This window comes from Azolla caroliniana, unplaced genomic scaffold, assembly GCF_043228905.1.
Source record: "Azolla caroliniana isolate FFs.n. ecotype wild unplaced genomic scaffold, voAzoCaro1.0.p SCAF_5, whole genome shotgun sequence".
Classification (NCBI taxonomy): domain Eukaryota; kingdom Viridiplantae; phylum Streptophyta; class Polypodiopsida; order Salviniales; family Salviniaceae; genus Azolla; species Azolla caroliniana.
Window position 1 is genome coordinate 8,606,976 of NW_028230440.1, and position 68,042 is coordinate 8,675,017.

The 68,042-nt window shown below is 42.6% G+C and overlaps 2 protein-coding genes and 2 long non-coding RNA genes across 4 annotated transcripts; 3 read left to right on the forward strand and 1 right to left on the reverse strand.

Annotated features, from left to right (window-relative positions):
* Nucleotides 1-32,252: 32,252 nt before the first annotated feature.
* Nucleotides 32,253-32,731, forward strand: LOC147864055 (uncharacterized). The gene is made up of 2 exons (XR_015529805.1): nt 32,253-32,327; nt 32,455-32,731. It is a non-coding gene; the product is annotated as an uncharacterized LOC147864055 (long non-coding RNA).
* Nucleotides 32,732-45,243: 12,512 nt separating this feature from the next.
* On the reverse strand, nt 45,244-45,543 carry LOC147864056 (uncharacterized). The gene is made up of 2 exons (XR_015529804.1): nt 45,413-45,543; nt 45,244-45,379 (listed from the first exon to the last, which is right to left on the reverse strand). It is a non-coding gene; the product is annotated as an uncharacterized LOC147864056 (long non-coding RNA).
* LOC147864057 (serine/threonine-protein kinase STY46-like) lies at nt 45,436-54,539 on the forward strand. Its single transcript, XM_087319688.1, has 16 exons — nt 45,436-45,789; nt 49,935-50,049; nt 50,464-50,549; nt 50,637-50,759; nt 50,862-50,928; nt 51,020-51,130; nt 51,328-51,378; nt 51,659-51,834; nt 51,907-52,014; nt 52,918-52,991; nt 53,081-53,256; nt 53,323-53,418; nt 53,513-53,593; nt 53,672-53,725; nt 53,796-53,930; nt 54,032-54,539. The coding sequence occupies exons 1-16, from the start codon at nt 45,584-45,586 to the stop codon at nt 54,098-54,100; spliced, it is 1,728 nt and encodes a 575-aa protein (XP_087175814.1). The 5' UTR covers nt 45,436-45,583; the 3' UTR covers nt 54,101-54,539.
* Nucleotides 54,540-56,046: 1,507 nt separating this feature from the next.
* Nucleotides 56,047-58,866, forward strand: LOC147864058 (DNA-directed RNA polymerases II and IV subunit 5A-like). The gene is made up of 4 exons (XM_087320529.1): nt 56,047-56,341; nt 57,489-57,668; nt 58,120-58,233; nt 58,367-58,866. The coding sequence occupies exons 1-4, from the start codon at nt 56,132-56,134 to the stop codon at nt 58,490-58,492; spliced, it is 630 nt and encodes a 209-aa protein (XP_087176655.1). The 5' UTR covers nt 56,047-56,131; the 3' UTR covers nt 58,493-58,866.
* Nucleotides 58,867-68,042: the final 9,176 nt, after the last annotated feature.

Sequence of the window (68,042 nt, forward strand, 5' to 3'; positions counted from 1 at the left end):
CCACAACCGAGCTTAGAATCAAAACACAGAAAAACGGGAATGAATGCACGAGACAATGGAGAGAAGAGAACACAGGATGTTAACTTGGAAAAACCCAAACTAGGGAAAAAACCACGGCAACCCACAGACTGCAAACTATCACTATGTCAGAATGTACAAATGGTAAAGCACCGAAGCAACGACCTCGAGCTTTCTATCTTCACCACAGGCGGCGGTTACAACAGAGGCAATGACCTCTTCCTCTCTCTCACTCTCTTCGTACACAGTTGCACACTCTAATCTTACGCCAACAAGAATGACAACAACAACTATACTAAGTTTGCCCTAAGTCATATTTATACTAATATGACTTCTCGGCTATTTACAAATATAGCCCCAATGGACTCTCAGAAACATATTTACGAATATGTCCCTTCATCCGGCGAGCACTCTTCACCGGGTCTGCATCATTCGGCAGCTTGCCGGGTACTCCACATCCAGTTCTCACCAGGTCTTCCAATGTCGGGTTGCCGTCATCCGGTTCTCACCAGGTCTTCCAATGCCGAGTTGCCGTCATCCGGTTCTCACCAGGTCTTCCATAGTCGGGTTGCCGTAATCCGGTTCTCACCGGGTTTTCCGTAGCCGGGTTCACCACATCCGGTTTCGGCTGAGGCCTCCCATCCGGAGGGACCTGTTTCCTAACACTTCCACACAGCAGAACCCCGAGTCCATTATGCCTCTTGCAGCTTCACAGGAAACGCGCTCCTGGCTTCAGGAACGAGGATTAGGTGGTTATTTAAAGGTGATCGATGCCCCTGCACACCCTAATGCCCAAGCAGTCGCACGCCGAATCCACCCGGACACAATCAACAACAATATGATTCGTGATGCCTTGGACTTGAAGCGAGGAAGTGATCATGAAGTAGAGATTCCCCCTTCCACGACCCTGAAGGAATACTTTGGTGCGTATTCCATATCTGGTAAGGCCTACTTCACCTACGGTGGATCCAACAAGGCATTCGGAGAAATCGCTCGCATCCTGATGGAGTACGCGTTCGTGCATACCAACCCTATAAGTATGCCACAGAACAAAGCGGCGATCATTATCAGTGCATACAAGAGAAACAAAATCGATTGGGGAATCATCACAAGCGAAGGAGTCCGTGCGGCGCTCGAATCCTTCCAAACCAATAAGCGTTTGTTGCCTGTGATCAATCACTTCCTCACAATTCTCTACCCACCTCCTTCGGTTTCCCCTCGTCGCATCCTGACCTCTCCACCACCACCAAGGAAACAACGAGAGAAGATTTTGGCAATAACCCAAGAAGAATGGGAAGACCCCTCGCCTTCTCCACCTCCCTCAGGCGTTCGGAACCCCACTTCCGCCTCGGCACCACCCCCACCAAAAACACAGAAACAATGGGCGTTAACAACGACTCGTGTCGAATGGGACGAGGTCGAGGAGCCCATCCCCGAGGATGTCACCATCGCTAGAAACCACCAAGGACATCAATGACCTATCTACAACCGAGCCCACGGCCCACAAGCCAGCAGCCCTCGGCAATCCAACAACAAAAGAGGAAACTGGCCGAGGAGCCAATACCACCGACCCCGAATGCACAGGATCAGCTGCCAAAAAGACTCTGCATCATTCGAGAGGTAACCACAGAAACCAAGGGCAACCATCATCAGAAATCAAAAGAGGCCAACACAACCTCCACGAACATGGTACCAGCGGAGTCATGGCTCCAAGTCGATACGATCGAGCATGGACAAACCACGCAGATATTAGAGGAGGAAGTCCTCGGTTACAAGGATCTCCCCGCGGAGGCATACGAGTTCAGTGCACTACTTCGACTGGGCACAACATATGAGTTAATGGATTTCCTCGCGCGCACCCAAGTAGTTGCCACCGCTCGTATGGCCGAGGAGCACGCTGAAACAAAGATGATTCAATACACTCTAATGGGTGAAATCGAACCTCACGAGGATCAAGCCTTACAGAAGATAGGATGGAAGAAGCAAGCACAGAATGCATCGCTCCTCATGGAACTACCAGATTTGAACATGGCCTTAGTTGAGGCATATCGCAATCTGCACCACACTACTCGGGCAACTAAGGACGTCGCCCGACGTTTCAAAACGGCGCATCAGCAAGCCAAACGGGCTACCGAGCTATGGCAAGCCGTCGAGGAGAAACTGGTAACATTCCAGCAGCAACATCTAGAACAGCCTCCCTGTGCCGAGTGACGTTGGCTCACCAGCCACTCTTCCGAACCCGAGCCTGAGTGCTACAAGTACCAAAGCACACAAAGACGACACCTCTCACCCCAGGGTAGCCATAGTCGATGCCAGCACAATGATAGACTTGGTACAGACAAGTGAGCCATCGTCACGGGCAGATATCAGCCCGCCTCCCCAAACAAGCCATGCCTCCACGCAAACGCCACCACCACCAATTGTCATGGAACGATTTACACAGACAGGAAGGGAGCCCTCGCCCCAAATCCAGCAAGCGGCAACCCAGACAGGGTCTCCCCTTCGGGACTACCAGGAGTGTTGGAGACAAGGCCGTGTCGCAGAAGATCAAGTAGCATTCGATTGGGGTTGAGTACCTGCGTATGACAGTTTCCAAGATCGTGCACAGAGAGAGAGAGAGAGAGGAGGCACAAAAGAACTCTTTCATTCAATAGAAACAATAATACAACCCACCTTACAAAAAGGTTACTAGGTCACTTTATATAGTGACCGACTTAGGGCAACTACCATTTATGCTAATTACACAAATGGCCCAAACTTGAGCTATACAAAGGGATAGTGTGAATACGTCCATTATACACTTGTATTCGACACTCCCCCGTAATGGGCGTATACATGGGTTATCTAGGATTACAGGTATAAACCTAGGTTCTCGGACATATCAGTTTTTGTTCGAGTCGGCAGGGTCCGAAGGCAGAAGACCGAACTGGTCGGGTCGGAAGAGTTGAAGCCGATCATTAAGGAACTGATGTCGGTTGTCCGAAACCATCCTGTGCTGTGTCCGGCTCTAACCGGACTGGTTTGTCGTTACGCCCATCTGATGCCGAAGGGACCAAAAGCGGTCTGCCGAAAGACACTTGGTCATTCCATCTGCGACATTGTCGGTTGTGGATATTTTCTCTAGACCGATTTTCCCTGAAATGACGCAGTCCCAAACGAAGTGATATCGAACGTCGATATGTTTGGAGGCGTTGTGGTGAACCGGATTTTTCGACAAGGCAACAGCACCTTGACTGTCGCTATAGACAACTGGGGCCGAGTTGTTACCGGTCGGCAAGGAGTCCAAAATACGGAGTGAAGGAATTAATTAGATATGGTTGTATATGAGCATAGTGTGGACGGACGGACTGGAAACGGTATGCCGTTCCAGATCCGGACGGATCCCGAATAGGTGCGAGAGGCACCGTTTTGTACTACGGGCCGGAAACCTATTTAAAGGCCCGGACCCTATTGTAATGACAGCGGATAATTAATAGAGATTATGATGTTTATACTTCTGTCTTGATTTCCGTTCTGTAATCACTGTTATATCTTACGCGTGTAATTAACCAAAGCAATCTAATCGTGTAACCTACGTAAGTCGGTGTAATCGTTGAATCTTAATCCTATGCCGTAATCACCCTTTGGTGAAGTGTCTCCGTGACACCTTGTGTTAGGCCTTGTCCGGCTAAGAGAATAACACAGTTTTGGCGACCACGATTCCTGCTTTCTCGCAGCGAACGACGGTAATGGATGACTAGACCAACGCACGACTTGGGTACAGACCGAGCTCGACGCCTCGCCGAACGGCAAAGACGGCGTGAGACTTTCCAGCAAGCAGCGCAGGAAATTCGCTCGGATCGTTCGTTCTCCAACGAGATCCGGAGAGTCGCGGAGGAATCTCTCCGGTTACGGCAAACTCGCGACCAGGACGACGGAAGCAGTCTAAGTAGTCTCCGGGAAACCGAACGACTCCTGGAGGCGCTGGCAAGCGGAGAAAACGAGGCAGAAGCCTTTTCAGCCTACGAATCAGATTCCGAAGGGGGATACAGCGTGCACACGAACTACCGGAGCAGCAACGATACCCCCGGCGGCCCGGAAGACGACGGGTCGGATAACGTGCCGACTCCAGAACCGGAACCGCTCAACCAGGGCTATCCGGAACCACAAACGGAAGCCGTCAACCCACCAACACCGGAAGTGGAAGAAGCAAAGCCACCAACACCAACGAAAGAGCCGGCAAAGGGGCCGGAAAAAGAACCGGAAGTGGAACCGGAGAAAGAACCGAAAAAATATCAACAAACGCCACTAAACCGCGGCTTAATACTGGACGACGACATGCCGTTCCAATACTCAAAGTACCGCGATGATCCGGATGCGGAAGCGCATGTGGATGACTTCGAGCAGACATGGGAAGCAAATCACACGTCCCAGCGAATGACACCGGCGGAAGAAGAACGCTCGAAGATAGCGGAATTCGGAGTCACGTTGGAAGGACCAGCGACACGATGGCGGCGGTCGCAGGACCCGGCGACCATCACAACATTTGCAGAATTAAAAGCAAAATTCTTGCATTTTTTCCACAAGGAGGTCGACCAGACGACAATGGTGGGCCTGTTTTATACGATCCGACAGGAGGCAGGGGAAAGCATTCCCCAATTCGTCATCCGTTTCCAACGGATGCATAGCCAGCTTGCCCGTGCACCCCCGGAGGAGGAATTACGGACGATATTTTTAAACGCACTCCGGGAACCGTTACGCACGGTGTGTACGGTGATCGACTTTCGAGGATGCACCATCGATCAGGTTATTGACCGGGTCAGAGAAATGGAAAAGACAAGCTCATGGCTTACGCTGGGAACACTGCAACGGGCGTTACCCACCGAGGAAGATCTCCGGTTCCGGCAGGCAATTCAATGCACAATCTGCTTGAATGCCGGACACTCGGCAGTGGAGTGCACCATGCGCACTCAGTGTGTGATTTGTCAATCCAAGAGTCATACAACGGACCGGTGCGAGTACAACCTGTTAAACCGACAAGCACCACCCGTCCGACGGATCGAGCCAAGAAGCAGCCAAGACGAAGATGAAGATCGTTGGCAAAAAATGAACCGGTACCGACCAGCACAGGATGTCCGGTACGGAGACAGGCAAGAGAATGATGGCCGGTACGGGAATCGGCGGGATAACTACGACCGGTATGAGCGATCGGACCGTTATCGAGAGCCCAACAGGCGACACGAGCAATACGACAGAGACCATTCCCCTGGTTACCGAAGGCACCAGGAGGACTACGGCCGATTTTACGATCCACCACGACCGGACTACCGAAATAAACATAAGAATAATAAGAAACGTAATTTCAAGAAAGGTGGTCACCCTAGGGACCCGGAACATGGAACCTCAAGGAGCCAACCGGCACAGAACGCACCACTCGCTACGGGACCAACTCCGGCTACCAGCAATGCTGAATCCAGCAATACCCGTAAAGAGTACTGCTACTACTGCAGGCAAGAAGGCCACTACAGTAACCAGTGCCCGGTAAAGAGCTATGAGAAACGACCAGCAGTTAATATGGTGGTGGCGGATTTACAGCAAGTAACCACACGGTCGAAAGGCATGGCCAAAGAATGGGAAACACAAGAGGCCATACGAAAACAGGCGACGGAATGGGTGAAGGAAGCCAATGAAAGAAACGTCGCGGACGCGGAACGGCAAAAGGCGAAGATCATAGGGAGTGCCGGCGGTAGCCACCCAGAAAACGAGACATGGCAAGCACTACAAGAATGTCAGATCACGTTACCATTAGGAAGACTCTTGCAGCTCGTGCCGCGATTCACAGAAGGACTAAAAACGGTCATGACAGACGGTATAGCTCCACCGGCACCAGTCCTTTTCTCGAATCCGGAGGAGGGACCGACGGTGGTGGACACTAGTAGTCCGGTGATCACAGCTATTGTCAAAGGGCACGAACTTCCCGGCACAGTAATCGATGGAGGTTCCGGAGTGAACGTAATAAGCCTTCGCACGTGTGATGCCTTGGGCATACATGAATGGGAGCCATGTCCGTTCTGGCTACGGATGGCGGATACGAGCTCTGTACGGCCGACGGGCTTAATACGGAAATTGGAAGTCACCATAGGAGGCCACACATTTCACATCTCGGCTGTAGTGCTGCAGCTACAGGCGCAAGGCGCGTACCCACTGCTGCTGGGCAGACCATGGTTGAAAACAGCACACATCAAGCAAAATTGGCGAAAAAATATGATTACCTTCCGGCGCGGAAAAGCCAAGGTCCGGGTACCGACACAACCACGGACGAGCAACGGTAAGGAATGCACACCGCTGTATGCGGAATGTGTGAACATGCTTGAAGGATTGGCAGACGACGAAGAAGCCCAGTACTTGGAGGAACATCCGAAGATCGTACCACTCTTCGAGATTGACGTAGCTGAAGCCGTAGCCGCATACTTGCCGCAGCGGGACGATACCGAAGCCGAACCAGACAAAGATGCGATTCGGGAATTACGGCAAGCACAGGAAGCGTTGGAACGGGAAATGGCCGTTTCCCAACGGGTAAAAGCATCCCAGCTCGACGAAGTGAACCTAGGAAGCAAAGAGGAATCAAAGCCGGTACACATCGCCAAAGAAATGAAGCCGGAAGATAAAGCGGCGATGATCAAACTTCTCACGGAGTTTCGCGACGTATTCGCCTGGTCATACGAAGACATGCGAGGGCTGGACCCTCAATTATATCAGCATCAGATCCACTTAGGCAAGGACGCGAAACCAGTGGCGCAACGACGATACCGAATGAACCCCAACTACGCCGCCAAAGTAAAAGAGGAAATCGACAAACTCCTAAGAGTGGGCTTCATCCGGCCGGTAAAGAAAGCGACGTGGCTGAGCCCCATCGTCGTCGTCCCCAAGAAGAACGGTAAAATCCGTGTGTGTGTTGATTACAGGAAACTAAATGCCGCCACAATTACGGATGCATTCCCTCTTCCGTTCACGGACGGAGTACTGGATGCCGTCGCCGGTCATGAAGTTTATAGCTTTTTAGACGGGTTCAGCGGGTACAATCAAATCCGGATGCACCCGGACGACCAGGAAAAGACAGCGTTCGTCACCGAATGGGGGGTGTTTGTGGCCGAAGTCATGATGTTCGGCCTAAAAACGGCACCAGCAACGTTCCAGCGAATCATCATGGAGATCTTCGGCGAATACATTCCTGCCTTCATGCAAGTTTTCCTGGATGATTTTGCAGTCTATAGCCGGGGAAAAGACCATTTGCAGCACCTACGGTTATGCCTTGAAAAGTGCAGGTTATACCGGCTAAGCTTAAACCCAGCAAAATGCATCTTTGGGGTGTCAAGTGGAATATTGCTAGGACACATTGTAAGTAAGGAGGGCATTGCGGTCGACCCGGACAAAGTAAACGCCATACTAGGGGCTCCGGCGCCGAAAACGGCCAAAGCACTAAGCCGATTCTTAGGACAAATCCGGTGGCACAGCCGGATGCTCCGTCACTTGGCGGACTTGGCGACACCATTACACACCGCGGTACATCGGACACCGTTCCAATGGACGGAGACGGAGGATAAGGCATACAATGCCCTGAAGGTACTTTTGTCGCAAGCACCTGTCGTGCAACCTCCGGATTGGAGCAAGGAATTTCACGTATTCGTGGACGCGTCCGACATCGCTATTGGCAGCGCCTTAATGCAACTTACGGAGCCTAAATGGTACCGGCCGGTATATTACGCCAGCCGGAAACTATCCCAAGCGGAGAAGAACTATTCAACGACGGAACGGGAGGCCCTGGGCATGATCTACAGTGTAACAAAGTTTCGTCATTACCTATTGGGAAGGAAGTTCTCCTTTCATGTGGATCACTCGGCGCTGCTGTACTTAGTTTCCAAGGCGTCCCTGACCGGTAAGTTGGCCCGTTGGACCTTGCTGTTGCAGGAGTTCGAATTCGAGATTTTCCACCGGCCCGGTATCCAGCATGCCGTAGCAGACTATCTAAGCCGGTTAGAGTCCGGAGAACCAGGCGACGGAGTAGCGGATGAATTCCCGGACGCGGAGTTATTCCGTATCACCCCGGAAATGGCAGCGGACGATACGGTGGCATCAGAAGATAAATGGCTGACAAACATGCACCAGTTCCTAAGCACGGGCCTGCCACCGGAGGAAATGAACCGGGACGAGAGGAAACGACTGGCGGTGCAGAGCCGCAATTTCTGTCTGTTACGGGACACTCTCTACCACAAAGGAGCAGATGGAATATGGAGACGGGCAGTCCGTAGTGACGAGAAAGAAGTAATCTTACGGGAAGCACACTGTGGGGTTGCCGGAGGACACTATGCCGGGGAAGCGACGGCGAGGAAAGTATGGCAGAGCGGCTTATGGTGGCCCACGACGTTAAAAGACGCCGTCATGTATGCTAAGGAATGTGACCTATGCCAACGAATGGGCCAGCCTACGGAGCAAGCACGGATGCCACACCAACCGATACTTCCACTAGAGCCATTCCAGAAGTGGGGGTTGGATTTTGTCGGACCGTTCAAGCCACCGGCAATGAGAACGGGTAATCGTTATGTCATCGTGGCAACGGATTATTGCACTAAATGGGTGGAAGCAAAGGCCCTGAGAGACAACACCGCGTCATCCACAGCAAAATTCCTGTACGAAAACATTTGGTGCCGATATGGATGTCCGATTGAATTAATCAGCGACCAAGGAGGCCACTTCCTCGGTCAGGTAGTGGAAAGCTTAACAACGTTCTATGCCGTGGTCCATAAAAGAAGCACACCGTACTACCCACAGGCGAACGGGTTAGCAGAGTCCACCAACAAAACGCTGCAGAACATTCTCCGCAAAATTGTCAATGAAAACCGGACGGACTGGGACACAAAGCTCCATAGTGCGCTATGGGCGTACAGAACGGCATACAAAACGAGTATCCGGACAACGCCGTTCCGGTTAGCATTCGGCTTAGAAGCGGTCATGCCGGTCGAGTTTCAGGTACCAAGCTTACGGATCCAACTACGGGAACGGCTGAATGAAAAGAAGTCGGAGGAAATACGGCTAGCAGCACTATGCGAACTGGAGGAGCAACGGCTGGCCAGCATCCTCCACATGGAACTGGAGCAACGACGACGGAAAGCGTTCGTTGACCGTCACCGGAAAGGTAATGAGAAGATGTTCAAAATCGGGAAGCCAGTGCTAGTATTCCAAACGAGGATGGGCAAGATGCCGGGTAAACTCCGGTTCAGATGGACAGGCCCGTATTGGCTGACACGGGAATACAACGGGTCCTATCAGATAGGGACACTTGCCGGGGAAGTACTAGGCAAGTGGGTGAATGGATTTCGACTAAAGCCCTATAAAGGACCGATGCCAAAGAACCCGTTTATGCAGCTCACCGGCACTACACCAGGAACCTGTCCGGGATCGGTACGGATCGATCCGGAAGAAAAAGACGACGGGGAACCCGTAGTAGAGACGAAGGAAGACACGGCAACCCGTAAGGAAAACGGTCAGGGTCCGAAGGGACCTACGGAGGTGTAAGGTCACACACCGTCATTAAAAAAAAAAAAAAAAAAAAAAAAAAAAAATCATTAAAAATCGAGGTATGAACGGGTGTGAAAGCAAGGCGCGAAAAGGTACGTAGTGGGCATTTAAGAGACGCCACGCTACTTAATACTAATTTGGTACACGACGTGTGCATGCTCGAAAAAGGCGCCAAAACGCACAAAGAAGAAGCAGAACGCATGGAGACCTTTTCATTTCGCGAGCCAAGAAGCACAGAAGCACCAAGACAGTGGAAGCTGAGCAAACGCGAACCTGCACGCAGAGAACCCCCGCGCTCAGAACGCTCTCTCTCTCGCTCTCACTCTCATCACCACTCTACCTCGCCATCTTCCCTTGACCTTGAAGCAGACATGGAACCACAAACGCTGTCGGAAGCGGCCAGGAAATGGTTCAGGCAAAACGGACTGGAGGGGTTCTTGGCCATCATGGAGGCACCGCCGCACAGAGAAGCCGACCGGGTCATCAAGGAGCTCGCCACAGAGGTCATCACCGAGGAAGCGATCCGCGCGCTAACAGGCCTTCCGGAGGGAGGAATCTTTCAGATCGATAACCCAACCTCGGAGCAACTCACCCGATATTTCGGTGAGTACTCTGTTGCCGGCAAAGGCTATCGGACGCAGGGCGGCGAAGATCCGCTATTCAGGGAGATAGCTCGAGTGCTCCATGAGTACGGTCACGTGTACCCCCGACCCCCTGTCATGCCAAAAAATCGGGCAGGGATGATCATAGCCACCTATGAAGGGGTCAAGGTGGACTGGCCGGTGTTGATTGCAGACGGGTTGTGCATGGCAATCAACATGGTACGAGGGAAGGACGGCAAGGAGGGCCGGAAGCTGTGGCACGCCGTAGCTCAATGGATTACATTGCTCGTGCCGCCGGTCGAGACCGTCCAGCCAAAGAAGCGGCCAAGAGTATCGGAAGGAAGCACCTCGAAGCCGGCGTCCAAACGTCAGCAGCTGCTGGCGTCGAGGGCGACGAAAGGGAAGAAACGGGTCCCAGAACCGGAGGAGGTGTCACCGGTCCGACCCGTCAAAATAACCTTACGGAGACCGGGACAGAAGGAACCGGAACCCTTGACGGCACAGAAACATGCCGTGACACAGGAGGAGGAAACGGAGGAGCCAGAAGAGCACCTCCAACGACGGTCAAGAAGTAGGACCGCCGAGACAGGAGGGGAGCGGTCGTACCCGCGAGAGGCAGAAACGCCCCCAACTCAACCTGAGCAAACCACAAGGGAAGAACCGGAACCGGTGCGTAGGGAACCGGTCTTGTCGACTTCTATAGAAGAAGTCAGTCCAACGGCTCCGGAGACGGCGAGAACCGGAACTCAACAGCCGGCGAGCCCAGACAGAGCACACGGCGGCCAAGGAGTAGAACCAGAACGGCATATGCAGGCACTCAGGCCAGACAAGTCCACAATGAATGAGCCGACCCGACCAGTACAGCAACAAGGCACCAGTAGCATGTGGCTACGGTGGGTAGGCGAGCAAATCGCCGGAGTGGTCGAGTATATAGAGGCGGAAGAGAGAGCGCACCAGGAACGGTTGCTCGTCACAACCGTAGATCTAGAGACGGCCCGGTCCAGAATCCGGAGCCTTGAACAAGACTTGGACAGGGTCACAAGGGAAACACAAGTCCAAGCACCGGTGACTCCGGGCAATGTACAGAATAAAGTGTCAGAGCAACCTGTACATAGCAATCAGACCCCGGCAACGGAAACCGTTCCGGAGAAAAATGCGGCACAAGCCCAAGAGCTTGCGGATTTAAAGGATGAGCTTGCTGCCCAAGAAGCGCTGAGGAGCCGCGAAAGAGAACTGAAGACGGTAGCGGAGGCAGAACTCAAAAAGACTGCTGAGAATCTACGCCGGGCCGAGGAGAGCTTACGGAAAGGCCACCAAGCGTACGACCGGCTCAAGGAGGAGAAGGAGAAAATGCTGCAAGAGAAGGAGAAACTCCGGAGGAACGCCGAAACAGAAGTAGAGCGCCTGAAAGAGGAACTCCGGCAGGTAAAGGACCGGGAGGACCGGAACCATCGCCAGATCAACGGCAAGCTCAAACTAAAAACAGAGGAATTTGAGAACTTGCACCGGGAGTATAAACGGTTGCAAACGGAGCACAAGGAACGGATGGATGAGCTCCGGCAAGCAGTTGATCGGACCGCAACCGCATTCGCCAAGGAACAAGCGGAAAACAGAAGACGGTTGGAAGAGGCGGAGAAGGTTCGGACAGAGCTCCTCAGGCAACAGCAGGCGGAAAAAGAAAGAGCGGCGGAGGTACTGCAGAGGCTGCAAACGACATATCAAGGGCAGCTGACGCGCTACCGAGAGCAGGCGGAGGATACGTCAAATCTCATCAAGCAGTTGAAGGAGGAGCGACAAGTGGTGGAAAGCAGAGCACAAATGGGAGCAAGTCGCATCCAGGATATCATGCGGGCCTGGTTGAACCAGACCAAGAGCTTGATTGACAACGGCTCCGTCAAATGGTGGACCAAGTGGGCCACGAACGCGGCGGAACTCCAGTTGCTCCGGGCTGACGTAGAGAACCGGCGGAAGGAGGGAGAGGATTGCTATATGCTGACTTCCGAAGACTTCACCGGCATAAGAGATGAGCTTGCCGAAGACTTTCAAGCCTTGGCAGAGGACCAACTAGAGCAAGTCCGGCAACTTGTAGCTCAGCTGGACGACGACAGGCTGGAGGCGCAGATCCAGTTTGAACGCTACGAGAGGTCCCGGATCCGGGGAGAGAAAGAACGAGAACCAGTTACGGTCAACCTCAGTGATGAGGAACCGTTACTGGAAGGAGACCGGACCGGAAGCAGTCAAACGGAGATGCCGGAGCCAGAGAGGCAAACGGAGCAGCCGGAGTCAGCGAAACAAATGGAGCAGCAGCAGCAAGCAGAGCAGCCGGAGCAGCCTCAGTCCCAACCGCAACCACAGCAGCAGCAGCAAGCACAGCCGCAACAACCACAACCGGAAGAACAAGTGGAAATTCTTGAACAAAGTAATTTGGACAATTTGGGTGAACAATGAAGGGGCCGAGAAGGGTTCGACGTACAAGGTACTGTCCCACGGGCGTGCCATGTGTTACCGGCCGGCAAGGAGTCCAAAATACGGAGTGAAGGAATTAATTAGATATGGTTGTATATGAGCATAGTGTGGACGGACGGACTGGAAACGGTATGCCGTTCCAGATCCGGACGGATCCCGAATAGGTGCGAGAGGCACCGTTTTGTACTACGGGCCGGAAACCTATTTAAAGGCCCGGACCCTATTGTAATGACAGCGGATAATTAATAGAGATTATGATGTTTATACTTCTGTCTTGATTTCCGTTCTGTAATCACTGTTATATCTTACGCGTGTAATTAACCAAAGCAATCTAATCGTGTAACCTACGTAAGTCGGTGTAATCGTTGAATCTTAATCCTATGCCGTAATCACCCTTTGGTGAAGTGTCTCCGTGACACCTTGTGTTAGGCCTTGTCCGGCTAAGAGAATAACACGAGTCATGGTCGACTTGTCGAAACGTGTGCGCCAGCCGGCCGAGCCACAAAGCTTCTTTTGCAGCGTCGGACGCAGCTACATATTCTGCTTCGGTCGTTGAGGTCGTTGTGCACTCCTGAAGTTTCGACTTCCACGAAATTGCTCCATTGCCGAATTTGAAGCAGTATCCAGTTGTTGATTTCCGACTGTCTATACAGCCGGCGAAGTCCGAGTCGGTGTAACCGACTACGCCTGAGGTTGAGTTCGGACCGAAAAGAATGCCGTGGTCTTTTGTGCCAACCAGATATTTGAACACATGCTTGACTGCGTTCCAATGCGATCGGCCAGGATTGTGCATAAATCTGCTAACGACTCCTACGGCATGAGAGATATCAGGCCGTGTCGCGACCATCAGGTACATAAGGGAGCCGACTGCCGGTGCATACGGTACCGACTTCATATCTTCCCCCTCCGGACCGGATGTCGGGCAGTCTCGGTGAGAGAGCCGAAGATTCATGGGGAGCGAGGTTGAAGCAGATTTGGCTGATTGCATGTTGAAGCGTTCCAAGACACGTCCGATATAGTCGGTCTGAGACAAAAAAAGATGTCGTTTATCGCGATGCCGACTAATCTTCATGCCAAGTATGTGTCGTGCCGGACCGAGGTCCTTCATGGCAAACTTCAACCGCAATTGCCGAATGAGATCGGCAAGTTCGCCCGCGTGGCGTCCAGAAATTAGCATGTCGTCCACGTAAATGATGAGGAAGATGGGTGATCCATCTTGAGCTGTGTTGGTAAAAAGACAATGGTCCTCATCGCTTTTTGAGAAGCCGATCGATTGGATGAAGTCGTCGAACTTCTTGTACCATTGTCGCGGTGCCTGTTTGAGGCCGTATAGACTCTTCCTGAGTCGGCAGACTAGATGTTCTTGGCCAGTTGCCACGAAGCCTTTTGGCTGCTCCATATAAATTTCCTCTTCAAGATCACCATGGAGGAAGGTTGTTTTGACATCTAGCTGAATCAGCTCCAAGTTGTCGGCTGCCACTACGCCGAGTAGAAAACGAAGGGTTGTCATCTTCACCACTGGTGAAAAAATCTCGTCGAAGTCGACGCCATATTCTTGTCGAAAGCCCTTCGCAACTAATCTGGCCTTGTACTTTGGGGTGGTCGAATCAGACGTCTCTTTTAGTCGATAAACCCACTTGCAAGGAAGAGCACGTCGATTCTTAGGTAATTCGACCAGATCCCAAGTCTTGTTTGCCCGAATGGAGTGCATTTCCGACTCCATCGCCAGATGCCAGGTGGCTGAATCGACAGATGTCGATGCTTCTTCGTAAGACGTCGGTTCGCCGGCGTCGGTGAAGAAAATTCCAGGAGAATACCTCTCCGGAGGTTGCGACAGTCTCTCGGATCGTCGAGGTATGATTGGACTGGTCGTATCGGGTATCGAGGTCGGATGGTCCGAAAGCGAATTATTCTGTTGTGCCGAGTCAGAGTTGTCCGAGTCGGTAGTGGAAGGTTCAGCTACCCGTGAAGCTGACCGTGTGTTAAGAGCGGGGCCTTCTTGAAGGGTCGGCACATCGGAAAATGTTACCCTTCGGACTTCGATCGGTGTTTCGACTGATGGATTCATAGCCGACTCGTTGAACACAACGTCCGAACTTCGAACGATTTGTCTGCGTTCGGGGTCCCAGAGTCGGTATCCCATTTCGCCGTCTGATCCATATCCAAGGAAAATGCATTTCCTGGACCGAGGTGCAAGTTTTCGGCGATCATCTTTCGGAATAAGGGCGTACGCCTCGCATCCGAAAATCCTCAGCTTGTCGTAATTCGGCTTACTGCCGATCCATACATCCTGAGGAATTTGAAGTCCTAGAGGTCTGCTTGGCGACATATTGATTATGTGTACTGCCGTGAGTAGAGCCTCTGCCCAGAAGCCATCCGACAGTCCGGAGTGTTGGAGCATGGAAACTATCCGTTCTTGGATTGTCCGATTCATGCGTTCTGCAATCCCGTTTTGCTCCGGACTGTGTGGTGCCGTAAATTCACGTCGGATGCCGCGTTGTCGGCAGAATTTGACGAATTCTTCTGATTTGAACTCTCCCCCATTGTCGGTCCGAAAGCATTTCAGTTTTCGGTCAGTTTGATTTTCTACCATAGCGAGCCAATCGGAGAAGATCGAGAAGACACGATCTTTGGTGCGAATTGGATAAGCCCACACCTTTCGAGTCGAATCGTCAATAAAACTGACGAAGTAAGAGGCACCGCCGAGAGACTGATGCGGCATTGGGCCACAGACGTCCGAGTGGACTAAATCGAGAGGTCTCGTTTCTCTTGGTGCTGATGTCGGGTGTGATGCGGCTGCCTGTTTGCCATACTGGCAATGTTCGCAGAATTGATGGTCCGAGAAGGAGAGTTTAGGGATGTATCCGGCTCTAGATAGGTGCGTAATGCCGGCCTTGCTGAGGTGTCCTAATCTTCTGTGCCATAGTGATGACACAGGAATATCCACCAAAAACAGGTTACCCTCTCTTAGCGTAACATGTAACGGATACAGTGAGTGTATCTTGGGTCCTCTAGCAAGCAGGAGGTTCCCCCTGTGGAGTGTCCACCCTCCCGAAGAAAAACCGGCACGAATGCCGTCTTCATCTAGTTGTCCGACTGAGATCAATGGCCTTGAGAGCTCGGGTACATGTCGGACATTGTGAAGTACAAGTGTAGAGCCACCTGCAAGGTTGAGCTCTACTGTGCCGATTCCAATGATGTCACAGTGTTGCGAGTTGCCGATTCGAACTGAGTCGGAGTGACGGATCGTATATTGCCGAAATTGGGATCGATGAGGAGTCACGTGAAATGACGCGCCCGAATCTAAGAGCCATGTGCTCGATTCTTCAGTCGTGAGCAGAACTTCTGATCCGACTGGATTTTCGATTGATAGTATATTCGGGTCGTTTGGTAGCACATCAGCTGAGAAGCTGACGTAATTGATCTCCTCATGCCGGCCACTCTTCTTGTCTGATTTCTGAGACTTGTCGTTCTTGTTCTTGAGTGCGCGGCAGTCGGCTTTGATGTGTCCGGGTTTCTTGCAATAGTTGCAGATTCGATTATCCCGTGACTGGCTTCGTCTTCGCTGATTGTTCGGCTGCCGTGAGGAGTCTCTTCCTCGTATGTTCGATCGGTCTGTCGAACCTTGTACTACATAAACGTCGTCTGTTGAGTCTTTGGCGAAAGACTTTCTCCGAGCTGCTTCGGTCAGGATTGCGCTCGTGACTTCGGAGTATTTAACAGCCGTGGTTGACGCGTTGCACACGGTTGTGACGAAAGTTTCCCATGATGAGGGAAGGCTGCTCATGAGTACCATTGCTCTGAGTTCATCCTCGATTGCCGTCCCCTGAGATGAGATTTGGGAGCTTATGCTTTCGTACTCATTGAGATGTGCTTGAACCGAGTCTGATTCTTTCATCCGCAAGTTGTAGAGGCGCCGGATCAGAAACATCTTCGTTGCAGCGACCTTCTTTTCGTAGGTGTCCGACAGTGTTTTCCACAGTTCGAATGCTGTCGTACACGATTGCACCGTAAAGTATACCGATTCCGATAGGTGCATCCGAATCGTGGCGCAGACGATTCTGTCCAGCTTCTGCCACTCAATTGGTTTGTATCCTTCTGGAAGTGCTTCATTTTCGATGGGATCGATTTGCCCCTTGACTATGAGATAGTCCTGCATTTGCTCCTTCCAGAAGTTGAAGTTCGATCCATCGAACTTTCGTAGACTCATTTCTGACGAGCCGGATGTTGATGTCATGACTCTGTCCTAAGTCGGCTACGAACTTTGGTGAAGTGCAGCGGTTTGGCCCACTCAGAGTCGTTCTAGCCGAAGTTGGACACAAGTGATGTTGATTACGGAGAGTCGGGGATTTGGTTCGGATTGACTACCGACAACTGTCTTAGTCGAGTTGAACCTAGATTTAACGATCCGACAGTACTTCAAGCCGATTCGGTTTCGGTTGACTGCAACGGTGAGAGCAATGGAACCGACTGGTCCTTCCGATTATTCTCCAATCGAATGAAACACGAACTGGGGTTGTCCTTGAAGTCATCGTTGTGCAGGAAGCCCACCTCAAGCAGTTACGATCAAGGAAGTAGAGTACAGCCGACCGGCTTACTCCGAGTGATGATCTAACGCAGCGAGATTCAAGCTTGTGTTTGCCTACTTTCTTCTCTGTTTCTTCGAATGACGACTAGGATGAAGCGAAAGGCCGAATACTGTACAGGCTGTGATGAAGCGAAGAACCGAATGCTGTGCAGGCTGAGACGACGGCCGACAGCGGGTTGAGGAACCTCGCTCTGATACCAAATGTTGGAGACAAGGCCGTGTCGCGGAAGATCAAGTAGCATTCGATTGGGGTTGAGTACCTGCGTATGACAGTTTCCAAGATCGTGCACAGAGAGAGAGAGAGAGAGGAGGCACAAAAGAACTCTTTCATTCAATAGAAACAATAATACAACCCACCTTACAAAAAGGTTACTAGGTCACTTTATATAGTGACCGACTTAGGGCAACTACCATTTATGCTAATTACACAAATGGCCCAAACTTGAGCTATACAAAGGGATAGTGTGAATACGTCCATTATACACTTGTATTCGACAAGGAGGAGCTTAAGGCCCAGATAGCTCTAGCCGAGTTGGCAGAACAAAACCACAACAACATTCTTGGCCAACTACGGGAACAAGCTGCGAGCCGCGAAGCGGACCTCAAGCGACTGCTTGCTTTAGGTCAGTCGCGCTTGGAGAACAAGAACGAGAGGTGATGACCCTTCAGGTCTCTATCACTGAGGCCAAAGAACATTTCATCAAAGAAGCCGAGCGGAATAGCCAACGGGAACAAGAGCTCTTCGCAGACAACCAAGAATTACGACGTCATCAAAGAGCCTTACAAGACATGGCCAACGAACATATGCAAAAGTGGAGGATCTTGGAAAAGCAAAGAGCAAAAATTTCCGATGCGTATCACCAGTTGCAAACCGAGCACATTGCTGCCAGAGAACAGCATCGAGACGCTTGGCGACAGGAAATGGACGAAATTGTAGCTCAGCTAACTAACCGTTATGAGCAGACCATCGTGCTCATCACCGAAAAAGCAAAAGATAATCAAGCTACTTTAGCACTCTTCGCCTGCAAAAGCCAAGAAGAAGCCAAGGCCACAAGGGACACAATGGAATTTCACCGTGCTAGCATCGGCATGGACGATACTAAAATCAAGATCCTAATCAACAAGTATCGCCAGCAATTCACCACGAAGATCAAAGAAACGCTTCACCATGTCTAGAAGGAGTGGTCAGCCCAAGCCGCGGACCTACACATACTACGCGCGGATGCCGAGAATCAACGGAAGGATGGCCGAGGGTTTTACAAGATGGATGTCACCAGCATCCAGACCCTCGACGAGGACTTAACGGAGGAATATCATGCCTTAACAGCTTCCAACGTCGCGGCCATCAAGAAACTTTTAGAGGAATTCAACGACGATCTTATGGTGTTTCGCTTAGAAGTCGAAGCATACGAGGAGGAACGACTCGCTACCGGGATTAACAGAGGTCCCACCACCACCGAGCAAGGACCCGGGTCAACCACCACGGCAGCTCGACCGGAGGAACCTGCCTCTACAGACCTCCACATCCCACCGGGGCCACAGACTATAACCCCGACCTTGCCTGAACTGGTCCCAACAAAGGAGGCCACACACATCGGCACAGCCATCCCCGACTCGGCAACACAACCTCCATCACCAACCCCACCTGTCGAGCAACCAAACCAACCCCATGCCCCCGAGGATATCCTTGGCATATTGGAAGAGGAATAAAACCAACCTATAAGCCCTTGTAGGACCGGGCAATTTTTGTAATTTGTGTTGTTTTGCCAAATCCATGGTGAACCGTGGGTCCGACGGACAAAGTCCTGTCCCACGGGCGTGCCAGGTGTTGTCCATAGGCTAGAAAAAAATATATATTATGTAAACTCGTCGTTAAGTAGGAGTAGGTGAGGAAGGTAGAGTTTAGGAAAACGTCGAGTTTCGAACCTCACAGTAAGCCGACGGCTCGGCTATGTATGAAGAAAAAGTATATAAACCGAGGTCTGCGTACCTCGGCAGGGGGGATACCTAGATCATTCTGAGCGAAAGTAATATCATAGGAGCAAGCTCTATACGTACGGTTTCTGGTTGAGGCTGAGTACTGTAATCATTGTAAGCTTTATCATGGAATATAAGTTTCATCTTTTCTAAACTTCTATCTGTGTATTCTCCCCGTATTTGTAAATTGGGTTGCGTTCATACTTAACGGGTTGTAGCCCATGTACGATCCTTGTTCTCCTCTCTTTTTCCCCGTGTAGAAGAAGCTTCCACGTAACACGATCCCTTGACACTGATAGCCTATGGGCTCATCAAAGGTGTTTTCCAAAGGAACGGATAACACATAGATGACCACAGCTGGAAGTTGTGGGCCACACCGTTGAAGACGAAGGATCAGGTGTTATCCATCTTCAAGGAGCTCCATGCAAGAGTGGAAAGAGAAATCGGCCAAAAACTGAAGGTGGTTTGAGCAAATAACGGAGGCGAATACTGGGGGCAATTTGAGGAGTACTGCCGCTCGAAGGGCATCCGGCTCGAGTTTACCATGCCAAAGACGCCAGAACTAAATGGGCTTGTCGAGAGGATGAACTTGACCATAATGGAGAGGGTCTGGAGTATGCTAGCACATGCTAAGTTACCCAAGACGTTTTGGGTTGAGGCGTTGGCGACAACGACGTACGTGATAAACAGATCACCCTCAGTGCCCTTGGACAGAGACACGTCGTAGAGAGTGTGGACCGGTAAAGAAGTGTCTTACCGGCATCTGAAGGTGTTCGGGTGTCTCACTTACGTGCATGTGGAAAAGGACCGGAGAGCAAAGTTGGATCCAAAGTCCCAACCTTACATATTCCTCAGATACAGCGATGATGAGTTCGGCTACCGAATGTGGGATCCGGTCGACAAGAAGGTTTTATGGAGTCGAGATATTATCTTCATGGAGGACAAGACTCTTGCCGACTGGGAGTTGGAGAAGAAGATAATGAACTCCGAGTCGACCGGTAAGGATCGGTTTGATGAGATTCGGACCTACCCGGCTAAGAGCCTGTTGACACTCGAAGAACCATCCGATTACGATGAGGATACCGAACCGGCAGAAGAAGGAGAGGAAGCTGAAACTGGAACCGGACAAGACCCCGAATCGGATTCTGATGAAGAACAGATGCAGGAGCCGGTTACCGAAAACCGAGGATGAAGATATCCTCTTTGGGAAAGAAGAGCCCCCCGGAGATTGCCGGATGCAGAGCATGTGCTGCTGACCGATGAGGGGGAGCCGGAAAGCTTCGAAGAAGCAAAGGATGACACCCATAGCCGCAAGTGGTTGAGTGCCATGCAGGACGAGATGGATTCCCTGCATGAGAACCACACATATAAATTGGTGGAGTTGCCGAAAGGAAAGCGGGCACTCCGGAACAAATGGGTGTACAGGTTGAAACCGGGAGATGCCTGCAGCCCCCTGAGATACAAAGTCAGGATCGTGGTGAAGGGGTTCCAGCAGAAGAATGGCGTGGACTTCGACGAGATATTTGCCCCGGTAGTAAAGATGACTTCCATCCGAACGGTGCTGAGTATAGCGGCAAGCATGGACCTCAAGGTAGAGCAACTAGACGTGAAGATGGCGTTCCTTCATGGCGACCTCGAAGAAGAGATCTACATGCAACAACCAGAAGGATTTGTGAAGAAAGGGAAGGAGCACTAGTTTTCCGGTTGAAGAAGAGCCTATACGGTTTGAAGCAGGCTCCCCGGCAATGGTACCGGAAGTTCGACTCCTTGATGACCGATCAAGGGTACCACAAGACGCAAGCCGATCACTGCATATTTGTGAAGAAGTTTGAAGGTGGAGACTTCCTGATACTCCTCTTGTATGTGGATGACATGTTGATCGTCGAACGAGACCAAGTCAAGATACAAACGCTGAAGAAGGCCCTTAACCGGACCTTCTCAATGAAAGACTTGGGCCTGGCAAGACAGATACTAGGGATGCATATAATCCGGAACCAGTCAAAGAAGCAATTGTGGTTGTCACAGGAGAAGTACATGACAAAGGTGCTTTAGCGGTTCAACATGTCAGATGCTAAACCGGTCAGATCGACACTCCCGACAAACTGCAGGTTATCCGGTAAGCAAAGCCCGAAGACTAAGGCAGAGAAGGCGGATATGATGAAGATACCATATGCCTCTGCCGTCGGGAGCTTAATGTACGCAATGGTGTGTACCCGACCGGATATCGGATACGCAGTCGGAGTGGTGAGCCGGTTCATGAGCAATCCCGGCAAGGAGCACTGGAATGCGGTAAAATGGATACTCCGGTACTTAAAAAGCACCTCAATCATGTGTTTCCGATTCGGCTCCGGTAAACCCCAACTTGACGGTTTCACCGATTCGGATATGTCGGCTGATGCGGATACTAGTCGGTCAATATCCGTTTACGTCATGACATATGCAAGGGGAGTTGTTTCGTGGCAGTCGAGGCTGTAGAAGACGGTTGCGTTGTTAACCACGAAAGCGGAGTACATGGCAGTGGTGGAAGCTGGCAAGGAAATATTGTGGATGAAGGACTTCATTGGAGAGCTAGGGATCCAACAAGAGGAATATTGGCTCTACTGCGACAGTCAAAGTGCCATCCACGAAGAATGTTGCGTATCATTCCAGGATGAAGCACATCCAGTGGAGGTACCACTGGATTCGGGAGCAAGTGGAAGATCGAGAGTTCATGCTAACGAAGATCCACACAAAGGAGAATGGGTCAGATATGTTGACCAAGGTGCTGACACCCAACAAGCTGGACGCATGTCGGAAGCGGATCGAACTGACGAGGCATCCCATGCCGGAGTGAAGGGGGATTTTGTTAGGATCTTGATCCCTCCAGATGGGATGATGAAGGCCCGATGAGAACCGGATGATGCAGACCCGGTGGGAACCGGATAATTAGTACCCGGCAAGGAAGACCCGTGAGAACCGGATGTTGCAGGCCAGGTGAGAACCTCTCACCGGATGAAGGGACATATATGTAAATATGTTCCAGATAGCCCACTGGGGCTATATTTGTAAATAGCCCGAAAGTCTTATTAGTATAAATATGACCTAGGGAAAACTCTTTGTTAGTTGTTTTCATTATTTTGTTGTATAGAGTTATTGGTGTAACTGTTGTACAGAGCGTAGCAGAGGGAAAGAGAGACAAAGACAGAGACAGAGACAGAGTGAGTCTCTATTGTAACCGCTGCCAGGCGAAGATTGTGAGCACGAGGTCATTGCCTCTGTGTTCCCCTATTGTATTCTCCTTACATAGTGATAGTTCGGAGTCTGTGGGCTCCCGTGGTTTTTCCTGTTTAGGGTTTTCCACGTTAACATCCTATGCATTCTCTTATGTTTGTGTACTTACTTCCATTTCTCCCTTATTACTGTGTTTGATTATCATTAAGTGATCTAAGTCTCGGTTGTGGCCGAAGATTATTCCGCATATTCTCTACACCAGTAGAAAAACCCACAACGAAGAGACACGTCACATGCTAGATCCAAGTCCAGGGGTAAGCTTACATGCTTTTATTGTGGAAACTTCCAGAAGGACTGTCAACACCTTAAGAAGGCAAGGTGTCTCAAATGATGTAGAACCCAGAATGATTTTTGATGAACATGGCACTTTAGCGGTGGCTACAAGTGAAGAGGAGCTCTTGTTCATTTGTGAGAAAGCAAGTGAAAACCTTGCAAATGAAGAGTGCACTTGGGTGATTGACTTCGGTGCATCGTTTCACAGAACTCCCTCGAGAGAGTGCGCCGCCTCCTCCTACACAGCTGGGGACTATGGTAGTGTAAAGATGGGAGACAACGGAGCGTGCAACATAGCCAACATAGGAAGTGTATGTCTAACAACATCGACTAGTTGTAGACGGACCTGACCCTAAGGGATGTTCAACATGTCCCTGATATGAGGCTGAATTTGATATTGACTGGAAGACTAGATGATGAAGGCTATAGTGGTAGCTTTCAAAATGGCAAGTGGAAGTTCTAGAAAGGATATCTCATAGTGGCCCAAACACTGAAACATGGCACTTTATATATGATGCATGCCAAGCTGTGCAAGGACGAAGCAAACATGGCAACTGACTCGAGTGGAGAGATATGGCACAATAGGCTTGGCCGCATGAGCGAAAAGGGTTTACATATCCTAGCCGACCAGAAATTACTACCAGAAGTAAAAGGAGTGGATCTAGAGAGATGTGTCGACTGCCTGGTTGGAAAACAAAACAGAGTTGCATTCCACGCAAGACCACGAAGGAGAAGAGAAGCTACACTTGAACTAGTACACATGGACGTGTGCTATGTGATGCTTCATCGCATCGTGGTACTTTGTAACATTCATTGACGACTATAGTCGAAATTTGTGGGCATTCGTACTAAAGTTGAAGGATCAAGTATTGTCGGTCTTCAAGGAGTTCCAGGCCAGAGCCGCGAGAGAGTCAAGTCAGAAGCTGAAGGTTGTTCGAACCAACAATGGTGGTGAGTACAGAGGACAATTCGAAGAGTACTACAAGTCCCAAGGTATTCAACTCGAATACATAATGCCTAAGACCCGTGAGCTGAATGGGCTTGCAGAGAGGATGAATCGAACTATCATGGAAAGAGTGAGGAGCATGCTCTCACATGCAAAGCCTGTCGAAATTGTATTGGGCTGAGGCAATGCACACGGTTGTTTATCTTATCAACATGTCTCCCTGAGTGCCTCTGAAAGGTGATGTCCCACAAAGGGTGTGGACAGGTAAATATGTCCCTTACCAACACCTGAGGGTGTTTGGATGCTTGGTATATATGCATGTCGTGAAGGATTAGAGGTGGAAGCTTGACAACAAGTCAAAACCATGCATATTCCTGGGGTACTCGGAGGATGAGTTCAGCCACAAGTTGTGGGATCTTCTTGATAAGGTGGTGAGGAGTAGGGATATTATGTTCATGGAAGACGAGCCAATTGCAGACTGGAAATAGCAGAAGTCGGAACAGGTTTCCCAGTCGACTCCCACCAACCCTCTCGACCAACCCGTTCAGCTCTGGCATCTTTGGCATGATGTATTCTAACCGGATACCCTGCGACCAACAGTATTCCTCGAGTACCCTCTGTATTCATCGCCATTATCCGTCCAAACAACCTTCAGCTTCCGTTTGGTTTCTCTCTTGACTCTCGCCTGGAACTCCTTGAAGGCTGACATCACTTGTTCCTTGGTCTTCAGTACAAAAGCCCACAACTTCCGGCTATAGTCATCAATTAAGGTCACAAAATATTGTGAACCGGCATGTGACTTTGTGCTCACATAGCATACATCTATATGCACGAGTTCCAATGTCTTCTTCTTCCTCATCAGAGGCCTAGGACGGAAGGAAGCCCTATTATGCTTATCGGCCAAGCAATCAGTGCACTTGTCAAGATGCACAGTCTTTATCTCCAGAATGGGATTATCTTAGCAAGTCTCTTCATCCCCTTCTCACTCATGTGGCATAGCCTCTTATGCCATAGCCCATCGGTTATGTCTTCTACCACATTCACTTCGTCCCGGCACAGTCGAGCATGCATCACAGATGATGTGTTTTTCTTCCGAGCACAAACCATAATCAGGTTCCCTTTACAGAATTTCCACATGCCATTCTGAAAGCTACCACAATAGCCTTGTCATCGAGCCGTCCGACTGATATCATATTCAGTCGGATATCCGGTACACATATCGTACGTCCTTGAATACCATTCTACAACCGGTTGACATCTACAAACATACATTGCCGATTCCAACAATTTGGCATGCTCCGTCATTCCCCATCTTCACCTATCCATGGTCATCGGCCATGTACGATGAGAAGAATTCCCAATCGGGGGTCAGGTGAAAGGATGCACCAAAATCAACCACCCATGTTGACTTGTCGTTAACAAGGTTCAGCTCGTTTTGCTCACTAATGAGCAGCAACTCCTTCTCACTTGTTGCGATTGTTGAGGTGCCCTTTCTCTCTAGATTCTTCTTCGGTTCGGCACCATCAGCTCCCCCTTTGTCTTTTCGGTAGTGCCGACAATTCTTTTGGAAGTGTCTTGGCTTCCCACAATAGAAGCACCTGAGCCTCCCCTTGACTTCAACCTCGTTCCGGACTTGTCCTGGTTCTGGGGACTTCTCTATCGACCTCTCCCTCTGTTCGAGTCAGCCTCTATGACTAGGGCCTTCGGGTCAGTAATGGACTCTCTGTCCTTCCTACGAACTTCCTCATTCAATAAGCTTGACTTCACCTTCTCCAAGGATAAACGGTTCCCTTCCTGTCCGGGTTTGCCCATTGTGACAACGAGCGTCTCCCAACTGTCCAAAAGGGATCCCAACAACAACAACAATAATACCTCATTAGCGAGAGGTACTTCTAGAGAGGTGGTTTGATTTATCAATCCTTGGAAGAGATTCAGGTCCTCTGTCATGCTTGAGCCATCCTCGTACCTCCGTCTCACGATCTTCCGGAATACTAAGACTTTGTTCACGGTGTTTTTGTTCTCGAACATGACGTTGATCTTCTTCCATGGGACATCAGCCTTTGTCTCTTCATTAAAATTGTTATATAGACGCATATCTATAAAACACCTAATGCAAGTTGTTTTCTTCAAATGCATAACCTCCCATGTCGATGCATTGATCTTGTCTGTCTTTTCATCTCCGTATTGCACCAGCAACCAGAGGTCTCTGCATACCAGTATGTCCCTCATCTTCGACTTCCAAACATAATAGTTTGAGCCGATTAGCTTGAATATTCCTCCGAGGGTGTTCGTCCATCGCGTTGATACCAATTTGATATATATATATATATATATATATATAGTCGGTCACAACTGGTCAACACACAGAAATGAGGAACACAAAGATCAAGACCCGATCAAGACAACAAGAAACAGAAATTCCAGAGACACAAGATCTATTAATGTGGAAACCCTGAACATGAAAAACCACGAGAGTCCCCAAACTCCAAAACAAATCACTATGGTAGGACACAAGAAACTCTAAGGCAACAACCTTAAGCTCCTCTTTGTTTGGCGATGGTTACAAAGTTGCAACTCTCACTCTCACTCACTCACTCTCTCTCTCTCTCTCTCTCTCTCTCTCTCATACTCGCTCTCGTTATACACTCTGATACGCTAGTTACAAAAAATGCACACACACATATATCTAAATGATTTGTCCTAGGTGTATCTATACTTTTACACACTATGGGCTATTTACAAATATGACCCGGTCGGTTTTGGCCAATTTGACTATTAACCGAGTCCGTTATCGGTCGATTGTTGATCAGTTGATTTATTTGGCTTATCTCACCGGTCAGTGCTAAATCAGCTCCTGACGATCTGACTCCTTGCGATATCCGAATTTCGAATCAAACAAGTCAGCTATCATCCAGCTCCTCAGTCGATTGGCTTCAAGCTGATCCAACTTCTTCTCCATCCTATACGACTTGTCTTCTTCCCATTTGGAGGGACCTGTTTTCCCAACAAAAAGGAAGGCCAAGACCAGGACGTGGTCAGATGTGGTCAAGGGCCTAAAAGAGGACGAATTGGGGACAACCAATTCGATTGAGAGTGACAACAGATCGAAGACAGTTGATCCAGTAGAGAGAAGTGATCTGGATGAGATGAATCATGTGAAGGTCAGGCAAGGAGGCAGCTGAAGCCGCCATTGTTCATATGGAGGTATTGATTGTCTTGGTCCTTTCCTTTAGAGAACTTTTCCTCTTCTTATACTGACGATGGTTGTTCCAAGATCTCTCTGATACCACTTGTTGACACTTATTTATTGTCTTGTCGACTGTAGTCGTCTATGTGGAAGCTAGTAATGGATCTTTTTGTGGTGAAGCAAGAAATCGATGAGAAAGCATGAGGACCTATGTAGTATCAAGAATACAATATGCACAAAGAGTATACTTAGAACATGACAATTGCACAATTATGGCAAAAGGAAGATCTATATTAACATTCGTCAAAGTGTACATGGAGGAATTCCTCCTAGTTATACAAGAGGGAACTAAGCCCTAACTCCATAGGAGTGTTCACACTAAGGACTAATGGGTAGAGTAGGACCTTTTGTCCAACAAACTCCCCCGTAAAAGAACTACTCATATTTTTATTTATTTTTAAACTATCCTCCATTAGTATTAAAATTAAAGTGGCCAAAGGCAAGATACAAGATAATCCAACATTACAATGAATATTGTGTAGCCATGTTAACTGACCGTAGCCAATCTTTCTAGATAAAGATAAATTTATTTTTTTTCTAGCCAATCTTATTCATATTCGGCATCCAAGAATAATGTTTCATCCAAACCGCCCTTTCTTTCAATCTCAGCATGCATCTCATGTCCCTTTAGAATCTCCTTGCATAATACATGATCTGTTATTTTCTTTTCAGCTCCTACACCAGAATTTGAATGAATCCTCCAAATTTCTCGCATCTTACCAAACTTGGTTCGTAAACATGAACTCCACAATCAATGAACTTCTCTCTAAGTAATATTGTTGCCCTACCAACGTCCATATCACGAAGTAATGTTGATATTGTTACTCGTATTGTTACAATTTATCTACTCATATTGTTACAATTTATCTAGGGATCATCTTAAGCTCCCCATAAACTCAAAATACAATATAAGTTAAACAATTTACAAGCTATATTGAAATATTTATCCGAATCAGAAGTTGTCAAGTTGGCTCAATCGTTCGCTTATTTGGCCCTTCGGCCCCTTCGACCAGTCCACTCTTCAACCTAGTGCTCGATTCGGCACTTTCGGCTTTTTCAGCCCCTTCTTCTCCTTCTTTCAATTCGGCTCTTCTATCCAATTCAACTTGTTGTAGTCCCACCTATCTCCTTAGCATTTTGAAGCGGTGATTTGGGAGCGTTTTGGTCAGGAAATCGTCGATGTTCACCTCAGTATCAATTTTTTGGACTTCAAGCTTCTTGTCAACGATGAGCTCTCGAATATGATGATACCTCGCCTCTATGTGCTTTGTCTTTGAAGGGTAAAAGGGATTCCGCACGAGGTGAATTGTGATCTTCGAATCACAGTGCAAGGTTGGAGTTGTATTGATGATTCAGCCTTTAGCCGAAAAATCAGCCGTCAATCATTGCAACCATATAGCTTCCTTTGATATCACCGGGTCTTCACCATCCGACTCATGCCGGGTACTCCACATCCGGTTCTCACCGGATCTTCCATAGCCGGGTACTCCTCATCCGGTTCTCACCGGGTCTTCCGTAGCCGGGCACTCCTCATCCGAAGGGACCTGTGACGCGGCAATGTATTCAGCCTCTATCGTGGAAAGTCTCGTACATTCCTAGAGTTTTGATCTCCATGAAAACGATTATTGTGGATCTTGTTGTGGTGAAGCGAGGACTTGTGTAGTATCAAGAATACAATATCCACAAAGAGTATACTTAGAACATGATAATTGCACAATTATGGCAAAAGGAAGAGCTATATTAACATTCGTCAGATTGTACGAGGAATTCCTCCTAGTTATACAAGAGGGAACTAAGCCCTAATTCCACGAGAATGTTCACATTAAGGACTACTGGGTAGAGTAGGACTTTTAGTCCAACAATAATTTATGTTTCTCCCTACATCAATTTTCTTCTTACATTCTTTTTTTTATTCAGTATAGTTTTTGGATTCAATTTGCGACAAAGCCAAGGAGGCAATTCGAGATTTTGTTCGTAGGATGAGTCTACAAAAAATATGTATGTGTGAACCTAGTGATAAGATATCTGACGAAAAACTAATGAATTCATTAATCCATCAACTATGTAATTCCACTCTACAAAAGTTTCTCACAATCAATCAATCTCCAATTTTTGCCATTATTTGTATGGTGGTTATGGGATTTGAAGATTCAATGACAAGACTTCAAATTCCAACAAATGCAACAAGGAAATCAAGGGGGATTGTCTCTCATCCTTCCATGCCCACTCACGCACTTACGAACGTAGAGTGATTGTGCAAGAAAATTCATTACCCTACATTTCATGGGCGTCGTATGGGGCACTCATGCCCAATACTTCATGAAAGGTGAATACAAATTTGCATTTTGTGTAAAGCTTATGTCATATATTGCATAAAATGGTTGGAAAGCACCGAATGGAGGATTTGGAAAGAGTCACTTGGTGGAACAACCTAAGTCACCACCTTATGTACCATGAGCATTCATGTCTGCAAACTTACCACTACAGATGTCATTGCCTAGAATTGTGGCATGCATTGATGAATTTTAGTTTATTGGCCATAGGAATGAATCTAAAGATTCAAGATACTTAGAAAACTAGACACAAGATGACCATGATAGAAGGATAGAAGAGGAATCCATCTCATTGTACATCGAGATAGATGGTGACATTTATCCTATATATTATATATATGGAGAGATCATAGAGGGGGGGTTGGGGACTCATACATACGCCAAACCTAAACCATTTCATTTAGCAAGATCTTGATATGGTTAGTGTGATACCAAACATGGCATCTTTCCAAGAACGTTAATTGGGCTCTTTATGAAATTGCAAGCCCACACAATAAAGAAATCAACCATCTAGGCCATCTCAACAAACTGCACAAGACTTGGTGGTTTGATTCCAAGAAGGAGCCATGTTCCTTGATTTTGGATGTGACCACTTAGTTTCGAACTAAACTAGAAAAGAAAAAGAAGGTTGTCATGAATTTATCATCTATAATCCTTTGATTCGGGAACATCATTATGAGGGCCCAATGAATAGCTCAAAACGTAGAGAAACATAATAGGGTACTCAACATCAATCAAGGAAAAGAGGAAATAAATGTTGAGTAAAGTCAAAAACCCACTAATCAATTACATTCTTATCCAATGTGAAGCCATGAGATAATGAGCCACCACAAGTTATTGAGGAACGGGAACCAAGCTCCAACGTTACCCCCACATTTAGTTTCCTACGCGTATCCTTGCACGAAAATATGAAAGATAAAAGAGTATGCCCCCAAATCCAAGGTGAGTAGAATTGTGAAAACAAGATAACAAGAACCGTATGGAAGCGAGGATGAAAAAGAGGACCATTTGTTCTAACATTATAGTTCCAAACCTCAATGAGACAAGCAAGGACATGGATTTGAGCTTTTCAATGATGTTGTCACTTATGTGACATGTAATAGGGAATAGTCATACAAAAAGTATTAGGTTGATAAACTAAAGATTAGGAAATCATATATCGTCTTAGAGACAATTACGTTGTCATTCAATAATATAAACTATAAGTTTCACTCATTCAATGATATAAATGATATAGATTCATAAGATTGAGAGGGTTCAACTCCTCATCATGCTAATTAGATTAAATTTGTTATTAGACCTCCGTCAAGATTCAATCAATCCAATACTTTGTCATCATGTCTTCTTAATTATAGGTATAATTGTCATCTATTATTTACCACTCATTTAATATCTATCGTCTCTCCTATTTCCAAGAACATTTGAAGGAGTATCAACTTTTTGTATAGTATTATTGCATTTTGGATAAAAAGTCAATTTTGGAGAATTAAATAATGTGAACAAAGAAGGAGAAATCTTAACTTGCATGAGTTTACAAATACATGGATCAGAAAAAGACAAACAAGGACAACTTATGATAGGAAGAATAACTGCAATTTGGCAACTATTAACATAAAACTTGTGGAACAAATATCCACCGTTGAGTACCCATTATTCTTTTGAAACAGAAGCTACAACAAATAAAAGTGTGTTAGGCTTAGTTCAAATTTGTCAAAGCAAAAATAAGTACTTCAATGATTTACCTTTTAAATTTGAATCTTAATGTGATTCAAGAAAATATAGAAAAGAACATGACCATGAAATCTATGGTATGAACCAATCTAATTTAATTGTATAATATGTCCTACATCAAATTTTATTTTAACGTAAGTAATTGTATCTCTAACCTTGTTGGTGGTGAGTACATCTTATAATTGGTTATAATCCAATCAGATCGACTAATTCCAAATCAATGATGATTATAGGGAACCAATATATCACATTGTATGAAACCTTGTATGAACTTTATCATGGCTTGGAGTGTACTTTATGCTACTCTTCTATCAATTTTAAAAGGGATAGATATTCTAGATTTTGAGCATCAACACATGATGCATCTAAAAGTAAAACAAAACTTTAACATAAGATTTTATGAAACTTATTGTAAACATGTCATTTGATTGCATAGTATATATGTATATTACTTCAATGCATAGTATGAACCATACGTAACATACGTGCATTCGCATTCGCGAATGATTCAAACATTCGCGAAAGAAAAACACCCTCAAAGAATGATAAATATCATACTTTTGGATTAACTATTTATTATGAGGTAGATAAGCCTAAAAATGAAAAAAAAAACAAAAAAAACATTAAAAAAATGGGAAAAAAACAAAAAAAAAACACAAGAATGTTTGGATAACATTCGCATTCTTTTTCCAACGTAGGAAAACGAATGTTATACTAGACGAACACGAATTTTACGTACTATGCTTCAATGTACTATGATAAAATTTAAATCTTAGAGCACTAAGTAACATTGACAACTTCAAAAAACATGTGGCATAGTGTCAAGATCACTATGCTATGCAAATAAAATTCTATGCTCAATAAAGTACAATTGTGTTCATTTATGTACTCTATTCCCCTATATTCAAAGAAATACAGGGAAAAAAGGATTTGTGTAGTTCTAAAATATACAAGTACACTAATAACAAGTGCAGTTTGATACACGTTAAAGTATATCTCTCTTTGTCTGTCGAACTCTTTATTAACCCCCTTATATTCAATATTCAAATGTTGTTCACTGAACCTCCCTTTTAGCTACTATTGTTAACTTTAGTTAGTTAAAGTTCTTTACACTCTTTTTTAAAACAATTCAAACATCCACATTTCCATGACCACTTTCTTCATTTTTTGTTGTACTTTTAAACCTCCTCCCTCCCTTATCATCATTACCCTCAAAGTTATATAATGCTTACAACTTAGATCAATTTGCATGCTTAGTTCCTTCTAGCTCTTTATGGGAGGCTCAATTAATCGCTCTTCAACTTCAACTTCTCCATCTAAGGTAGGAGCTATTCTTACATATGCAAATTTCATATATTCCTACACATGCATACAACATGTTAAAAAATTCTTAATCATTTGTGCCATTGTTTTGGACGTCATTAATCAAGTGACATCTTTTTTCTTAGGTAATTGAGGATTTGAACTACTCATTTGGAAATGTTTTTGGCCAATTGAACCAACTTACTATCCTAAATTATGCTTTGTAATAACTATTAAACTTTTCACATTAAATCATTTTGATTGGGCTAAATCTTAGTATGCATACTACTTCGTAAACATATTTATAATTATGAGAAATATATAGGAGGTGTTACATGCTCGAGCACAATGTGAAAGCATTGTCATTGTACATCATGTTAAAAAGTAATTATCCATATGGATTAAAAACCACTTGCTCATAAACTCATGAGCTTTTAACATTGTAAGTTTCTTCATGTATAAACATGTTATGTAATCGTACTAGTGTGTGCTTTCTATGTGGGTTCAAGTTTTAAGCGATAGGTTTGATGTTGTGTTCATATAAAAAATTTGATAGTTTTAAAAATAAAAAATGTATAAACATGTCATTACATCGTAAAGTTGTGCTTTCTGTGTAGGTCAAAGTCTCAAGCAATAGGCTTGATGTTGTGTTGTATAAACAAATCTTGATTATTTTAGTTCGATATAACATACTCAAATAATTTTCTCCTTACAATATTATTTTACATACTTTCCACAACCCAAAAGTTGAAAACAACATAATTGGCTTAAGGTTGTGCAAGTAAAAAGAACTTATAGAAGAGTGTGCATGATCAATATTAAAAAAATATGTGTGTATCTTTTTCTCTCTCTCTCTCTAAACTGTAAACAAGTTTGAGAGTATAAGTACCATACTTTGATACAATGCTCTATCTTTGACCAACTTTAACTATGCTTTACACACATCTTCAACCCAACCTACACAATAGGACTACCAAACAATTGGAGCAGCAAACATTAATGAACAATGTAGCCAAATTGGCCGTTATACAAATAGTGGATATGGTGGCCAACCAATTCTGTTTCTCCCTCTGTATCCCCCCCTCTCCCTCTCCCTTCCTCTCTCTCTCCCATTACAAATATGAGTATTATCTCTTATAGAGCCCTAACATTCATTTGCATTCAATCACATAACCTAGGTATTGAAGTTGCATTATGGCATCAAAATTAGCCAAATATAAATGCATGTAAGGTATGCAAGGAAGGGATAGTAGAGGATGAGTGTCACTTTGCTTTTTACATGCTCTGCATATACTGCAATTCATGAAAGCTATGATGATATATTAAGAGGGGCTGATGACTTGAGTATCACACTAAAGAGAACACATAGATGGTTGAGCTCATATGTGTATGCCTTATTCACACATCAACAATTTGTGCTTCAAAGTATCAATATCCCTTCTTAGGAAGGAGACACACATAAAGAAAGCTTAGGTTCCATGGGTCAATATTGACCTCTCTATGGACATGGTAATCTCTCTCTCTCTCTCTCTCTCTCTCTCTCTCTCTCTCTGAAAACACACAATTATATTAATAAATGTGTGTCGAAAAAATTACTTACAATTGGTGTCACAATGAAAATGATCACCCACTAACTACATGGTGGAACATGTTGAATTGCCTAAAAGCCAATATGATCTCTCTCTCTCTCTCTCTCTCTCTCTCTTTGGTGGTTTCCACTATCGCATCAAAGTCATAATTTCAAGATGACCGAAGCTTGATCCTCTCCATGAGCTAGGTTCCCATCTCATAGGTTGCAATCAGTCTTCAATGGACGTTTAAAATACATCTATCTATCTCATGAGGATAGTATTGAGTTTTAGATATATGCAAGATAAATGGCTTGGAAGATGGGATGAACGTGAATGTGCTCGTAATTCAACGTGGCATACGACATGTTTGTTCTTGATCACACCATAGCTTTGAACATTCGATAATTGCCTTTGCTCAATCTCAAGTAGATTGATATTGGCATACTAAGAGGATTCATTGTGCCCATGTGGAATCATTCAAGAACCTTGGTGATGTACTCAACCTTAGACAAATGAATCCAACAACTCTTCCCATCTTGAGCAATTTGTATATCATTTTTATTCCTAACTCCTTCCACTGGAAAGCTCCCAAATGTCATCCATGGAGTTTCCTTCAATCAACATGTCCTTCACATACATGACTTGAAGGATTAGCGTAGCATCCAAGCACCTTTTTGTGTATAGGCAAGAATTCTTCTTGTTGCAACAAAATCAATTTGATTTAATGAACAAGTCAAACTTTTGGTACCACTAGTGGGGTGCCTACTTCAAGTTTCAGAGGCTCTTCTTGAGCTTTCAAACCATCCCCTATTTTTCAAGCTCATCAAACCCATCTCGTTTCTCCATAAACACCTCCTCTTTGAGGCACAGAAAGGAAGAAAATCTTCATATCTATCTAATTAAAATACATGTCCTCATTGTGCTCAATTGCAAGCAAAATCCATGGAGTTGTCATCTTCATAACAAGGGGTTGATGTCGTCAAAACCTATCACATGTTGCTACTTGAATCCTTTGGCAACAATCCACACTTTATACTTAAGATTTGGGTTGTTTGATGTGTTCTTCAACTTGTAAATCCACTTACACAAAATACCCAATTGTCCTCTCTTAATGATACTAGTTTCCACTTATAATTCTTCCTAATCAACTCCATCTCACTCTTCTTGGCAAGTTCCTATTTTCCCTTATCATTGACCATCATAGCCTTGTTGAGATAACATGCTCAATCACAAATCACACATCACACTGTGAACACACACTCCCCATTTGTGTGTGTGTGTTTGTAAGTTCATTTTCGGCTTTGTGAATGGGAGTTGGAGATGACTTTGCATTGAATGAAATTGATATCATAGATATCCAAGGCAAACACCTTGCAATATTATTGGACGATTGTGTCAATGGAGTGAACTTTCATGTAGAATATTATCATAGTAAATTAAACAATTAGAATGTGCTAATGGGAGAGAAGTACTATCTATTGTCAATGTGACTTAATAACCAAAGGAACGTGAAAAATTGTCAGCCAACAATACACTCCTATCTATTCATTAACTAACTATGCTCACATACAAGCTATAGCTCAAACACTTAATATGAGCGCCCATTTTTTGAGCTCAAGGTCGTGAATGTCAAAGTTATGGCCAAGGGTATATGGAATAGAATAGAATAGTTTTTTTATCGTCCACAAGGAAGCCAATTTGACTTGAGGGTCTAGATAAACATATCATCTTGTATGTGACTCTTTCCTCAAAAAAGGGGTCACAACTCTATAGAAAAAAATAAAATCAATGTGAAAATAATGTGCGGACACATGTGCTCACTCTTCTTTGTGGGAATTTGTGTATAACACTTAAGTGATCATGCTTGTATAATAAGTCATCTTAGTTCTCATGAATTACCTCATTGAACATGCAAGAAGTGATATTCATCCTCCACTAGGTTTTCATTGCATACCTTGAGTATCTCCATATAGCGTGATGATTCCATGCTACCTCAATACCTAACTTGTGTGAGCGAGTTTGAAGAAGTTTTAAGTTATTTGGGGGCTAAGACTCATAAGGGTAGTAAGTTATGGTTGGATACATTTTGGCTTTTTCGCCTTGTAAAGGGCCCAATATTGGGGGAACTAACATTTTGACATCTTGTCACTTTATCCTTAGTACCTTTAATAATTTGTCCTCACAAATGATCACATACTCGTAATATCACTTAACAACTCCAATAGATTTTCTACTCCCCATATTTTAATCCATTTCATTATGTCAAGTACTAAATTATATGAGAATATTTTGATCATATTAGTTTTTTTTACATTGCATTATATGTTCCAAACATGTTTTGGCAATCTATGAAACTACATATGTCCAAACATTTTTTTACTTTTATGATATTCATGTATTCTATTTGTAGGGCTAGCATCCCTAAAGACTATGCACTTATTTCTAATAGCATTACAATATAGGAGGATGAGGATTTAATTCCCAATTGTCTACGTGAGAACAAATTTTTAATCTTCTCTATTTCATTCCATGCACTAAGTGAGATAGTGCCACCCCCTACCTCCACTCCATAAAACAACACCTGGACCACCATAGCATTGAATACCATCAACATCACTTCCCATCATTGAGCAACATATTGGTTGCATTGATTCTCGAACATATAGTAACTATTCAAACCCGCTTGATCACTAGACTTATAGCACATGTTCCACCTATTCGTCGATGGGATATTAATACCAAGATATTTGAAGATGTTCACAACTTGTATTGGTTATCCCTTGTATGTAAGGTGGGGTATAAGTCTCGTGGTTGTATTGCTTTTATTGCCATAATTTATTTTGTTTAGTCCACATTGACAATTAACCCTCTAGTTTGACAGAATGTTTTCAATTCATCAAGCATTGCATATCATCTAACTGTCGGCAACAGTTCGGTTTGAACCGAGCTGAACCGCGAAACTGCGGCTTAACAGTTTAAGCGGTTCAGTTTGGTTCGGTTCAAGTTTAGGTTTTTTTAGACGGTTCGGTTTGGTTTCAACAGTTAGAAACCGTAGTTTAAATAGTTTAACGGGTTTTTTTAATTTAAAAAAATTTAAACAATCTTTTCATTTTCAAGCCTTATTCTCACATTTTAGGAAAATCTTTAAAATTTTGGAAAATTAAAATTTAAAATAATGAAATATTTTAAATTTTAAATTTTAAAATTTGACCTAAGTTGAAAATCAAAACTGAACCACGAAACCACAGTTTTAACAATTTAATAGTTGAACAGTTTGAATTTTTTTTAACGGTTCGATTTAGGTTTGGTTCAAGTTTCAAAATTTTTAAATGGTTCGGTTTTGACACTCTCAAATCGCACCAAACCAAACCAAACCGTTGCCGATTGTTAATATCATCCAAAGTATATGAGAGTAAAACAACATCATCAACAAATAGGAGAGTAAAAATAAGATATCATATGAGTTTTGGGCCATGTAGTCCTTCTTTTGCACCATTGTTTACTATTTCTTCAAGTATCGATGCATAAATCAAAGAGTGTGGGAGAAAGTAGACACCCTTGCTTGGCCCTTATGTTGCTCAAGGAATGCCTCAATAGAGCACTATCCATTTCCAATTGGCACCTAACTTACCAATACAACCATGATATTGTTGTTCTATACTTTAATGCACTCTAACCTACATCCATTTTTTCCAAACCTCACTCTTTGCAACAATGTCAAAGGCTTGCTTGAAGTCCACAAAATAACAATATATTGTTCTCCCTTGAAGTTAACTTTTTCCATAATTACTCATAGTATACCAAATGTTTGGCAATGCATTGTTTTGGTCTAAAGCTTGTTTGACCAAGTGCTCATTTGCAATGATTTTCAATGCATGAGCTAATCTTTTATTCCATTATAGTGCTATATAACTTGGATATGATCGAGCTTACCATGATAGTTTGATAGTGGTTCTAACTCCTCCTTTATGGTTTGGTCCAATTCATGAGCCGACCCTCTCAAAAACCTTGCTTGATTGCTTGATTGATGGATTTATGATAGTTGGTTATATCCATTGCCAATTGGTTTGAACCTGAACTTGTCCATTTCAAAAGCTCATTTGTCAATAAGGTTGCATTCCCCACTTTGCCATTAGACATATTTCCCCCCCTCTATTAAGTTCTTCAATGGACACATATGCATTGCATGCTCTTTCCATACTCCCATTATGTACATATTGTTCCATCTCGCCATTAGTGAATTCACCCATTATATGTTTTTTTCCCCTTGAGTTTTCTCTATCCTAACTTTGGTTGGAGTTAAAACATTTGCTTTTTCTTCCTTTTTGGCATTTGATAATATTTCCATTTCTTTCTCCTCACCATTCTTCGATATTGATGCAATATCCAGACTTTTTCATTTTTACGATATGAAGAAAACTAAAGTTCTAGCTCAAGATAAAAAAGTGACAAGAAGATCAAGGAGCACCAAGAGTGATCTTTATAGCCGTTAGCTTATTTAGGTTTTTTCAACACTAAATGGCCACTCAAGCTTTTGTTTTCTCTTCCTTTTTGTCTATTTCATTTTCCTTTCTTAACAATGCCAATGTCATGTTATTGGAAAGGCATGGGAACTTAATTGTACAAATAATACTTAACATCTTCCTCACCTAATGATATCTCACTCTTATAATGAGTCATTGATCATTGAGGTGTGGCAAGGGTATGACCTCCATTAGTGTGGGAATGCCAATGTCATTCCTTTCATAACAATGCCAATGCCATGTTATCGGAATGGCATGGGAACTTAATTGTACAAATAGCACTTAACATCTTCGTGGCCTAATGATTTCTCACTCCTATAATGAGTCGTTGATCGTTGAGGTGTGGCAAGGGTATGACCTCCATTAATGGGGCGACGTCAACAAACAACATGTTCCATTTGTCTAGTTGGAGAGCATGTCTTTAAGCAACCATGGCTCAAATTTTTGTTGGTAAGATGAGAGTAGGATTACAAGCTGTATTCAAAGACCAAGTATTTATGTAGGGAAAAGGAGAAACCCCAACTTAGGTGGTTGTATGCATGAGGGAAGTGGTGTCAAATAGACTAGTGGTTTGGTATGTGGATATATTGTCATGACCATGCTGAATGTTGCTTTAGTGGTGTAGTTATGAGGAGGTCATTCCATTTTGGTGGTGGTGAAATTCCTGCTAATGTTTGTGGAGCTAGTGGAACTTGTAGTAGAGTTAGGTGGTTTAGCAATGGATGATGAGATGGTGACGTTTCATTGTGAATGCTTAGCACATGTTGCTGGGCCACAAGAAGAAAGTGGTTAAAGTCTCTGGATTTAGGAATGTTACAGAAGGGTAAGGGACAATAATTGTCTTCATAAAAACTATCTTAGAAAAAGCACATTTGCGTAGTTCAGTTTATTGTATGTAAAGTGTGGATTTGTAGGTTCAAATCTTGCATAACTAACGGACTATACACCTCACTTAGTGAATACACCTAGTGGTTTTGTTGCCTTTTCACACATCTAAAAGAATTTTCATGAAAGTGTGTTGAGTGTTATGTAAAAGGTATCCCACAAACTTGGTGATGTGCACGAGCATTGTGATTTGCACCTCTAGCTCCAAGCCCATTTTCAAACACTTAGTTTTTTCAATGATGCCAACAAATTCATTGATGTTGGATGCGTCAAAATCAAATACCTTCATCCAAATCTCATACAACCTCATCATCAAATAAACTTTATGTGAGGTGACGCTCTTCTCTTATATGGTCCACACCTTTCCCTACACCTCCTTAGTGCTTTCATGATCTGAAACTAAAAAATACACATTGTTCGTTGATATTTGACATGGCAATTTAATCTAGTTTCGTCCATTCTTCATCATCCATGTTTGTGGGTCTCTCCCATCAATTAGCTTCCGCAAGCACCTTTGAATTAGAATATTGTGGTTATGATTCTTCCATAGAGGGAAGTTGGTCTATAGCCTTTGAGGCTTCTGTTCCTTGAAACATGAAGTCCCCTTAGGAACTTCCCATTTATCATGTGCCTCTATAAAGATGATAACATAGTGGCAATCTTCTATGTCAACTCTAGATGTTTGTCAAGGAGTTTAGACCATTGTATAGCCGATTGATGGAGAGTCAAGGAAAGTGGTTGGCATAACCTTGCATATCTAACCTAAAGAAATCTAACTCAACTCTCTCACAAGCTATCCTCACCAACAAGCTAACTAATGCCTTATTAAGGCTTAATTGTTAGACTATGTAGACGAGTGAAAAGAGTACAAGCACATAGACTAACCACACTTTGATTAATGTAGATTATCAACACACATACAAGATAGAGCTAGATTAAGGTTTGGGTCAAATATCATTTAACATTAATCAATCAAAAGTATGAGAGAGAGAGAGAGTTCAAGCTTAGGTCTAAAGGGAATCAAAAGTTTGGAGCATCTAGAAGTGGAACTAAAAAGGTCTAAAGTGATCTATAGTTCGTTTACAAAAGTATTGTCTTTCTTTCATTGAGTTTTGTATGATTAGGGTCGCACCTTGTCCGAAATCTTGTCTTCACTCAACGGCTAATTACTCTCCCACCATTTTGCTTCTTGTGGTTTTGTGTTCAACCTCCTTGCAAGCATAATTATATCTTGCATTTCCATCCTTCCTTTGTTTGGAATAGATGAACCTATCAATCACTCTTATGCTACTTTGTTGGAGATGTTTGACACACTCGCCTATCGTTCGACTTAAAGTAATAATTCTACAACAATATTATGGAAAAAAGAAATACAATGGTGATACCACAACAATGATATAACACGCAGGGAGATGATATAGAGTCATACAAAAACACTAAAGTTGTCTACTTTACTATTAATAAAACTTGGCCATGATGTCACAAACTGCGTTCAGTTACAACATTCATTATTAACACTTTTTAAACGTCGAGCCACTAGTCAACTCTACATTTACTAAATGAAAAGGTTTTGGTGTTGTTTTCAATATGTCATATTTTACTGTTTCGGATAATAATCATAATTAGGAAGTGAATGGCGTTTTCAAAACTGAACCATGTTCCATAATCTTCAAATATGTTAGATTCATAAAGTTAATGGCTATTTGATGTAAATGCAACTTGTACAGTGGCTTAGATATTTGTTTCCAAATATGAGTTAAACACACACCTAGGAAGTCCATGACATCACTAATCTAGGGGACAATCCCCTTGGGATTTGTCAATGTATGTATAAGTTCTAATTCACAACAGGAGTGATAGAGTCCATTGGCAAAAGCATCCATGTGTTATAGCAATATTTTACATCCCATTTGGGATCCTAACATGCACCCAACACATATCACAAACCACACTCACATATGAAGTTGTGAGAACATCAACACCACTTCCCAACCATCGTGCTAATATGACATAGAGATAGTAGTGAATGTGCCCATATAACAACACCCCATACCACCAATGTTGTGATGTGTGAGTTGTACACCACCTCTATCTCCATTATAGAGTACTTTTGTTTAGTTAGATTTAGCTATTAGTTGGTGACCATTATTCAGAAATCCATCATCTTGTCTCTCAAATTTGCTACAACCATGTGAAGGAACAAAACCATATGCATAAATATGAATGCAGAACTCTTTACCGAATATGGTGATCAAAGGATTGGTGCCCTAGCACGAGGCCACAATCCCATACAACGAGAGTTGTGTGTGTGTGTGTGTGTGTGTGTGTGTGAGAGAGAGAGAGAGAGAGAGAGAGAGAGAGAGAGAGAGAGAGAGAGAGTTATCACAAGTTACATATCCATAAACTATAAAAAAACAATGCCCCTAAAAATAAGGTCACTAGTCCAACTGATTATAGTAACTTGAGAAGTAGAATAAACTTCTCCTCGACGGGGTTTTTTGATAATGTGTTGAAAACCACATAACATTGGCCACACATGACTAAGTGTGAGAACAAAGCAACTACAAGGTCATCAATCCAACGAATGCGATAACAATGTTGAAGGTTTCTATGGGCCTTTTACACTACCTACCTCCAGTATGATGTCTAAGGACATGATAAATCTTAAATATGTTTGATCTATCTTTAACATTTTGTGTCATAAATTAATGCCTAAATTGCTCCAATAAGACTTTGCTCCTAGTGATTAAGGGTTAGTTGAGATACATATGAAAAGTGATTCTAAATATTCTCTTATGTTTCTCCATGAATACAATGGAAATCCGAAACACAATAACATAGTGTGCTCATTTTTCCAACATACAATGGACACAATCATGTAAATGATTGTTATGTGGAGATTGTGACACTAGGAAACATAATGCTACATTAGTAAAGAATGTGTTATATATAAGTTATACTTTACCACAACAAGCATAAGTTCATCTTGTATTTTGTTATAATATGTAAAAAATGCTTGCTCCATTATTTGGCATCATGATATACACCATCACATAAAGACAATAGACCATCGTTTCTAACTAGTGGTGCTCATAATTTATGCAAACAGGGAGTTTTTTCTGCAATGCATAAATGAATACACCTATTAAAACCTAGTTGATGCATTTAAGGATGATTTGTTATCACTAATATTTGAAATGGAATGAAGAAGTTCATTATTTAACTACATATATTCCTTAAGGATTAGTTTAGTACTCTACTAGTTTGTTCCTTCAATCAATAAATTAAGCTGAAAAAACTGCTACCATCAACAATAAAAGCATCAAACAAATTTGTTCGCATCAATATATCTATCCTTAAAAAATCAAGTGGCATCTCTAAAAATGTACTTTACTAACACACATAATATAATTAGCTAACTTAATGTTCTTTATTTTTGCTTGGAAAACAAGTTATGAGTCATGACTGGTGTTTTTTAATGCGATTAATTTATTAGAGAAGACATTGAAACACATGTGCTATATTGTTGCCTTACATGATGTGGGTACGTTCCCACAAGTTGTTAGCTCAACACAATTCTTAGAGATGTATTTTGATCAATTCAAATCTCTTGCTTTACATCAAGAAATAACAATGTCTTTGGGCATTTGTTGGGTTGTTGTTTCGAGATCTTGTTTCATAGGCACTTAGTATATAACTCCCAACCAATTTGTGAAAGCTTGGGCACCAAACCAAAGAATAGGGGGTGGTGCAATGCAATTAAAATAAAAGTGATCATAACTACATATGTTATTATTTTACCTCAACAACATTAAGATAAAATGGGATCACATCCCTTAGTAGTTAGTCTCTTTGAAACATTCGGAATGTGTCTTCCATGTTCCATCTTATTAAAGATGCCAAATCATCCAAAAGTAGATCAAGGCAATTTTATACTACGCATATGCCATAGCAAAAAGTAGATTCCACATATCAATATCCATGCACGTTAATGCAACATAGTCAATCGAGTCTCCAATAATGTATTCCGTTTGGGTGATAATGGCATCTTTTTGACAATGTGATGGGTCATTATCAGATCTATAGGGGGGTGAGTTCCTTTCATTAGAAAAAAGAAAAAAAAGAAACAAAAGAAAAAAAAGAAAAAAAACAGTGGGACCTAAAATGCCACGTGCCTTCCAATATGTGTTTGAGGAGGGTGTTAGTCAACCCATAAGGCATCTCCTACAAAATTGGAGAAAAAGGTGAGCACTTATCTCAAGAATGTTATGTGAGGGGTGTGATGAGTCCTGACACAGGATTTTGTGTGGGGGGGAAATTGTCAGTCCCTCGATAAGGTTGCAAGGTGGGGCAAGGGTGTAATTATTATTATATGTCAAGGCAGATGGTTACGACGACCCGATAACCGTATGTCGTATGTTTTGCAAAAAGAGAAAAGAAAAGAAATGGAATGTATTGAGAAGGTGGAGTGAGTGGTCTAGTCAGGAGGCTTATCGTGTTGGTTGGGGTGCTTGGGTGCAGGAAGGGTAAGTAACGTGCGTGGAGATTGGGCGGGGCCGTGAGGATCAAAGGGAGTAGTGCAGTGCGTCCACCGCGAGCACACACAACACACACACACACACTTGTACTAGGGACCGTGGGCGCTCTCTTGCCATTTGAACGGTGGGTCCCGGGGGCAACTCTCTCACACTTGAGCCGTGGATCCGGGGGGCACATATCCAACCAACGAAAAGGAAGGAAAGAAAAAAGTGTGTGTATATTATATATATATATATATATATATATACCTTAAAGAAAACAAAAGAGAGGGAGAGGAGTTATGGTGATTATGATGATGAGCTGTCTTGGCTTTCGGGTGATACGAAAGGCCAAAGGGTGCTGCTGCTCGTCGTCTTCCTCCACCTCCTCCTCATCTACTCCTCCTCCTCCTCCTCAAGAAGAAGAAGAAGAAGAAGTTGATGGGTAAGGAAGAACAACACCAACAAAAAAAAAAAAAAACACATACAAAAACAAAATGGCAATAAAAATAAAATAACTAAATTTATTCCTCTTTTTACATACATACATACTGATATATATGTATTTTGTTTTTTTTATTTAATTTAATTTAATTTAATTTTTTTTAGACACAGCAACAATAATAATAAAGTCATTTTTTATTTTAAAGAAAAGGAAAAAAGGAAAAAAAAAAGGATTGTTACGCCAGAGAGAGAGAGAGAGAGAGAGAGAGAGAGAGAGAGAGAATGCTGGGAAATAAAAAAAGAACTCAAATTCGGAAGCGGTCTCTAGTCGCGGCGTCTGTATGTATGTATGAATGTCTGTATGTGTGCGTGTCATCTGTACTGTGTGTGTCTGTGTGTCTGTGTGTCTGTGTCTGCGATTTTGATGCTCGATTAAAGAAAATACACTTTCCTCCTTCCCAATTATCCATTTCCTTTTCCGGATCTTCTGTTTTTGTCTTTCTCCCCCCCCCTTCCCCCGCCTTCTTCAATTCATTTCATTTCATTCATTCATTCTCTGTCTCTCTGTCTCTCTGTCTCTCTCTCTGTGCATCTCGTTTGTTCTCAAAGATTACAGAAGCTGCAGCCTTCGCTTCCTCCTTCGCTCTCTCTTCCAGTCTCCTCCATCTCTCTCTCTCTACTAGGATGGCTCTAACCTGCCGCCACTAGGAAGAAGAAAACGCAAGAAAAAAAATCTCAATTGCATCCAAGGAAGTTCATTAGGTTTGTCGCATAATATAAGGGGTAAGGGAGGGATGTATTCCTCAGGCCTAGCAGAAAGGCGAGGCCAAAACTGAAGGTAATCTGAACGCGGGGGAAGAAACGGTATCCAAGAAGAGTATGCTGAAACCAGAAACGTTTCAGGGTAATTATATCAGACTAAACTGCTCACTTTTCTTATCAAGAATTGTACGATTAGAGCAAGAGAAAGGGAATTGTTTTTTTCCGTAAGCAAGAAAGGAACGGCATTCAAGAGGCGAATCCTTGAAGCCAGAAGCCAGAATCTAATCTCAGTAGAGAAATTAAGAGCGTTTCCTTTTAGCCAACAAAAGAAACAGCATCCAAGAATAAGCATAGGTTCAGGAAAGGGGGCTTCTGAGAAGCATATACTTCAGAGCAGCGAACGATATAATTGTGTTGGAAGACAGTGTTTCCTTAAGGAGTAAAAGAAACGGCCGCATACAAGAACTATATGATCACTAGATAAGAAGGCAAATCTTAACGTAACACAAGGAAAGGCTTTCCTTAAGCACGTTGCAACAGGCCCTGCAGATCAATCACTCTAGTTTCTGCTCGATGGCTTTATCTCCATCTTCAACCATGGCTTCTTCCGCTCCTTCCCTTGGTTCTACTCCACCTCCCTCTAAACATGTCCTCCAAGGAAAGAAAGCAGAAGTATGTAATGAAATCATCAAACGTCTCATGGATATGAATCATGAATCTGTCAATTCATTAGACTTTGCTGATTCTGTCCGTGCTCACTTCCTTCGCTTGCCTTCCAGGTATTTATTTCAGATCATACTAAGTTTTCTGGAATGTTTTGTAGGACATATTCTATCTAGGGTCTCTAGTTGCAGATGATGGTACACTAAAGGGATTAATATAGTCGGTCTATTGGAAGCTGCTACTTCTAATGTAGTGTGATATCTTATAGTAAAAAATAGATAGTAATGGTCACCACAAAGTCTGCTTGGTGATTGAAATGTGCATTTACTGCTTCACGATCTATCTTATTGGATGTATACGTTTTATTGAACAACTGTCAGTGGTTAATGCTTAGTGAATTGGCAATGTGAATGTATTATAGATTCAGGCATCCTTGAAAATTTCTTGTCTCAAAAAAATAAAAAAATCTTCTTTTACGATTGTGGCACCTGATATATGCATGTAATTTGTTTAGTGGTATCCATCCTTTATACTGCCATTGTGGCACAAAAATGAGTTGTTTCCTGCTGGACACTTCAGGATGTATTTACTGACCTTACACATGGTAACAATGATGAAGTATGACGAAGATCAGTACTTGCATGTTTGGAAAATATATGTGCAGAGAAATTATGTAGTAGCAAGTGATACAACATGAAAACCTTTAAATGATATATGTGTGCAGATGTATATGCATCTCCTAACCTAGGTCCAGAGACATGAATTTTGCTAAATGATGCTACAGTAAATTTTTCTAATATTCAAATCTTCTAGTATAGACTCTTCTTGGTAACTTGAATTCCATGTTCACCTGTTCTTTGCACGTTTTGTGTGTTTTTGTTACATCAGAACCTTGTACAACCTTCATTTGAATAATCCGATGCATTTTTATTTCTTTCTTGGCTTAGTATCTCCATCCCTTTCTCTGCAAGCCATGTTTGGGAGTTGGAGTCTTGCTCTCAATCAGTTTTCACTGATGGCAATAGGTTGATTCCGAGAAAAAAAATCTTGCCTCGTCTCCTTTCTTCTTTGTGCTTGTTGTGTGTCTCGTTGCATCAGAATCTTAGACCAGTATAACTCTCATTTGAATTATTTGATGCATTTTTTATTTCTTGCGTGGCATATCATTTCAATCCCTTTCCCTTTAAGCCATAGGTCGGGAGTTCAACTCAAATGGCCACAGCTACTTGATGACAAGAAAAAAAATCATTAGTAATATGTTTTCGTTGCAGGAGTCAGGACATCTTCAATTCTTCTCTTAAACATATCACGGAGATAAAATGTTTAGCATAACCTTATCTCAAAACTCGTATCTCTCAATCTCCCAGATACTATCTCTTCTCTCTTGACTTTCATGTGATCTCAGTATGTGCTGTTGAGGTACAACCTCAGCACGCTAAAGACAGGGGTTTAAGGTCAGCCCAAAGTTTTGAAACCTGAACGCATGTGAAGATTTAATACAGTACACATAGATTATTAGGAGTTTATACTCAATGTTCCATTCTACTTGAAATCTTTGGAATGTTAATGATATTCCACATGCCAATAGGATGGGTAATTATCTTGGGGTCTTTGTGTGTGTTTCTTGACCTTGATGATTTTCCCACACAGTGCAAGATCATCATATGTTTGTGGATTTGTGTGATATCAGAGCTAGATATCTAAAACTTCCTACATGGAACCAGAGATTGGTTTGATGAAAACCAGAGTGCGAAAGCTGTTTGGGAAGAACAGGCCGTGGGAAACTTGCACAAATGGCTCGAGTCAGAGTAGACACAGTGCAAGATCATCATATGTTTGTGGATTTGTGTGATATCAGAGCTAGATATCTAAAACTTCCTACATGGTACCAGAGATTGGTTTGATGAAAACCAGAGTGTGAAAGCTGTTTGGGAAGAACAGGCTGTGGGAAACTTGCACAAATGGCTCGAGTCAGATTTGCTACTTGGAAAGAGTAAGCAATTTTGGAAGTCTGCTGAAGTGTTTACAAGTTTAGGCAGATGTATGCAGGTGAATATCTTGGTTGTGGCAGATGCTGCAACAGTTTTCTTGAACCTGTTGGTGAAGCAGACGATATAAGAGATCTGAGGGTAAGAACCCAACAAAAGTGGGCTATAGGAACTGGAGAAGAAATTAGCTGCAGCAGCCAAATTCAGTCCAGACAACCAAATATACGGAATAAACCCAAGTTCCTGGTTAGGCCCAACTACAGAAGGGAATCAAGATGGACTCAGATACAAGTAACAAGTGTAACTTTATAATTACTGAAAAGTTAAATAAAGAAACAACTTTCATGCCCAGAAATTCAGGATGTAGATATTTCTGAATGGGAAAGGACCCTCAGATTATATACAGGGTGAGCTTGAAAAATCTGCCTGAAGTCTGAGAACACTAAAACTGGCACAGGTAAATGGAACCAAAAGTAGAAACTTGTCTCAGAGGTTTGGAACCAAAATACAAAGCTTTAACAAATGTCAAGTTAGACACAGGATACAATAATGAGTTCTTCAGATTTGGTCTCAACGTTTATAGTTGAGTGGAAGGTCCTCAATGAAGAAACCAGTAACTAGTCTGGGTCACACAACCAGATATCGTTTTCTAATACAGCTAGAAATTGAGAAAATTAACTAGGAGAGATCCACTATTCTTTTGGCAGCAAAGTGATTCAAATACCTCAAGGGATTTAGTTTACACAAAAACAATACACTGTGAACATGCTAAAGAAATCCACTACAGAACCACTGGAGCAGAGAGCAGTAAGACCTCTCTTATTGAAGAATCGGATTCTGAATTTGAGCTACCGGATAGAGGTATGTACAGAAAATTAGCTGATAGCACAATCTATCTAATAATAATCTGACCTAACCGAAACGACACTGGACTACGAAACCCAGAATACACAGAAGCCCTATAATGCTGATGTCGATAATTTGAGGAGAACAATTTGGTATATTGGTCTCCTCTTGATTATGGGCTATTTGATGATGCAGATACACCAATGAAATTTTCTGGCTACACCAATGCTGACTGATTTTCACGCAAGGACCAAATACGTAGAGGTGCATTACCACTTTATTTTGGAGAATGTTCTGACAGGTGTTGATGATATGCAGTACATCGGCATGCCTGACAGATGGATGATATATTCACAAAGCTTCTCAGTGCAATCAAATTTGGTGCATTCACAGAGATGCTAGGAATCCAGGGACATGAGCTGGGGGGGGGGGGGGAATGTTGAGATACAAGCTCAGCACATAGAAATATTTAATACAAGTACACAGATTGTTAGGAATTGATATTCTATTTCCCATTTTACGTGAAAATCTTTGGAACTTTCATATATACTCAAATTCTGCATTCTAATTGAAGGGAGTTATTGTTTTCGAGCTCTGTGTATTTCTTGATTTTCCTGCACATTGCAAGGAAGTTCTGTGTGTTTAGTTCCTGGTTTGGAATGTTATCAGAGCACTGAACTAGATACCGAAACTACATGGATCATCCTAGATTATGTTACTAATGCCAAGAATACTTAATCTAATTGAGGAATGAAAAATCTCAGGATCCATACTCAGTCTATATCTTAGGTTGTTTGATGTGCTGGGTCCTTTTTTATTATTTTTGCAAGTTTTAGCCTTATGGAATTTAAAATCCAATATAAAACTTCTAAGCATGGGATGTTACATCAGTGATTTCATCTAACAAAACCCTACCATGCAAAAAACAGAGACATATTTGTATGCATATATATTCTTTTATGTAAATTTTTTGTCTCTCAAACAAAATCCTACCATGCGAAAACTAAGGCATATATGTATGATATATTTTATGTACGTCTTTTTTATTTTATGTATATATATCTCCCGCCATCGTAGGTGCTTCCCTCGCTTTGGAGACATTTCCATTCTGGATGAACCTATGCTAGAGATAAATATAACTCTTCGCAACTCTAACCTCAGTAATGAATATAAGATTTTAAGTCTGACTTTTGACATATTACCCATGCAATCTCAAAAAGATTATATTTTTCCAATGCAATATATCTCATGAAATACATATTACCTCTTGTTTGTTAAGTTTTTAATCTGAAAATATTAGATTTCTTCTCTCAAGTTTTAGCTGCTTACATGTAAAAATTTTAACTAGTTCCAGAAATTGTACATAGCATATTTGTTTTGTGTACATTTCATGTTTGTTTGGGTAGTAATTTTACTTGTTGCTTCAGGTATGCACTAGATGTGAACATCGAGAGGGCTGAGGATGTCTTGAATCATAAACGATTACTTGAATTGGCCGAGGATCCAGAAAATCGCCCAGCTTTTAGTGTTCGATCTGTTCATGTAAGTTATCTTCTTCTTCATAGTATCCATAGCCATACTGGTTCAGAATTCTCTTAATGTAAGATAAAGATGTACATGCATTCATATATTGTATATTGATGCCCCTGGCCATATTAGGATCAGTAACCTGAAAGCCCAAATTTTGGTAATTTATTTGTGATGCTCTAATTTTTTTCCTAATTGATGTATTTGAATGTTTTACTTGATGGTAATTATAATCAATGAACGATTATTTTATAACTTGATATTACAATAGTTTGAACTACTTTTTGGATTAGAAAGTTAGGGAATGCTTCCCAAGCTAACATTTTTCCAATCGATTTGTTCAAACATTTCTAAGTTATAATGGTAGTGATAGCTGATAAATCTTTCTTCTCATGCGCTGATTTTTTTCATGACATGATATTAAGATAGGTTCTTCCTACTGGAGTAGAAAATTTAGAGAATGCTTCACCAAATAAGGAAACCATTTTGACTCAGATTTTACCAAGGCCAAAAAGGTGTGAAATCTCTATTAGTTTGTTGTTTGAAATGTGTAGAGCCAAGACATTTTCTTACTCATGTTGCCATCTTTCGGTTTGAAACAGCTTGCATCCACCACCTGCTTTTGGATCCTCACCTAATTTGGAAGCCTTGGCACTGGAACTAAGCAAGTCATCTCCAGTTGACGAGAACAAAGAAAGCAATGATAGTGCAAATTCTCCAGCAAAGTATTTAATATATATATTTAACTTTTCCTTTATCTTCTTTGTGTTCATGTTGAGATATAGTCCTTTAAATGGTTGAAGTAAACTATCTATTCACCTTACCAGATTTAATCATGTGCCCATGCATGAAGTGACATTCTCAACCATTGATAAACCAAAACTACTCAGTCAGGTGTGTTGAAATCATATTCAAATCTACAGCTTGAGCAACTGCAGCAAATTGAAGGATTTAAATAAATTCTATGTTCTGTCTTTTTGTGCAGTTGTCTTCATTGGTTGCAGACATTGGGTTGAATATTAGGGAGGCACATGTCTTTTCAACAGTTGATGGTTACTCTTTGGATGTTTTTGTTGTTGATGGTTGGCCTACAGAAGTATGTTCTCTTTGAATGTAGTAATTTTGTTCTGATGCTTCAGTTTCTATTTATGCCATCGAAAATGCTCTATGTATCTATAACATAATTTATATGCTGTATTTTAAGAAGGTACTATATATTAAGTGGGGTTGCTTTCATGATTTCATAGTTATAGAGTATTGCTTTAACATTTGGGCTTATTACTGCTTAAACAGGACACTGCAGAACTGGAGCAGGCATTGCAGATTGCAGTAGCAAGTGTAGAGGTAATTTATTTTCTTATATCAGCAGTTACTTTTTAAAAATGTGCTCATATAATGCGATCCCAATATACGAGCATTAACATGTGTCATTTAAGGTATATAGTGCAGTTCTTAGTAGGATCATCAGAGAGTTTCTGGTTAAACTATCCATGTTTCCTGGTAAATAATTTGTGTGCTTAAATAATCTAGGACCAGGACATCTTAGTATGGAAATATGAGAAAACACAGTTCCAGAGAAGCAATCGACCATTGAAATTGCATTTCTAACCTCGTACAACTGCAGGAAACGTATTGGGGAAGAATTTCACCAACTTCATCACCTGCTGAGCCTGTCCTGAAACCAAGCACCGAAAATGTGGAGTACTTGAAAATACCTTCTGATGGAACTGATGATTGGGAGATAGATTATAGTCAGCTCAAATTAAGTCGCAAAGTAGCTTCTGGCTCCTTTGGTGATCTGTAAGTGTACTATGAATACAATGCAATTAGATGTTAAATCAATGATTTCTTAAAGAGCAAGTCAATGTGTAGTTATAGAGGCACATACTGCGGACAAGATGTCGCAATAAAAGTTTTGAGACCAGAGCGACTGAATCAGGACTTGCAAAGAGAATTTGCTCAAGAAGTGTACATTATGAGGTACATAACAGTAAAGTTGGTTAATTAAAACAGAAAAAACGCTACATTGGCTGCATGTCATTTTCTGTATTCAGAATTTTGATTTGTCTGGGAAAGGATATGAAAACGTTGTTCACGATAAACTTTGTGGATTACTGTCTTGATAAGGTCAGTGAACCTAGTCTGTTAGGTCAATGGTAGGCCAGTACAATGTGACAGTGGATCAATGAGCTTTTAAAGAGATCCAATCTCTGCATAGATGTGCAGGAATGCAACTTTATTCTTGATCTACTAGCTGAAACCCAAGAAAACCCTCAAATAAACAGAGATTGTTATTGTTCTTGTAAATAGTAAACTAGTTGTGAAAGACCACAAACAGCGTTCTCTCTCTCAAAATCGTAATACATGGAAAACTTGCAAAGATTTCTTCCAATTACACTAATAAATCTGCCGTTCAGTTTTTCGTAATCTTCACTGAACTTTGAAAGCCAAATAATTTATCTTAGTGGCTTCTTCGAATCTTTTAGCACCTTTATAGATTTGGCATCATTAATGTTTTCTTCAACTGGGGTTGAAAATTTGAGACCCTCGTCATTGTTCATGTAGTTTATGATGTCTATACCTGTAGTTGTATATGCTTGCTAACATGGGCCGAAGTTCATCACATGTGTGTACTCTGACTGTCCTATTGATAACTGGGACTTGTGATTAAGTAATGAGGTTAGGTAGGACAGCGTTATAAGACAAGTGGCAAAAGCAGTGGATATAACAGTTGGTTTTAGTTAATAGGATTGTTGAAAAGATTGACAAAAAATTGTACTTCTTGCTTTCCACTGTTGAGGGGTTTTATTTTAAAACCTATGCTTAATACACAAAATCAAAGTTTTCCTTGTATAATTTCTAATGCAATAGTGCACTTAACAGGAAAGTGCGCCATAAGAATGTTGTGCAATTCATTGGTGCATGCACAAGGCCTCCAAATCTATGCATTGTAACAGGTGATTTAGGATGACTTGCAATTGATTGAAGATTATGTGGACAGCTTTTAGGGAAATTTTTCATGCTTCTTTTTGATTGTTGTCTCCAGAATTCATGTCTGGTGGAAGTGTTTATGATTATCTTCACAACCAGAGGGGTGTCTTTAAGTTCCCAGTATTGCTTCGGGTAGCAATTGATGTTTCTAAAGGAATGGATTATCTGCATCAAAATAATATTATCCACAGAGATCTGAAGGCTGCAAATCTTCTGATGGATGAGCATGAGGTAAAAACTTCAGTTTGAAGTCTTGATGGAGGTAGAAAGATATGCTGAATTGAAGTTTAAATGTAGGTGGTTAAGGTTGCTGACTTTGGCGTTGCACGTGTTCAAGCACAAACTGGAATCATGACAGCTGAAACAGGGACCTATAGATGGATGGCACCTGAGGTATTGTAAATTGACAAAAATATAACCAGAGTAAAAACGAAAAAAATATGTATAAATATCTGTGTATCTGTTGACGGAAAACCTTATACAACAGGTAATTGAACACAAGCCATATGATAGGAAGGCTGATGTTTTCAGCTTTGGTATTGTTTTATGGGAGCTTTTAACTGGAAAGGTAATTTAACATATACATTGAATCAGCATGCTCTACTTTTCATCTCTATCTGAAGGTTGAAAATCGTTTCAAATCCAGTTACCATATGACTATTTAACTCCGTTACAAGCAGCAGTAGGGGTGGTCCAAAAGGTAATTTTCCACAGTTAGAATTGAAAATTGAGGATTTCTGTTGTATAATTACTAAACTCATCTTCAACAGGGATTACGGCCAACAATTCCCAAGATCACCCATCCTAGACTTGCTGAATTACTCGAAAGATGTTGGAAGCAAGATCCAAATGAACGGCCAGAGTTTTCTGAGATCACTATTATTCTTCAGGATATTTTGAAAGAGGTATGTGGACTGTCTAGAATCTCACTTGCTTTAATGTGAAAATGCCGTAAAATTTCCTGAGTAAATGTTTTCTTAAAACATTCTGTTGATTGATGTTGTAGGTAGGCGATGAGGAAAGAAAGGAGAGAAAGGGGGGCTTCTTTTCATCTTTAAAGAGGACATCTCACTAGGAACTTGTTTTTCTTCTGACTTAGGTGTTTGCTCGTTTTTCCTTCTTCTGATTTGTTGCATATATGGTGAAAAGCCTCACCATGGTGTGTTTTCACTGGGAAGAGCAAGTTGGATTGGTGCTCACCAGATTCACTCATTCTTTTCCCTGAGATATGATGTTTTCCTCTCAGATTGATCCTTTTGATGGTTTTTCAAACACTGACAAATTTGGCATAGTTTTTTTCTTTACCTTCTGACCTTCAACAGATATCAGACTTTAGCTTCAGCTTAGAAAATAGCTGTGTTGAATTGCTTGAAGTATATTACCATTTGTTAACACATTGGGTTTGGACATAGCTAGCTTGGATTGATTACACCGGAGGTACACATGGTCCACTTTGTGGGAATTTTTTAGGCAGCATGTATAAATTGTTTTGATATAAAAGCTATCTTGATATGCTTATCTCCCTATATACATATATACATGTATATATTATGTTGCTATTAAATTAATATGGAAACACACATGGCATCATGTGTTATTAAAAAGTCATGATTATGGAACGCGTTTTTTGAGGTACATATATACATTATGGTATTAAGGTGTTGTGTAAATTGTTATTTATGTAACCTTTGACTTTGCATTTGAACATGAGATAAATGCATCTTGTATATTTTGCTTTTGTTGATTAAACATGCATCTTGTATATATATCCTCATGAGCTGATTTCAGTTGTAACAATTGTTATTGTTATTGTCAATGCCAAGCATTATCCAACCCAATCCAGGATGAACACTTGATGAGTTATTATGATCATTTGAAAATCCTTTTGTTGGATTATTTGTTGAAAATTTTGTTTCTTAGTTTATGAGGACAACATTATTGATTATATTTGGCTGGTGATCCTATATAAGATTATGCGTGGCACATCGAATGTGGGTAATAAGTTGTCCACTTGTAGTCTCCATATATGTCTATTCCTACCATACTAGGCTTCATAATATACAAACTCTTTTTTTATTGACATAACAATAAATCACTTGTACGCAGCCACTGTTAATATTCTGTTTACCAGAGCCAGAAATGGACAGGTAGTCCTCTTGGATTAAATATCCTAAACATAGAAATAAAATGTGAATGAAAAGTATATATTTGAACATTCTATTTATACATATGTAGAGATGGATTTCAAAAACATAAACGTAAATTAGTTTTCAGATCTGATTCAAACTTGAATTTATTTATTATTTAAATGTGCCAGTTTATTTAAATATATTCGCATTGATCTCTAAAGTTGTTTTGCTATGGAGTAGTGGCATTAGAAATTGAGACATTTAAATTGAAAAAAGTGTGCTCCATTGTCAATTTAATGGTAAAAGCCATGGCTATCTTGTTTCCCTATTAGTTAAAACTCTAGAAATTTCTAAATTAGGGCCAATCTTTATTGATAAACAAGCTAACAACAAGGATTATATTAATTTAGATTATGGAAGAGAGGTAAACCCTAGGATATAAACTACCGAAGTTCCTAACCATAAAGATGATCGTAATTAACATAAATGTGAATATAAGTGTAACTAGACAAAGGCATAACAATAAACTAGTTCTTGGTGGGATGTCAAATCTCTTTTACATTTGTTCCTTTCTTCGATTCGCAGGAAGCCAAAGCCTTCGTCGTAATTGACTCAATCTCTACTCTGGTAAAAGCATAAAATACACTAACGGAAGCACATACACACACACACACACACACACACATATATATATGAAGAGAAACCACAGGAATAGGCAGTCACACAGGCACATACAATATGCACGAGAAGAGAGTTAGTTATTTGATTGTTTCATGAACAAGCGGCCGAGTGATGACCGTAAACGTGAGAACGTAAAACGTAAATATGAAGAATTCGTTCTAAAACCTTCAGTTGGTTTGGTTTCGGTGGGAACCCAAAATCTTTCTTGATCATTATTAATTCACAAAACCCCTCCCCGCCTTCACCCTTTCGAACATCATCGCAGAGAAACCCTAAGTGTCACTCAGCTCTCCGCCATGGCTTCTCAGCTGCAGCTGGACGAGCAGAGCGCTCGCCTCTTCAGGATCCGTAGGACTGTGATGCAGATGCTCCGAGACAGAGACTACCTCGTTGCGGACTTCGAGATCTCCATGTCTAAAGACGAGTTCCGAGACAAATTCGGCGATGAACCGAAGCGGGACGACCTCGTCATCAGCAAGTCGAAACGTGCCAACTCCTCTGAACAGGTGCTCACTGCGCGTTCCTATTTTTGTATCTTTCTCTATTCTTTCTTCTCGTACCGTACGGATTATATATCGTGAATTGCGGAAAACCAAATATAGGTAATTTGCAGTGTGATCCTTATTCATGAGGATGTGTATTGATCAAATCGTAATGTATTATTGCTTACGTTACAGTCGATAGTTCTGTTTTAGGAGATTTTGCGAGAAAATTCTTCCTTGTCAAATCTTGCATCCTTTCTGATGATAATAGGTTCTTGCTGTGTGATCACTGATGATCTATCGAAATTATGGTTGAAGAATGTCAGAAAGATCTTGTTTGTGAAGAAAGTTCATATCTTACGGGTATTCAAGTGTTTTAAAATCAGAATAGGTTGTAATGTGATCATGAAGATGAGAATGGTAGTGATAAAGAAGGGGATAGAGAGAGATTATGCTTTATATTGGCAATAAAATAATCTCTTGCGAAGGAAGCTCCTGTGCTCATGGATCTTGGGTGGTTAATACTAGCTGATAGGTTGTGGTTTGATCTTGAGGATGGGAATTGGTAATGAGAATTGCATGCTTGAATGGAAAATACGGATTAGAATGTAAAAAGATATGCTTTTTTGACGAAAGTTCCTATGCATTTCATACCTATGCATCTTGCTTCTTTTTCTGAAAACAATAAATAACTCTGATGAGGAGGATATGAATTGTTAAAATCATATGTTTAAGTGGTAATTATGGTTTAGAATGGCAAAGAAACTTATTTTCTCAAGAAAATCTTTAAATCTTTAGCTGTTAAAATCATACGCTTGAGTGATAATTATGGTTTAGGATGACTTGAAAAAACTTACTTTCTCAAGAAATTCCTTAAATCTTTTGCCAACAGATTCTATCATTGTCTGATGATAAAAGATTTCTCTGACAAAGAATGGAAAATGTAAAATTTCTGACAATGATAATAAGTTGCTGTGGTGGTGATGTGAATGGTGATTGTAAAGGCATGGATACAAATTGTGTTTTAGAATGTCAATAAGTTATTATTTTGTGAGAATTTTTGTGTCTTCATTCAATTAATATCAGTGCTGAATGGTAGGTGTATTCACACCTCTGTACCATATTTCTTGGTCGGATACATGCCTAATGCAGCCGTGTATATGTTCTGTAGATATTTGTTTTCTTCCCAGAAGAACCAAAGGTTGGCGTTAAGACAATCAAGACATATGCTGAACGCATGAAATCCGAGAATGTGCATAGGGCCATCCTCGTTGTGCAACAAAATTTAACACCATTTGCGAAACAGTGTGTGAGTGAGATGTCTTCAAGGTATCACCTGGAGGTTTTTCAGGTAACTCTATCTGTGATCAGACTTTTTGGATTTTTCCTCTAAAATTTTAGCTCATTTATGGATTGATGTATTTGTATATATCTATAGTATATTGACTGTTAAGTTTCAGTTTGCTTAGATTATGAATGTTGCATTATGTCTTCTTAATAATGACCATTAAAAACCATGCATTAGATTTAGAAAAGTGTCCTTTGAAGTGTACATTTTTATGTATGCAGCTAATTGCTCACTCATTCCCATATACTTAGTTCTGTAAATTTGAGAATTCTTTTTTTATAATGGTATCAATAGATGATGTTGAAATTCCCATACACTTAGCGATCCATTAGCACGAACTTTTATGTTGAAAATGGATAGTTCATCCGTCTTTTTATTGGCATGCAATGAAGTTTTCCTCACAAAGTGGGAGGAGGGAAAAAGTTTTTTGAGCTTATCTTCCATGTGAATGCAGGAATCAGAATTGCTTGTGAACATTAAAGAACATGTGCTTGTCCCAGAACATCAAATTCTTACACCGGAGGAGAAGAAAGCTTTATTGGATCGTTATACAGTGAAAGACACACAGGTTTTTTTTTCCTTCCCCAAATTTCCAAGATGGGTTTTATTTTTGATTCTTTATCTATTATCATTTGTAGTCTCATGATTGGTTTGGTTGCAGAATGTAACATGTTAGTCCTCATTTTTATTATTTCCTGCAGCTTCCACGAATGCAAGAAAATGATCCAGTCTCTCGGTATTATGGCTTGAAACGTGGACAAGTAGTGAAAATAATTCGTCCAAGTGAGACTGCTGGACGCTATGTTACATATCGGTTTGTTGTGTAAGGAAAATCTTGGTTGTGTACATCAAAAGAACACAAGAAGTCTAAATACTAGCTTACATCAAGCTCTCACTATACAAGACATTTGTAAGCTTCAAGAGAAAAAAATAGTTTTGCTTGGGATAAACTTTCAGTTTGGTGTAGCACAAGTCTCTTATAGATTTAGCTTATATTGATTTAGCTCAGAGTGCAAGATCGAGAATAGTTGCATGCCATTTTTGGCAATACAATCTCTTACATGTTACCATTAGAATCAAATGGAAGTTAGGGATAATGATAATCAGCTTTATCTCTGAGAGTACATATAAATTTCTTTATAACATTTGGTCATTGATGGCCGTGAAGTCTTGAATGTTCATAATTTTGGAAATTTTTTAATTTTTGCTTTGCTATTTTAAATAGACTTGAAGCATTGATGGTATGTAATTATGAACTAGGTCAATCAAGAAACTCATGCAGCACACAAATGATGCCGGTGTATTTGCTCATGATTGAATTAATTGATGAAATATGATTCTTTCAATAAATCTACCAGTATCACCAACTTGACAACACCTTAACATGTCTTGGGACAAACACAAAAATTGGATGTTTGTTTTTGGGATATTGTCTTGTTCCGAGGTTAATAACATTAAACTGCAATGATAATTAGTTTCTCACATGTAAAGTTGGTCTATATTGTGTAAGTTATCATGTCTTATTGCTATGATATCAATATTAATTTGTGGTGACAAATTCCCCAAAGAGGAGACCCCCAATTTTATAAACAGAACATACATAAGATTAAGCAGCCTTCATGCGTTGATGAAGAGTAATAATAGAAATTTGTAACTCAGGTATTATCTTGAAGGATTCTGATTTCTAGATGTCTCATTATCTTAGAAGCTCTATTGAGTTTTTAATGAATGAAAGTCGAATCAAATTTAAGGTTTAGACACATGATGTTTTTGGCAGTGAAACTCATGAAGGCCTGCATGCTAGAGCCATAGATTTTAGCTAAATTAATAACATTGATGTAGACCTTTGCAAGCTCTGCTTGATCTTGGTTAATCCTAGATTAATGGTATGTGCCATGTTTCACATGCATATCCTATACTCTTGTTCCTAGAAACATCTTTGTCTCATAAATAGCAATTGAACTAATTATAGAATGAAAAACTACAATGGATGGGGTTGCGATGTTGACTCCCATTGTATCCCTTAGCACTTAAATTCTTTGGATATACCTATTTAGTCTTGTTATCTAATTGCGAATGCATATGGTAAACATGATAACCTACAAATATCTAAGTGACTTGGGTTAGCTTTCCAAAAGTCTATGTAATAAGGAGAACTAACGTTCTATATGCCTTCTAAGCATTGAATGTCTTTAAACTCCATACTGAGCATAAAAAACAAAAGCACTTTTGCTTAATCTAGTTATGCCATAATCAATAGTAGTAGAGAATCTCAAACACAAATTGGAAGTACAAACAATGCAATCCAACCTCATCATGAGCATACACCCTTTGAAAAGGGGATTTTGATACCCATGTTGAAGAAGCCCATGTTGTTGATATAAACATCCAAATAGATCTTGCTACTTGACAACTAATAAACCATAGAGATTGTGTCCCTCTACAATTGTACAAAAATTACACATGTTTGAAATGACATTTCAAGCAAATTGACTATTAGAGGTAATTCCTTCTAAATGAAAAGCTTTGTTATGAAAGGAACATAAGATTCATCCTAATAACACCATATTGTGCCACCAACTATTGGGCCTCTTGATTTGCCATTCTTTGTTAATGTGGTTTATTATCAATGTGTGCTAACTACTAATAAGGTGGCGGGTGATACACCCATTTGTTCCACGCTTGCTTGAACAATGTGTTGGCGATGTAACTAGCGCTCATACGTTCTTGAGATGGGTTCTTTGCTTCTTGCCCTCCACATATTCACATTCGCCAACATGCATAATACCCTTGTGTTTTTTAAGAGGGTCTTACATTATGCTATCAATAGAAATGTGATAAGTGTTCTCATGGAACTTTGTGGGCCTTGGACAACCTTGACTTACAAGAGGGGTTATTCCAATGTCCTCTTCCTTGGCACAACTGAAGATTCTTGTCTTGGAATTGCATAGTCTTCCTTAGGCAAGTTTCTCACTCTATTAGTTTTGTCTCATGTCTCAAAGTGTTTGCATTATTAAGGGTTACGTAATTGACATTAGCTTCTAGTTCATGTGAGCGGCTTTCTTTTGTCAATGTTGTTGTTGCCTTCCTCTCAAGCTATTTTTGTAGGAAATATCAAATTGTAGAGAGACAAAGAGATAGATAGGTCTAATTATAAACTTTAGACGTCGAACATGGCTTATGACACAAAAAATATAACATTTTCACATAATACATGTGAAAGTGAGTAAGACTCTCAATGTTCAGGTTGAAGCTTTAATGGAAGCTCTATTACGTTCTTTGTCTCTATCTTAGAGACTCAATATACTATATGATCAAGTGATCCCTTCTTTACAATGTTTGGTTATCGCTTATATACTATATGTACGAGTTCACACTAGAATACAGAGTGGAGGGAGTCAACCTTTTATGCCAACAAACTCCCCTGTAAAAGGACAACTCTTTCCTACATGTACATGTGTTTGGGGTTGTCTCCCCCGTAAACTTAGATTACAACACTAATCTAAATTTATGTTACAAGTCGGTCGGCATGTAGTCAAGTCGGCATAGGTGAGGTCCGTGTCGAGCCTAGCATGGTTCATTATCATGATTAATTCGTTCGACCCTTACCTTCTGCTCCTCGTTCGGCTTTCTTCTACTCGGTCACTTGTCGTAGTCCCGTCTTTGTCCTTAGTGCTCCGAAGCGTTGATCTGGGAGTGGCTTTGCCAGACAATCAACGATGTTTACCTCGGTGTCGATCTTCCGGACTTCGAGCCTCTTCTCAGTTATAAGCTCCCGGATGTGATGATACCGTACCTCAATGTGCTTCATCTTTGCGTGATAGACGAGATTGTTAATGAGGTGAATTGCGCTCTACGAGTTGCAATAGATGGTTGGCATTGGTCGGTCGATTCGGCTTGTAGATGAGAAGTTGACAGACAGTCGGTGCAACAAGATCACTTCCTTCGCTGCCTTCACTACTGTTATGTACTCGGCCTCTATGGTCGACATGGACGTGCACTCTTGAAGCTTCGACCTCCATGATATTGCACTGCCACCATAGGTGAAAATATAGCATGATATCGATTTCCGATTGTTCGTGTTCCCGGCATAGTCGGAATCGGTGTAGCCTTGGACTTGAGCTGAGGTTGTCAGTCTGAAAGTCAGTTGTGCATCCATGGTTCCTTTCATATACCTAAGGATGTGCTTGACAACCTCCCAATGCTTCCGTCCTGGGTTTGACATGTACCGGTTGACCACCCCCACAACATGGGCTAGGTTGGGTGGGTCACCACCATTGCGTACATGATACTTCCTACAGCCGATGCGTAGGGCATCTTTCCATTAAGTTCTCTCTCCTTGTCTGTTGAAGGAGAGTCTCTGTCCGATAGTAGGCTTGACGTCGGAAGTGGTGTTGATGCTGACTTCGCATTCTGCATGTTGAAGTGCCTCAACAACTTCCGAATATAGTCGAATTGGGAGAGTTGGAGGGTCTTGGTCGTCCAATTTCGCTTGATCCTCATGCCCAGTATGTGACAGGCTTGTCTGAGTTCCTTCATCACGAACTTGTCGTGAAGGCTCCACTTCAACTTTCCAATTTCTGCTTGATTGCTTCCTGCCATCAACATGTCGTCGACGTATAGGATCAGATAAATCCTAGACTCGTCGGCCAGTTGCTGAATATACATGCATGGGTTGGAGTCGGATCAACAATATCCAAGTTGCCTGATGTAGGAGTCAAACTTCTTGCACCACATCTTCGGTGCTTGTTTCAAGCCATAGAGGCTTTTCTTCAGTCGACATACGAGGTGACTTTCCTCCTCCGTCATCGTGAAGCTTGCTGGTTGAGACATGTAAATGTCTTCTTCTAGATCCCCGTGTAGGAATGTCTTCTTTACATCCATTTGCTCGAGCTCCAGGTCTTCTGTCGCTACAATGCCTAGTAGGAGTCAAAGGGTGGTCATCTTGACTACTGGTGAGAATATCTCGTCGTAATCGACCCCGTGTTCTTGTTTGAAACCTTTCGCGACAAGCCAAGCTTTGTACTTGGGTTTCTTTGAGTCAAATACATGTTTGTATTGGAAAACCCATTTGCAAGGTAGCGGCTTCCTTCTAGCTGGTAGTTCAACCAACTCCCATGTTTGATTCTTGTGAATCGAGTCCATTTCGGATTTCATGGCTTGTAGCCATGTTTCGGCGTCCGTTGCGGCCATAACTTCCTCATAAGTGCTTCATTCGCCTGCATCAGTGTAGTTGATGTAGTCGAGGCCTAGTTGAACAAACTCTGTTGGCCTTCGAGCTCATCCAAATCTCCTAGGTGTCGAGATAAGTGGTTCAGATTCTTCGATCGACTCAGTTGGGCAATCGGTATTTGTTGAACCATTTGTGTCAGGAGTCTTGTTAGGTGACCCTCCCCGAAGTCGGGATTTCGGTGGTATCACGTTGTCCTCACCTATGGACTTTGTCGACTCGATTCTGTTTCCTGCTTGCATCTTGTTGACTTTGCCTGTTTCAACTCTTGTCGAACCGGCTTTGTCGTTGATGGCTTTGTCTTCAAATTCGTCTAGTGGACTTTCTACCGATTCGGAGTTGACATGTATGTTGTCGGCTTGGTCGAGTTCGACTGTTTGTGGAATCTCTGAGTCGGCTTGGTGGGTTGGTTCTTCTATGACAACTCTGTCGTCTTCGAAGGATACCTTCTTACCAACTGTTCTTTGCTAGTTCCACTGAGAGAAGATAGATTCTTCATTGAAGACTACGTCAATGCTCCAGATCAATTTCCGGTTCTTAGGGTTCCATAGCCTATAGCCAAATTCCCCATCGGTTCCATAACCGAGAAATATGCATTTTGTTGCATGGGGTGCCAAATTTCTCCTTGTATCCCTAGGGATGAACGCGTAGGCTTCGCATCTGAATATACGGAGCCTATCGTAGGTCGGTCGTTTGCTTGACCATAGTGCATGTGGCACTTCGAGCCTGATTGCTCTTGACGGCGCCAGATTTATCAGGTATACTGTTGTATGCAATGCTTCTACCCAGAATTCCAGCTTCAGTCCAGCTTGTTGGAGCATTGTCGTCACCCTCTCCTGGATCGTTCTATTGATCCGTTCTACCACTCCATTTTGCATGAGTGTGTAGGGAACAATCTTTTGATGTCAGGTCCCTGTGTTGGACAGGTACTGTTTGAAGGCTCTGGAGGTGTACTCACCTCCATTGTCGGATCTGAGTGTCTTCAGTCTGTGTCCCGACCGGTTCTCCACTTCAGATGTCCACCGAGTGAAGACCTCGAGCGCTTCGTCATTGGACCTGATCGAGTAGGCCCAAACCTTCCGTGTACAGTCATCTACAAAGGTGATGGAGTACCAGGAGCCTCCTAGTGATCGCTCTGGCATGGGCCCACATATATCTGTGTACAAGCTCTAGGGGTTTTCATATCGTCTCGTAGTGGAGTGTGTTCGGACTTCGGGTTTGTTTCCCGTATCGAAAATGCTCGCAGAAGTCTGTCTTTGCTTGGAGTTTGGGGATGTAGACGACTGCCATCAGTCGATCAAGTCTGGCTTGAGACATGTGATCGAGTCGGCAATGCTATAAGTTTGGGTCGGTCTTTTCAGCTACGTTCACGGTCCCTTCTGGATTGATCGCCATCATTGGGTACAAGTTATTATACTTGTGCCTGCCTCCTATCTTCAGGTTTCCTCGGTTGATCATCCATATCGACTCATTTAGAGTCGTTTGGTACCCGTCTTCGGCTAGCATGCCGATGGAAACCAGACTCCTTTTCAAATAAGGTACATACCGAACTCGGTGTAGAGTTATTGTGTTGCCATTTGGCAATCGGATGGGAACCTCTCCGGTCCTTGCTATTCTACACTCCTACTCGTTTCCTAGTCGGACTGTGCTGCTGGCGTCGGTTAAATAATTTGAAAACCATTTGATGTTGGGGGTCGCATGGAATGTGGCACCGGAATCCAGTAGCCACGTGTGTGCATCCTGTGCACTGTAGAGGATTTCTCCGATCACTGAATCCTCTAAGGAGAGAATTTCTCCTGATCAGGTGTCAGCAACATTGATTTGGTTGCCTGTAGGGGAGTGGTCCGAGTCGGGTCGTCCTCGGTTCCACCGGGATCTCCGGCCACTCTCTTTTCTCTTGATCGACCAACAATCGGAAACATTGTGGCCAACTTTTCTGTAGTGTGCAGAATTTGCCTGATCAGCCCGTTCTCGACTTTGATCATTGTCGATCTCCCCTCGATTTTGATCGGTTGGTATTCCGACTTGTTTTGTTGGCTTGTTCTCTCGTTCGACTTTGTCGGTCGAACAACTCGGTCGAGTGATGGGCTTCTGCCGATTCATCGATGGTAAGTCCCATCGATTTTCGCCAAATGTCCTCGGTGAGGACTTGGCGATCGTCTCATCCAGATTTAGGATTGATCGACTATTGGCGTATGTCGTACAGAATACCTCCCAACTCGCCGGCAAGCTCGATAGGAGGGCAAGGGTTTTCACTTCTTCGTCGATGTTGATCCCTTGTGAGGAGAGTTCTGAGAACACCCAGCTGAAGGTGTTGATGTGAGAGGTAGCCGGATCAGTCTCTCTCATCTTCATGTTGAAGAGTTGTTTGATCAAGATCAGTTTTGAAGATGAGGACTTTTTCTCATACACGGCTTGTAGTTTCTCCCACAATGAGAACATCGTCGTCTCTTTTGCCATGTTGAAGTAGACATTTTCGGCTAGGTCATTCTAATGGTGGAGCGTGCGATTTCGTCCATTGATCTCTCCACTCATCGACTGACATTGAAGCAGGATTTTTGGAGTGTCTAATGGCCTTGACCTGTCTTCGGATCTCAACTCTTGTATTGGATGTTGATGCCATGATTCTTTTGAAAGTGAAATTTGCTAACCTCATGGTCTTTTCCCATTCAACTTTTTTATTTTGTTGTTTGTTGCCGTCGAGCCGTGGATCGCTCTGATACCCGTTGCTGCGTATGTCATGATATGGCAAGCGTCAAACCCATGACCTTATGTTACATGGGTCGAGCTCTTGACCATTAGACTATATGTTGTAATACGAAGGATATTATTTTGATTTAAGTTTTACTATAGAAAATTGATGTATATTCCAAATTTCTCTGGAACATTCTAGAAACTTCAAGAGTACTCCTGAGAACATTATAAAAGGAGGCACAAGGCATTATTTCGAACCAAATCGGTTCAACGCCAGTCTTAAGCCTCCTAGCTACTATTATGGCATGACCATATAATATCCCGCGGTGAGAATTTACCGTAGTATTCTATACACGTGGATAAGTGTGAGGGTTAAAACGAAAGTGTAAAGAAGGGGAGGATTACTTTTAATCCTCGGGATTGAGACAACCCATTAGGCCAAGTGTGAACTTGACTAGGGGCCTTGGGTATCGCTATAAATAAGAGGGCTAGCTACCCTCATTTGATCATCTGGTTGACTACGTCGAGACTCTGTCTTGTGGTGGGTCAACTCTTGTAGCGAGCATGCCAACACCAAGTACGACTCGACACAATGGCGGTGGTATGGGACGTCGATCGAGCCTCGAGCCCGTCTCAATCCCTTTGCCCGAAGGTGGTCGGGTGGATCGACACCCTTCTTTCTCTCTCTCCTTTCTATCTATCAATCTATATTCTATCCTTATCTAATGCTTACATTAGTGCATGTATTTAACAACTACTATTGTATATTCTCTTAACATAATATATATATCTTGTATAATCATTCTCTCTCACACACACACTCACTCATGTGGAGAATATGCGGAATAATCTTCGGCCACAACCGAGACTTAGATCACTTAATGATAATCAAACACACACAAAAGGAAAATGGAAGTAAGTACACAAATAGAAGAGAATGCACAGGATGTTAACGTGGAAAACCCTAAATGGGAAAAACCACGGGAGTCCACAAACTCCAACTATCACTATGTCGAGAAGAATACAACAGGTAAACACAGAGGCAACTACCTCTTGCTCACACACTTCGCCTGACAGCGGTTACAACAGAGACTTACTTTGTTTCCCTCTCTCGCTCTCTATTACACTATGTACAACAGTTGTACACTCGATAACTCTAATGATACACAAGGAATGACCAACACCCATAAGTGTTTGCCCTAGTTCATATATATACTAATATTCATAGGACTATTTACAGATATAGCCACAATGGGTCCTCAGAAACATATTTACCTATATGTCCCTTCATCCGGTGAGAGGTTCTCACCAGGCCTGCATCATCCGGTTCTCACCGGGTCTTCCTTGTCGGGTACCCATATCCCATCCGCAGGGACTGAAATCCTAACAAACTCCCCCTTCACTACGGTATGGGATGCCTCTTCAGTCCGATCCGCTTCTGGCATGCATCCAGCTTGTCGGGTGTCAGCACTTTGGTCAGCATATCCGACCCGTTCTCCTCCGCGTGGATCTTCGTCAGCATGAACTCTCGATCTTCTACTCACTCCCGGATCTAGTGGTACCTCCGTTGGATGTGCTTCGTCCTGGAATGATAGGTTGCGTTCTTCGCAAGGTGGATGGCACTTTGACTATCGCAATAGAGCTGGTATTCCTCTTGCTGGATCCCTAGCTCTTCGATGAAGTTCTTCATCCATAGTATTTCCTTGCCAGCTTCCACAACCGCCATGTACTCCACCTTCGTGGTTGACAACGCATCCATCTTCTGCAGCCTCAACTGCCACGAAATAGCTCCCCCCGCATATGTCATAACATATCCCAATGTTGATTGGTTGGTATCCGCATCAGCCGACATATCCAAATCGGTGAAACTGTCAAGTTGGGTTTTACCGAAGCCGAATCGGAGACACGTACTTGAGGTGCCTTACAAGTACCGGAGTATCCATTTTACCGCATTCTAGTGCTCCTTGCCGGGATTGCTCATAAACCAGCTCACCACTCCAACTACGTATCCGATATCCGGTCGGGTACACACCATTGCATACATTAAGCTCCCGACGGCAGAGGCATATGGTATCGTCATCATATCTGCCTTCTGTGCCTTCGTCTTCGGGCTTTGCTTACCGAATAACTTGCAGTTTGCCGGGAGTGTCGATCCGACTAGTTTCACATCTGACATGTTGAACCGCTGAAGCACCTTTGTCACGTATTTCTCCTGTGACAGCCACAATTGCTTCTTTGACCGGTCCCGGATGATATGCATCCCTAGTATCTATCTTGCCAGACCCAAGTCTTTCATTGAGAAGGTTCGGTTCAGAGCCTTCTTCAGCATCCGTATCTTGACTTGGTCTCGTCCGACGATCAACATATCGTCCACGTACAGGAGGAGTATCAAGAAGTCTCCTCCTTCGAACTTCTTCACAAATACGCAATGATCGGCCTGCGTCTTGTGGTAC

What these genes read in the sequence shown, in the direction of transcription:
- LOC147864058 (XM_087320529.1), top strand. Translation starts at nt 56,132, where the DNA reads ATGGCTTCTCAGCTGCAGCTGGACGAGCAGAGCGCTCGCCTCTTCAGG. An exon ending in GTGCCAACTCCTCTGAACAG is followed by an intron (nt 56,342 to 57,488) that starts GTGCTCACTGCG and finishes TATGTTCTGTAG; the next exon opens with ATATTTGTTTTCTTCCCAGA. An exon ending in ATCACCTGGAGGTTTTTCAG is followed by an intron (nt 57,669 to 58,119) that starts GTAACTCTATCT and finishes ATGTGAATGCAG; the next exon opens with GAATCAGAATTGCTTGTGAA.
- LOC147864057 (XM_087319688.1), top strand. Translation starts at nt 45,584, where the DNA reads ATGGCTTTATCTCCATCTTCAACCATGGCTTCTTCCGCTCCTTCCCTT. An exon ending in AGTGCAAATTCTCCAGCAAA is followed by an intron (nt 50,760 to 50,861) that starts GTATTTAATATA and finishes TCACCTTACCAG; the next exon opens with ATTTAATCATGTGCCCATGC. An exon ending in TTGATGGTTGGCCTACAGAA is followed by an intron (nt 51,131 to 51,327) that starts GTATGTTCTCTT and finishes CTGCTTAAACAG; the next exon opens with GACACTGCAGAACTGGAGCA.